The sequence below is a fragment of the Ciconia boyciana genome, chromosome 2, assembly GCF_034638445.1.
Source record: "Ciconia boyciana chromosome 2, ASM3463844v1, whole genome shotgun sequence".
Classification (NCBI taxonomy): domain Eukaryota; kingdom Metazoa; phylum Chordata; class Aves; order Ciconiiformes; family Ciconiidae; genus Ciconia; species Ciconia boyciana.
Window position 1 is genome coordinate 100,031,064 of NC_132935.1, and position 72,089 is coordinate 100,103,152.

General features: G+C 43.4%; 1 protein-coding gene across 1 annotated transcript; it reads right to left on the reverse strand.

The window, feature by feature from the left end:
* Positions 1-29,364: 29,364 nt before the first annotated feature.
* Positions 29,365-42,193, reverse strand: CD83 (CD83 molecule). The gene is made up of 5 exons (XM_072851600.1): positions 42,151-42,193; positions 41,892-42,022; positions 31,560-31,776; positions 31,343-31,446; positions 29,365-29,523 (listed from the first exon to the last, which is right to left on the reverse strand). Exons 1-5 carry the CDS (start codon positions 42,191-42,193, stop codon positions 29,365-29,367), a joined length of 654 nt encoding a protein of 217 aa, XP_072707701.1.
* Between the last annotated feature and the right edge of the window lie 29,896 nt (positions 42,194-72,089).

Below are 72,089 nucleotides of genomic sequence, written 5' to 3' on the forward strand. Positions count from 1 at the left end.
AAAGGATTTCCCAACAGGATATCTGCAGAGATTAGTGAGCTAGGCAAATGTGCTTTGAACAAATGCATCCTTTCATCAGGCAGTCATTTGGATAATTCCAGTATCAACATGCTCGCTGCTGGAATGGGTCAGCTGGTAATTGCATTAACCATTTTTCCGGTGGTCATATGGATCTATCCCTTCAGATCCTACAAGGTCAAAGTTTGGCCTGCGATCTGTTAGTGAAGAGGCACCTGCCCATCCTTGCCCGTACACGTGCAGTTTCAGCTAGCCCAGTGTTGCCCAAAGTAACGCTTCTTGCCTGGAAAGAGCTGCTGTATCAAAAACACCCAAAAAAAATGTGCTGCGAGACTTTGTCAGCACAGGTTGACAATACTTTGTTTTGAAAAATAATTGAAGAAAAATTGCCTTCAAGATATAAGAACATTTTATTTCAAAGTATTTTAGAATAAAGTACTCCTTGTATTCATTTTCTTGTCCTTTAGAAGGCATTTTTATTTTGTTTTTAAAGTTGAAAGTAAAATGAAACATACTTTTAGCAGAAGAAATTTGTAATTTGATTTGAACTTTTTTCCCCCGTAAATTTTTCTTAGGAGACATTTTGAATGGTTTTTCATTTTGATGGAGGACAGAAATTAATATTGAATAAGAAGAATTTCCATGGTTTGAAAAGTTCAGAAGTTCAGCTTTAAGATAGCAAGTCGTGCAACAGATATATTGGAACCCATGTTTTATTAGCAGATTAATGAAAAAATAGCAAAAGTTTTGGTAGTCTTGTTCCAACAACTAAATGGCTAATTCCTTTTCTTATCTGCTATATGCTCTAAAATTTCTGGTCTTAAATGCTGCAGTGAATAATCATGGAAAAACTAATCAGCTTGGCTTATTAAATGGCCAGTTCTCTCTTAATAAATGAAGTTTTCTCTTTTTAGGAAGGTCAGCTGCCTGGTCTATGAAAATGAGGCTCTATTTGAGATACCTGAAGTGGAGAACCATCATTCTTTCATTGATTTCTGAAAATGTGGGTCACCATACATAAGGTACCAAGCTTAAATCTTGTAATGACTTAAATGTTTTTTCTGTGCCTTGAGCTGTAGAAGTGCAAACAAAACCAAGGATTTAAGGGATAGCACATGGTTTTTCAACCTGCTGTTTGCTTTTTTTGTCATCTTTTTTGAGCCTTTTAAATTGTGAAGGGCTGAAAGACCATTTAATAAATGGATTTTGGAGTACACCAGGGCTTTCCTGCCTTATGAAACCAAATCTTACCAAGTCTTCAGCGTGAAGGGAACCAGGGCCATGGAGACAGCACAAAAGGAAGAAGGGCTTTGTGAGAAACAGAAAAGGAACAAGGAGGGTGACAGCGTTTGCAAAATTGGGAAGGTGGCCTAACATGCTTGTGGTTTTGGTTTTTTTGTGGGACATATTTTGTTGTTATTTGTAAAGCATAATATTTTACTGTCAAAGCAATGCTACCCTCCCAGCAACCCACTTCCCTTGTTTGCATCCTTTGGAGGTGACTAGCTGCTCATGTAAACTATTGAGTGGAGGACTGATGTTTGCTCCCAAGCAGAGACGAGAAGCCAAATCACTTTCTTGTGTTCATCATAACAACTCAAGAGCAGATGTCTCAGGCTGTAAAGCTCGAGTTGAGTTCTGCAGGCCCCAGGAACGGTGAGGTATGATACAGATCTGCGGTTTGGGCTTGGCCTGCTCCAAGGACACATGCCAGCTGTGTGCTCCACATCTGGATTCAAGTCCACATTCCCCAAAAAGCCCTGCTCAGAGCTCAGGGATGTTCCCAACCGCAGGCGTTGCTTGTGCCCATCTCAGCGTATCAGAAATGGCATGGGAGAGGGATGACAGCCTTCCACGCACGGTTTTGCCGTGGTGATAGCACGAACAGGTAGGACATCACCACCTCATCTTTCCCCACCAGATGACCTGCATAGGTCCACAATGTCTTGGCGTGTCCCACCACGATTTGCCCCAGTGTCACCGGGCTGGACTCTGCTGGGGGACCAGGACCTCGCGTCCCACGTGCCCAGCCACGGGCAACTGGCAAGAGGCAGCGGGCAAGGATGCTGGCAGGCATCCTGCTCACCACCATGAGCAGGCTGCTCCGGATGGCTCTGGCATGGAAACGTCTGCATGCAGGAGCCCTTCGGCAGCGAGGAAAGGAAAGCCAGAGCGCACTGCTGCTTTCTATCAGGGAGAGTTTAAAAACAACTTGCTGGCTGACAGAAGCAGCAGCTGCAAGGAAATTTCCTTTCCCTAACCCCCCCCCCTTCTTTTTTTTTTTATAATGACAGCAATGTTTTAATCAACTTGGGCTGAGCATGAAAGTCTGAGTGGGAGGAATAGCTGGGGAGGGGAGGAGGAGCAGAGGAATGGCTGGCTGCTGGCATATGTCTGAGCTGAGGGACACTCTCTGCCTAGGAGGACAGTTAACCTACACAAAATGTTCTGGCTTCTTGCCTGTATCAGCCACATCATGCTGCTCCAGCCTTTTGTGCCAGATCCCCGAAATGGTGACTGTCACTCTGACAGAGGGAGAGAGAAGGAGGAAAGAAAGAAAAGATGGGGAAAAAAAAACCAAACCACCAAACCCAACACCACAACCCAGTAATAAGCTTGCTGCCAAGCCCAGGTCGAGCAGCAGTATTTTTCAGGAATGAGTGCTGGTGGAAAGGTAGCGAGCCAGCTGTGTGCTTCTGCAGAATAAATCAAGGCCCGGCTGAAGGCCTCGGAGAGTAAAGTCAGCAGAGCTCCACAGAAATGGCTCTGAATGCATGGCATTTAATAGGGAACCTGAACTCATACAGGCTAGCCATAAGCAAACCGAGACTAGGGCTGGGATTTTTTTTTCCTGTTAAATCCAGGTGGAAGAAATGTATTGATTTCTAGAAAATAAAAATTCATAGTCATAAATGCTTTGATAACACCTTTGTTTATACTCATTGACTTTCTTATACAAGGGATATTATGATAGCCAGTTTACCAAAACACCCCCTGGTCTTGGGTCAAATCTCTTGGTCTCCTTAATCCAGGATTTTTGCCACCTCCTCCCTTACAAACTTCATCTTCTGGAGAAGGCTGTTAGCTCCCACAAAGAAGAAGTTCTGTCTCCAAAGTATTCTAGAAAACCAAGTGGTTGCTCTCCGCCCCCACACTTTGCGTGTGGGAGTTGACAGACCCGGGCCATTACCCAGCCTGCAAAAAATCTTTTATTATTAGCAACACAACTGCTGTTCCCAGGTTACACCACACAGCTCTCGTGGACTTCTCCAGCACCAGTGAATTAGCTGGGCATTGTCAGCACAGAGCAAAAATGTCCTCCTTTGGCCGCAAATATCTTCTCAGCTTCTGTGGCTTGAGTTTGGAGCTGGCGGCTCCCCCGGCAAAGGCAACTGAGGAAAGCACAGAGGAGGGACTGCCTGTGCCCCATGAATGCTGGGGTGGGAGCACAGCCCCCCACACAGCAGCTTCTCGAAGCACGGGGGGAGTTGCAGCTGATCCAACAGCGAGCGTTCAAAAGTGAAGAGTCTGCTGCAAAGCACATCTTAATAGCTAAAAGCTGTGTGCGACTTCACTTTGAGACCTGGCTGCTGATCTCGTAGCTTGCACTCAAATTGTGCTTTCAAGCTGTTCTCCGAAACCACTTATCTACTTCAAAAATATTTTTAATGGAACTTGAGATTCTCCAGTAGCTTGAGTTCTAAGGAAAACCACCAAATATAACAAGATTCAGGTCAGAACAACATATTGTTCCAGGGTACTTGAAGATGAGGGAAGATATCTAAGGTCATTTGAATGAAAGGACTCGAGTTGGGGAGGGTTGAGGATCATTTCATTTATTTTATTTAGACTTATCACAGAAAAAGAAAAGCATCTAGGGACCATTAATGTGATTTTTAAATCTGCAAAAAACACAGATCAAGAAATTTGTTGGAAGCAAATAGACTACCAGTTGGTTTACAGTACACATTAGGGGAGTACAGAACTAGAGCTGCTCTTATTGCAACTGCCACCCAAGGTATGGGTCTTGCCTTGAGCCAGCCTGTCACACCAGGACCGTGCCAGATGCCTTGCGAAAACCCTTTCGGTGCCTCCCTCTCCTATGCTGGCAGCCTCCAAAGGGCAGAGAAAGAAAGGGTGGACAGGGGGTTACAGCAAACACCTTCCAGCTGGTAGGAAGCTTTCATCTGCTCCAAATGGATGGTAGGGTTGCTTAAATAAGCTGTGTGTTTATCTAACATACCCTCAGAGAATTATAAAAGTGACACTGCTGTACCTCAGCAGAAAGGCAGCAGAAGTTGAAAAACAAAACAGAAAAGCCTGGTGGATGGATTTACAAAAGCTTCAGCCCCTTCTGCTTTCTTACTGTAGATCCACTGATATCTTGCTGGAGGTGAAACGCACGCGATAATCATTTGGCATGCAGATGTATCTGTGGTTGTTCAGGTGCCAGGTTAACACCTCGCGTTATATGGGACATAAAAGAAAAGTGGGGGAAAAAAGTCATTTCTGTGCTTTTTGCCACTTGTTTGGGGTTTAGGTGTAAAGAATCATGAAAGGGTTTGTTTTCAGGGCCCTATTTTCTTCCCACCTCTCTACTGTTAGCAATATTACCTGTGTGAATTTTGTTGTTCAGCTGTCTCTGGTGGAAAACTTCTTGCAGGCATCAACAGTAAAGGTCCTTCAGGTTTTACCTGGATGGTTTAGCTCTTGAACAAAGGCTCCATTCTCTCATATCCGTTAATAAAAAATACTTCAGAAAACCCTGGAGCTTTTAATAACTGTATAGATATTAGAATAGGTAGAAGATTTTAACAGAACGGGGGGGATGCTCCTCGATGCATCTTTCACTGTGAGAGTGCTATAGACAGATCACCCAGCAGTCCTCTCTGTCCACCTACACCGAAAAAGCCTTTGGCAATGGAGCAGACTGGGGTTCCTTGGGTCATAGTGCGGAGATGTGCTCAGCCAGTGGCCCCCCTATAGCCCACCTCTGTAACCAAAGGTAGAGGTGGAGAGGTCTGTAGAAAGGTGGTAGCAGTTGGGAATGGGATTCATTGCACCCACTGTGGTCCATCAAACTCAATCCATGAGTCAGGCATCAAGACCGAACCAGTGACCCAGCTCCAGCTGGTCAGTGGAGAGAAGCTGCTCATTCCAACATGGACACGTGTCCCTCTTGTGTTAAATACCCACCTTAGAGTGGCGTGGCTCACTCCCCACGGGTTGCCCTCACCCTGGATGTTGGCCAGCCTAACCAGCTGGTGCTGACTAGTTGCTTAATTTTAAGGTGGATAAAGTTTTAGACAATAGGATAAATCCCATCTCTGGTTTCTGAACAGCCAAAGCAACAATCAATTGTTAAATAATGAGGGTTTTGTCACACTGGCTTTCTAGCAAGTCCTGTGGTCAAAGAAGACTCCAGCAATTATCTTCCCTCAGTCTCCCTGACAAAAAACACAGTGTACCACATTATTTAAAGGTTAACGTGGACTTCCAGAAAGAGGTACCAATGCAAAATAAGCTTGTGTTAAATCTTGATAATTGTGTTCAGCAATGTGGGTTCCAAAGTCTAAGTTAAAGTTAGACATTGGAACAATCTGCATGTTGAACAGGATGCATTTAGGTGTAGCATAAGCGTGAGTATCCCGTAAGAGGTGGTACACCTCCTTCAGCTGATGAGGGATATAAGATCAGAATTGCCCTCAGAGGTATATGTAGCCATCCACAGAGCAGCTTTTAGACAGGCATCACTTGAGGACGTGTCTCACTGGGACACTAGATGTGTCTGAAGGAGGATACAGGGTCCTTGTAAAGCAGAGCAGAGCATAACACTGCCCTCATGCTGTGTGAGACGACATCTCTCATGCTCGCCTGGCATCCTCAGCATAATTCCTGGGAAACGCCGCTGTTACGCAGCTAGTAACATCAGTCTTATACAGAGATCCTTTCTGGAGTGGGGAGGAGGGAATGATGTACGTCCTTTTCAGCCTAAAAAGAGGAAAAATTATGAGCTCAGTTTTACCTGTGCGAATTATTTGAGAACCAGGTTACACAGGTAGCCTCACTGACATCAGGAGAGCAAGACTATCTTTTTCCTATAGCCCCAAAGAAGTAAAGGACCCTTGTTCAAGAAGGACCCCAGAGCATGAATGTGTGTCTGCTGAGCATGTGTGCTGGGGCTCAGGTTCACATCAAGTGGGGGTCTGAGGGTCGCTTTGGACTATGTTTAGAGGCTTTACTCTAGAGAAGGCAGGAGCTACTATTACGAAGCAGGGGTTTCATCTGATTGTTAAAGAAGTGTGTCAGCTATGATGTTTCATTTGTGACTTCATGGTCATCTTAAAAGCCCATTCCTTGCAGGTCATTACAAAATAAGCTGGAGTCTGAGTCCGCTTCTGAGCCTTAAACCCCACCAGTGACCAGATCAGTAACCTCCTCTCAGGTCTCACTGGCAGTTCCTCCCACCAGAGAGGAGGAATATTTTCAGCATCCCTGGTTCAGTCTTCAGCGAGAACAAACACAAAAAGCATCAACATCTTTGGCTCATCCCTTCCAGGTCCACACTGTGGATGCACCGGTAATATTCTTGAGAGGGTCCCGTATTTCCTTTGGACTCCTGATACACAGCAAGAGGCAGGAGAAATGTTTGAGAGGCAAATGCTGTCTGATGGGCCTGCCCCAAACTCACCAGTTACAAACCATTTGTATGGAAATGACACTACAATTACTACCCTAGAGCTGCATCCAACCTCGATTTCTGCCAGCAGAAGATATGGGCTACCAGATGGCAGAAATCCTACCCAAGCACCAAGCGGTTTAAACTGCTCTTTTTGCTAGGAATTTAAATGGTCCATATGCTGAAAGTATAATGCTTGGCTGCACCCTGGCTGCCTAGCAGAGGACTCTGCTGTCTGGGCTAAAGGGAACGAGCAATTAGCTCATAGCAGCTAGGAGCTTGTATCCTCCCTTACGTCCCAACGTCAGACTGTGCTACAGTCATATGCTTGTTAAAATGTCTGATCGCGCATCCAGAGGAGGATGGTGGTGCCTGCATTTACAGTCTGACTGTCAAATTGGGGGTGTTGTGACAGAGGCTTGAGAGAAAAGCAAAGACTGAGAGTGGTTTGGGTGTCTGGTCTCCCCCTTTTCTCAGCTATCTGCTTCTGGGATCAGCTGGTAAAACCCCGAGATAAGGGTTTCAAAGGGCATAGTTTGTCGTGGATTTCAGAAGAGCGCAAACGCTGCTCTCCAGGGCATTTGCAGCCTCCGATTTCCAGGGTCTGGTGAGACACCAGACCCTGGAAATCGAAGCTGCAAATCCCCCCCCGGAGAGCTGCTTTGCAGCAAGCTGCATGGTGCCTGGAGCAGAAGGTCATCAGCTCTGGTTACAGGTTGCTTGCCACAGGGCAGCTAGGACGGCCCTGCTCTTTCATCATTTGGGTGATTTCATTTGGTTGCTGGAAAGGGCTTGCTTCTCCCCTGAGCAGACCCCCTACTCCAGGCACCCTTCATAAGTCATCTTCCAAAATTCTGCTGTCAGCCTGGCTGGCTGAGGCTGTACCCGCTCCAGGGCAGTAGTGCCCTTTTTTTATGTGAAAAGGTGACTGAGCACAGTGCTTCAAATGAAGAAGTGCCCCGCCTTGTGCAGAAATGTTATCCCTTCTCCTGATTTATAGCCTCTTCTCTGATTCATCCAGTCTCCCCTTACCTTTTGTGTTGGAGTTGGACTCCGGCCGGATGACTTGGAGGGCTTCACTAAACTAACCCCTGGAGAAAATTCCTTTCCTGGTCAGCTCACTCTGAATTACTCCTCTGCTTAAAATGTACTCTTGCTGTCCTGGCTCCCTGCCTATAGGTTTATTATGTAACGTTTGTCTAATTTAAATTGCGTTTTCTATTTACTGGCCCAGTTGCCTGAAAGATCTGTTTCACCCTGAATCCAGTTATGTTGTTGCTCATTATTCACTTTTTCTCTCTCCAGTTCTGGCACTATCAACCAACGTTGGTATCTCGCACCTGACATCCTTATCTAAATCATTTACATACATTCAATGCATTTCAAAGACAGGGAAGTCAGATTTTTAGAAATCTTGCAAGGTCACTGCAAATAAGGCTAAGATGCCATTTGGTTTTTGTTTGTGTTTTTCATATCGAAAATTGTATTTTGATATTCATAAGGAGATTTTTATAAGCAAATGTAAGAGTGCCTTGAAACAGATATTTTAATCATGCATGTAATTTTTTATGATTGTGACTATTAGTATTTAGCGTGCTTGTTATCGTTGATGTTTTTTTGCCTAGAGGGTCTCCAGATGAACAAAGCGGTACATACTTTAGTAAATTATTCTCTCTGTATCTGTGAGTTACTGACCCTTTTAAAAACACTTTTTGCTAATATAGATATCTAATAATACAATGTCGTTTCTAATGGGAATAGACAACAGGCATTTCCCAGTGCAAATGACTCTTTCTAGCTGTTCCTCTCAGCCCTGTGTCGGACCTAGATAACTTCTAGGGGGCTCCAAGCCTGTAATAGGAACGCAGAGCTCCTTGGAGACAATGCTTTAAGTACTGCTGTTATGGTGAGCATTAAATCAAACTTCTAAAAGGTTTCAGGCTTGTGAAGACAAGTGCTCTATAATGAGCATTTTGGGCTAGGTCCTCCAAAAAAGCATCTGAATCCCAGACACTGCCTCCACAGCAGTGGGGCACTGGGGTGGCATCTCCTCATATTGTGGTGCAGGTGAAGGCAGCTCGAGCCCGAGCAGAGATCGGAGCCGCCTCATGCTGCGTAGACATCACCCCATGAAACCCTTGCCACCACCCCAGTGCAGGAGCGTGCTGGGCTATTTGGTGCCCCAGCAGGGGCACGTTGCCAGAGGAGAAAGCCTCTCTACCTGGGTGAGGAGGAACCAGCAGTCGTTTGCTGCCAGAAAGGCCCTTAGGTACTGGCAGGTGACCATAAATGAAAGTTGTCTATAGGCTGCTTTTAAGCTCTGCCTGAGCACCTGCCCTGTGTCCAGCTGGCTCTTCTGGAACTGGCTGGGTGCTCCTCAGCTGTGGCCCCCCCATGTTTCAGAGGTGGGGAGACATGGTTCACGGGTTCAGCCCAGACTCAGAAACTCTTCAATTCCCCCCACGGCAGTTCATAGGAATCATGAAACCTTGAACGGCAGGAGTCTCAACCCCTCCTATTATGTATGAACTTGTTTCCAGTGTTTCATTGGGCTCCAGGGCAAGTTTGTTCATTTCAGCAAAAATTATTTATCTTCCCAAATACAGCAAATTGTAGGCAATCCTTAACAGTAGACACGAATCTATTTTCACAGGTATCAGGTCTTACATCTCCACAAGCAGACTCCGTTTTCACAAAATAAGTAGATAAAAGGGTTGAGGTTTGGAAACCTCCAGAGAAAATAAGTATCACATGATGGGGAGAGATTAAAAACTTTCTCATGTATAGCATGCACTGAGCTGGTATCTCCATGGCTCATGTTACCATACATCTCCTCACACTAACCATGTCTCTCAAGTGAGGCAGTGCTGTCATTCTCACTGGATACATGGGGTTTGATGATGGACAGATGGGAAATCTGTAAGAAAGCTAGAAAATAATCTAGATTTCATGAGTTCTGGACTAGGAAAAGCAAGTTAGGTGGTTAAAAAGTGTTATGGTTTAGAGAGTAAGTCACCAGACTAGGAGACTGAAGTGTTTTATCAGGGATTTATTGCATTTACTCTTTCTCAGCTTACAGTGGTGAAATTAAAATGTCAACAATTGACAAAGAAATTAAACTGATCCAATAGCTATTAACATTTTATACTCCTCAGGTGGCACTAGTCATAAAATAACCCTTAAGTAATACATGTGCTAAATATCAACTGTAAGTTTCAGTATTTGTCATCAAATGTGCTTTAAGACTGAAGCTACCCATGCACAGAAAAATAAAAGGAGCAAGTAATGTTTGCAGACAGCAAGAAGACTAGAGATACCATGCTAAATACAAGAACAACCCTTCAGAAAACCACTCTGGTTATTAGTAAAAGAAAACTATTTGAAATAAAATAAGCATTAAAATGAGAAAGCTAGAAAAGATAAATTCTTGCATGCTAAATGTAAAACTAAATGAAGCAGGACAAAAAGATTTTCAGGAGATCTTTGCCAAGAACATAAAAGGTACCAGTGATGATAATGGCAGCAGAATCAGCAATAACAAAGGCAACCACCTTTGATACAGGAAAAGAGTCAATGAAACCAGTAGATGATCAAGAAGTAAAAGAAGTATTCAAGAGAGGCAAGGTCATTATGGAAAGAGTAAATAAGTGAATTATTGGTCTCATTATTCACTACCTGTGAGATGGGGTCTCACACCAGAACTGTATTTGATGCTGAGGAGCCTAAGGAGCTATCTAAAACAGAAGTGTCAATAGAAGGGATTGCTGGACAAATCACAAGAACAAGACAGAGGTCATTGAAGAGTTATAAGGGAATTCAGATATGAAATTATTCAACAACTAATTGTGGTATGTAACCTATCATTTTTTCCCCAGAATAATGTACAGTGGCAAACGTGTCACCAGTCTTTAGTAATGACCGTAGGCGTCACTGGGAACTACGGATCAGTGAATCTCCATTAAAGACAAGTCAAACTTGTACAAACAATCAAACAGAATTCTTACACACAAAAATACATACACGTTGCTGGGGAAGAACTGCACAGGTTTTGTAAAGTCTTACCTTTAAAACATATCAGAGAGACTTGCAGGAGCTAGGAACTACCTGAATAAATGTGATCCAGCTGCTAAGTAATGAACTTATGTTTCACAATACTTTTGACAAGATCTCTCACCACAGGTTTTAAAGAAAGGGTGGCTCTCGTGGAGTCCACAGGGACAAGGCAGGGAGGGAAGTTACCGGGCAGCAAAGTTCTTGCTCTTGCTCTTACTCTATGTATTTGTGTGTTTTCCAGAAAAGCTGGTGAATCATGAAGTCACAAATTCTGAAGAAAAGATAAAATTACTCATGATAACAAAATACGAGACAACTTCTGAGGGAGAATATCGAAGAAGTCTACAAATTTGAGAGTGATGTGGAGCAGGCAAATGGGGCATGATGATTCATTATTTCTGTCAGTACAAGACCCATGCAGTACCCAAAAAAAACTATGAAGCAGCAAGACTGAAATAAACAAAAGCATTTTTTTCCATAATGCATATAAACTCTTGAGCTGTGGGACTCTTTGCCACTGAACATTGCAGATGTCAACTAAAAACAGGTTCAAAAACAGATTAGGCAAGTCAGGACTATCAGTGACTAAGACATGGTGGCCTGAACTAATTTCAGGTCAGACTCAGTATGGCAGCTTGAATACTCTGTGGAAAAAAGTCTTTTTGTTGATGGTACGAAATGGTACTTCTTGCATTAAAGTATTCTTGCATTTAAGATGCATCCTTAGATGTTGAAGTGAGCTGTCGGAGCTTTGTTCTTGGCACAGTTGGTCAGAAAAATTGCAAAAGAACTATATTGCCATCAGAAATCAAAACACTTTGCGAAAGAGGATTGCTTTCAGCAGACTCCTGGAAGAAAATCAGTGGAAGAAGTACTGACAATGTAGTGTTGAAACATCCCATCCTATTTTTTATTTTGAAAACTTTCTGCCTTGATTTTTTTTTTGCTACAACATAATATTAACTTTAAAAAGTCAAAGTCAAAACAGAATGTTTCAGTTTCCATTACAACAAAACCTGTCAATCAACTTGAAATACGTTGAGTTTTTTTTAATTCCCCTTTGCTGAGAATTTCAGACTTTGGGGGCTTCATTGCAATTCAGAACAAAGTCAGCTTTTGAAACCTGAAAGACCTTTAAAAAACAGGACTCTTGCTCTTTAAAACTTGGGCAAAGTCACTCTACTTTCTTTCTCTTTCAGTTCGCTTATCTGAAAAGGGGTAATAATGTCGCAGATCCATCTTTGCAAAGCCCTTTCAGACTGAGCACCAAAGAATCACACATTTCTGTGCCTGATGCTAACATTGCGTGGTCTCAAGCACCATCCCAATCCCACTGCTTTCAACCGTGTCCCTCTTTCCCCTAGTCATTTGTTCACAAATTTCAAGGGTACAACATACGGCATATTTCTTCTATGGGAACTGCCTGTGATGTGTTTTGGGCCTTTCTTTTTCCCCTCTCCTTTTCTTTCTGTCCTTGTCTAATGTTTTTAGTTTGCCTTTTTATTTGTGCAAACTGGGAATTGTTCCCTTTTGGGATGGGGGGAGGAGTTACTGTCCTGGGGGCTATTGGATTTTCCCTTTTCCAAGATCTTTTTACAGTTAGTGGCTTATTGAGTGGAGCATGCAAACTCCTGACAGTCCAAGCAAAGCTGAATCAACTTTGGCAGGACAGTATGAGGAAGCTTACAGTGCTGCTGCTTGTGCTATAAATACAAAGCTAAAAGGAAGATCTCATTCCCTAAACTATGCACATTACATCCTCAAATCGGGGACTCAAGCATGCTTTTTGCTGTACGTTAGCCATCTGCACCAGAGGGAATGTCTTCCTCATTTTGTTCCCAGGATGGAGGCATCAGGATTGCTATGAGATAGCGTGAGGCAGGAAGAGTTTTCTGGGTCCTGGAATGCCAATAAGCACTTCAAACATCTTTCTTGGCTTCTGGAGTCCCTACATCCAGCACCCCGGAGCGTGATTTCTTTTTATAAAAAGAAAGCCTGTGCTATTTTTCATACCAATCACATGCTGTTCTAAATGGTTTAAAAGTTTCAAGGCCTCCAAATGCTGAAAAACAGCTGTATGCTGATGTGAGCAGCATGTGTAAGGATGATTTAAATCTAGTTTTTATCCTATTTAACTCCCAGTGGCTTTTATGTTTTCCATAAATGGCTGAGAAAAGTTCTTGGCTGGAAAGAGCCATAAAAACATGTAATAAATTCTTTGTAGTCTCAACATGAGCAATTCATCATATTTTTGTTTGTTTGTTTTCTGGAATTTTGTTTGGTTTCTGTGACTTTGACATGTCTTGGATCTCTGATGAGTCTCTTGTTCCTCACTACACGCTGGTCCACGCTGATAAACTGTCCTTTATGCTTTGGTTTCAAGGCAGTGACCCACATCCAGAACAGAGCATCCATTGCCTGGGATGGCCACAAGGACAAGGAGCACCTATGTCCTACTGAAATGTGAGTCTTCCTAAAAACGTCTCGTGCAGGATAATTATTCTCAGCAACCCAGAGGCCACAAGAGGCAGTAGGACTCCTTAGCAAGAGCTTAGCAGATTACAAGTAGAAGTTTTGGAGTTTGACTGTGCCCTGTTGCTGACTTGGGCAAGCGCTCTGTGGCAACCAACCCAGCCCAGCAGAACTGCTGACAGAGGATTCCAGGTCCTCCTGAACAGATTGTAGTGCGCATGTTCACACCGCATCTCCAGGGCCAGATTTAGTGATAATTTGACTCAAACTAATATCTACATAAGGGGATTTTGCAAATTTATAATTTCCAAAGGGCACATCTGCTAATATTCTATTATAATTTCTGAACTCCATTTCTTTCATTAAGGAGCTAATTTTGTTCCCAAGAGGATCATTAGCTTTTACCCATTTTGATTAATTTAATTCATATTACCAATAGCTACCTAAGGCTTTATGAACTGGATGGGAACTTTTAGCTTTTGCTTTAACGCAGTCTCTCACCATGAGAAATCTTGTCACCTCTAATTGCATTTAGAGGAATTTAAATTCACTTCCTTTGACATTTTTTTCCAGATCTATACTGAGTAAAGTGCACGTTACACTCTTCACAATGCTCTCATTCTGCCTTCATAAAAACATTAAGCATGGAGGGCTCTTTGTCCAGGATTATCCCAAAATCATTCTCAAGAGGCTTGATCCCAAGAGGTATGGGATTTCCTCAGCTCCCACTGAGCTACAGAGGAGCACTACAGATTTTCTTCTCCTCATATCTGTTGCAGCAGAGTTTAGCCTTGGGCTCTTGTCCATCACAAGTCTCCCTGGGGTTCTTTACAACTATCTTGAGATATTTGTGCACAGGAGAGGGGAAGTGGCCAAGGGAGTTACCTTCCACCCATCATGGACACAGGGATGAGGTAACAACAGCAAAGAAGGGACCAAGGGGTGCTTGGTGTATGGCTGTGGGACAACACCCACGCTTTTACAGAAGTAGGAGCAGATGCTGTTAGTGAATGGGCCAACCTGGGGTTCTTGGACATCTCTGGTGGCTGCCAGTGTCTCTGCAGCCCCTGTCAAGCAAAAGCCAGCATGCTTTCTCTTTCCCCACTGTCACGTTTAAACTCCAGGCACTGGCTATGACCATAAATATATCCGTTACCAGCAATTTCTTCTCAGATCCTGTTGGAGATTTGATAGCAAAGTGCAAGTGCACGTTCCTGCATTCCCCATTTCCTTCCATTTTTGCTTCAATGGTTTGGATTTGCAAAAGCTACAGGGTTGTTTAATTTTCTTTTCTATTGACTGTCAATGGGAATTCATCCTAGCTGGATGAAAAAAATCACCCTCCTTAGGCCTAAAATGCCACTCTGCATGTTCCTAATTGCCTTGTTATTTTTGGATGCTTAGCTTCAGCCGTGGGGATTGTAGTTGATCCTGCAATTCCCTGATATTATCATCAAAACTGGTGGGTCGTGATCACAGGTAAAACTACGTGGTCTAGGAAACAGGCTTTCAAAGCACTTTACAGTGGCAACTATAAACAGCAGAAACGTGGTAAATGTTTTGCATGGACAAAGTACAAGCAGAATCTGTATTCTCCAAATGGCACATCCTTGGAGACCACACAGTTGCTATTTAGAGACCTTGAACGGTCACCAAATCCAGCAGGAACTGTGGGCACTATAAATAGTACATGCTGGGACTGACATGGCAGAGCTAGAGCTGAGCAATAGTTCTGCAAAACCTCTGGGGTAAAGGCAGGGATGTAAAAAAACGGGTCTGGATGGAGAGTTTGGCCCATGCCTTTGAAGCTAAGGTAGTTATAACCACTATTATGTGAATTCCCTTACTGCATGCATATTTTGCAGTGCACAAGCAGGAGGCAGGCTGCAAAGCCTTACCTTGTTGCATGCTGATGGTGAGCTGGAGAGAACACTGAGCAACAGGGCAGAGAGGACCTCATTCTGAAGCAGCCGGCTGCCCTGTACATACAGTACAAAGGTGGTAAACTCCTTATCTCACCAGCCTATAAATCTTTGTTGACCATCTCTGTACATGTCTCCATAAGAACATTTGATCTAATAGCCTTTTTAAAAATTTCCCTTCATTTTCCAGTATAACCCCCCCCGTGAATCATTAATGTAACAAGATAAAGATCTCTGGCTAAGGAATTATTCTTATTATAAAGTTCCCAAGTTCTAGTAGCAAACCTCTCCAGGGTATATATTAAACCAAAAAGGTCCCACACAATCATTTAAATCTACAAAATTCAATTCATTTCTGACTCCCTCCAGGCACTTGTTTTATAGTGATCTAATAAAGGGGAGTTGTGGCTGTTAAATGATAAAGTCTCCAAAGGGGATGTGGGAACTCTGCGCACTAGTCCCCAACATTTGCTGCGAAGCTTTATTGCTCCATCTCGCCTGCATCCCTTTTGAAAAGAAAACCTTTCAAAGTCTTGCAAAATGAATAGATGATTCTGTTTTTAGAGAAAAGCAAAGTCCATAAAAGTTTCCTTACATAAATGTACCGCTCGAGGATATAGGTTACAAAAACATTCAGCACTTAATTGTTCCAGAAATTAGGTGTACACCTTCACCAAATCACTGAAACCAAAGATGGAGCAGATGCACTTCTTCTCTACTTCCTTGCTTGTGCAGGAATGTTCCCTGCGATGCTTTTCCTGCTACTTCCTCCAGTCTAGTTCTAAATTACCTGTGAAATTATCACTGGTGCAATTTTGCCGCGCGATAATGCACATAGATTCCCTGGCAGACAGTGTCTGATGGTTTTTTTTTCCACAGGCTTGAAAATAGAGAGGTAGGGATAATAAAATACTAGCTTTCCTGATTGCATCAAAAGCATAACTGCAGGTATATCGGTATCATCCACTAAACCGCACTCAAGAGACATCAGAAGCTTTTTTATGGTTGGAAAATGTATTTACATGAGGTGTTGTGTTAGGAAAACTAGTGGCTTACCTGACATTAAACACAACTTCCTACCTAACGCAGACACAGGGCTAGGTCAAGCTTGATACAGGTAGTTACAGTTCACCTGAGAAACCCCAGGGTTAATCATCATCAGCTAATACAGGTTTTGCAGTATCCATTTTTGTCCACGCTAAGAGAATATTTACGTTCATTTTTAACTGTGCGGGTAACTACTGTATTTTGCAACACGCTGTATTTTCCTTGTAAAGATGAAGCACAAAAGAGAAAATCAGAGCTTCCTTCCAAAATGCAAAAAATAACCTTTCTGAGGTGGATCCACAGAGACCAGCGGAGAGCTAGCTTTATTTCTAAGGAAGCCAATTCAGTTTGTCCTCCACCTTAACACATTAAATGTTTTTTTGGGGTTGCCACTGGGACTGAATGTTTTTTCGGCCAAAGGCAGGCTTTGTGAGAATGTTTAAAGAAATCAATATGTGAGGTTTGTCTAAGGTTACATGTTTGTTAATGTTTTATTGATTACGCTATTGGTTGTAAATTATGTAACTTAATAAAGCTGGGGACTCTTTCTAATAAAGACAAAGAGGTTATTCCATTAGCTGGCAACTTAAGGCAAAGAAACTTAATAATATAGCACATTATAAGACCACAGCCCAGAGACTGACAAATCCAATTCATTATGGCAGTGGCTGTGATGTTGCAGACACTGGGCTACATCCTCACGCAATGAGGGAGCGCAGGTCAAGTTTAAATGAGGGCGAAGTCTGCTTTCTGAAGCGGTGATGTGGCCATAAAAAGCAGATGAGAACAGTGAAGTGGCCCAAAGGGACACCCGGAGCCATTCTGGAGGCCGGGGCACCCCCTGGGCACCCCGCGCAGGGTTGAGATGGCACTTGTGCCATCGCAGCCTTCTGTCACGTGCTCGTGGTGTTTGCTGAGGCTTCTTTTCAGCGTTAGTTTTCCCCAAAACTGCTTCCCACATCTCCTTGGAGATGAACCTGGTTTATTTTATTTTATTTTAAAGAAAGCTCTTATCACCCAGAAAAAAAAAAATCCTGAAAATGCTTTTAAAAGTAAATGAAACGGTGAATTTCCAAGTGTCTGAAGATTGCCTCTCCACAATACAATTGCATTTCCATGGCTGTGGAGGACAGATACTGCAGCTCCCCTTGGCACATGTGGAATTAACAAGCGGTTGGTTGCAGAAGTGGATCTAATATTCGACTTGACCACAGTGCCAGGCACAGGAGTCTTTCAGAGAGCAGAAAAAAGCATTCCATGTCAGAGGATGAGGGAGCATCTCCTCCAGCTGCCTCAGCAACCTGCTGCTTTTTATTTCGCTGGGAGCAGAGGCTCCAAATCCTGTCTCCTGAGCGGTGCCCAGCCCTGGCCCCTCACCCATCCACACGCACCGCAGCCAGCACCCTCTCGGGTCCAGGCACAGTAGCCAAGCGCAGGTGTCGGCAAGGCCACCAGGACCACTCTTTGGGTGCTTGAAGCACCGTCAGTCCACGGGGGACATGGTGGGCACCGGGATTTCTCATCAACGAGAGCCAGGAGCTGGAGGAGCAGGTCTGCTGTGGGCAGAGGCTCCTCTCCAGACCCTGTTTTGGCTCCTGGACTGTCAGCACAGCCATTAACCGATAATGCGGAAACCGTCCATCAGGCGACACTGGTCCCCCGTCAGGAAGCACCAGCTGTTGTTGGGAGAAAACACCTGGAATAATCTGTCTCTTGGGTTGATGAATTCGGGCAGCTAAAATGAATGTACTCAGGATCACCTGGTACATTTTGCAAATGTGGGGTCTTCCAGCTCCTGCCATTAGGAACTTTTCAGTTTCTCATCTTCCTAATTAAACCCCTTATTCTCTTAAGAAATTCAGAGGTTGGGACCGGATTCTGCTCATGGTTACATCTGCCTGAAGTCAAGACAGTTAGTAGGTGCTACATGCACAGAGTGGCTCCAGCATTATGAATTTGAAGCTGTGAATTAATCCCGCAGGAACGCATATTTACACCATTGAGAATTTAGGGAGAATGGCATAACAAAACTGGCTGTGTTTACTTGGGCTTGTTTAGCGATGAATGGGTCCTGCCCTACCATATGCATTGGTACAAACCTACTAAGCTTGTAACCAGCATCCTAAACTGAAGCCCATTCCCGCAACTAACATCTTACCCTTTCACTAGAATTGCTGCCATCTCAATCCTGGAAGAGTAACAAAAACCTCACAGCCTGAGTATTAATTCAGAAAAAAACCTAAAGCTTAAAGGAAATGCCAAAATAAATTATGAAAAAATCCTCAGGGACAATAATCCACTTTTATATGGCTCCATAGTGAGGAGGAGTCGGTCCCAGCTGGTACAAGAGTGACCACGCAGCGTGTTTTGAAGGAGGCATGTCTCTCAGAGTGAGCTTGTGTGCCAGCGGTAGTAGATTTTATTTTAAAACCGAGCAGTCAGTGAAATGATGGACTGCCAGCGCTCTGCGGGGCACAAAATGAGCTCCCAAGCATACGACCCACATAGCAGCAAATTATTCTGACTTGACCGTTACCTACAGATAATGAAGCTAATGAGCTAACGAGGAGCTGCCAAGCCGGTGTTGGTCTCGAGTGGGAAGTGTTGGCCTGAACCTGTTCCCGTTGCAGCGAACGACGAGTTGCTCGGCTGTTAGCACGGGAGCGGCCTCAAAACCTTCATTTGTCTGGTTGGGAGTTAAATTTTGTGGGGGATACGAATAATGGTGGAAAGGAATGATTAAACACTTCCAAATTTAAGGTCATGTTTGCAAGCTGAATTACTGCTGTAAGGATGGGGAGTCTCTCAGGTAATGGTTGCTTCTGCCACATTGCCATTACCCTGAATTGCGCTGTCAGGGCTGCTGATTTAACCCTGACCCCGGCCCCCACCTCATTGTTCCTCGCTCTCTCTGGTTTCTGCCTCCAAGCAAGCTGGAGAGGAGAGGGGAAACCAGCAAAGCTGCTACATAGCTCATCCAGGTGAGCCGTACTCAGTCATTACATTTTTCCATCGTTCTTTTGTCTCGCAACGTCATGTTCGCATCTGATTATGATCTGACAGTGCAAATGCTTGGTATCATTTTAATATTTATTCCTGTGACTAACCCCTCTAAAATGAAAGAATTAGTGTTTGCATGATCAAAGCCACTGTAAACTCTGTGTTCTCTGAGGTGGCAAGCGTGTTTTATATTTGCTCCCTAAGCTGCTTTGAACACTGTGGCCACTGCAAAAATAATGCATAACAATGAGTTTTCAATAACAATACTTAAAAATTCTTCACTGATAAGAAGGCAAAATGTCTGATTCAATCATAATTTTGTTATGTGGTTTGTTTTTTTTTTCTTTACAAGATTGTTAAATAAGCATGAATGAGGTACAGAACCCTGAGTTTTATTGGAGGCATAAGCATCAGACTCATTCAGAAAATGCTCCCCATTATCGCATGTAATTGAAAAACAAAAGAAAATAGTCTCTTTGGGAGTTTAACATATATGATTTCTTTTAAAGAGCTAAAGCTGTGGGAGATAGGCACATTAATTCTGTGCATGCTCTTTTTAACTTGCATTATTTTTTAATCCTTTCAATAACTCAAGACCCAACGTTCCTAGTTAAATGCGCCTTTTTTTTTTTTAATTAATGCTTACAGTCCAATGTCAGGTCACTTTCTCTAAGCGTGACTTGGATACTTAACTTTATTGCTCATTGATTTATGTTATGGTGGGACCCAGCGTTATCAATCATTGTGCTAGATACTCTACAGACTTCTGACAAAGATGATGGCCCAATCTACATGATCAGAAACAACAGCTGGGCAAAAGCAGTAAACAGCAGCTCCCAGGGAGGGGGGGACGTGGGAGGGGAAGGCAAGGCCAAGAGGACAAGTTCAGGTGCTGTTGTGGAGTTTTGCAGAAACCACTACCCCATGTGCCCTGCGTAACTTCTCCTTGTCTGTTGCCCACGGCTTCTTAAAAATATAAATCACTATAAAGTGATAGAGAAGTAAAACTAACACTGGACAAGGTGGCGGAGGACAAAGCAGGCTCTTGATGGGAATGGTATTCTATTAAATGGTCTGCGGTAGGAAAACATTTGGAAATGACTCTCGAGGTTTCTCCTCCGCTTCAGTTCTTTTGTTCCTGGGAGAAGTTATCTCGCTGCCTGTCCTGATTTTTAGTGATTCAAAGGACAAATATGTGCTGAGGCAGCAACTGGGCACGGAGCGATGGCTGGGGCGTGCGGAGGCCCCAGTGCACGGGGTGCCGTACAAAGGTACTGAGAAGGTCTTGCCCCTGCTGGTGTCCGCAGGGGGTGCCAGGATGATACTCCTTTCACGCCTTGGGATAGAGTAGCTCTCGCCCCCTGCCACAATGAAGCCAGGGAAGCTTCTCCTTGCCACCCTCGCAGCATCTGGGAATGGCACAGAGTGGGAGAAGGTGGGAGGAGAGAAAAGATGTTATAGAAGATCATAGGTCAGGTTCTGGGAAACTCTTTAAACTTACCCCAATTTTGTCTACTTAGCATTTCATCAAAATGCAGCCATGTTTTAAACAAATCTCTGAAGCCTGTCTCTCCAGTGAAGCCCATTATGTTTTGTGCTGCACAACTTTGATCTCGCAGAACAGTCTCTTTATATTAAGTAATAAGGCATCATTTGGTTTGCATTTCATCCCTTCTTTATCACATTTACATTCAGGTAATTGCTTCCACATGCTCTTTAGTAAAAGAAAAATCCAACTGCAGTTCAGGCATGTTTACATTTATGGATGGATTGAGTATGTCAAGTGTCGACGCTTTATTTTATTTTTTTTTCTCCAAAGTGACCAATCCTCAAAGACTGCTTTGGAGGGGGGAGGTAGAAGGAGAGTCAGTAATTCATGTTTCAAAATTTTCCAAAATTGCTCCCAACTGAGATGTTTTTCAAAGCCCTAATTTACCATACACAAAGCTTTAACGCTTGCCATGCCATCATGTTTATGTCAAGGTAAGCCTCCCATGCATTCAGTCATGTGTCGCTATTTAATATGGCAAAAGCTTTAACTCTTTCTATGTTATGAGCTGCAAATAAGCTAAGCCTGTGAGTATTTCTTCAAAGTGGAACAAAGCTGCATTTTGCCTTTCCTAGGAACTTGTGGTGAGTAACTCCCCTTGTCTCCTGTGCTGCTAGCAGAAAGAGAAGTAGCTTGCGAACTACAGCATGAATCGTGGAGCCTGAGAGAATAGCAGTGTGAATACATTAATGCTAAAATACAGTGATTTTTATTTTAATATTTTTTCTTTTTTGCATGAAAGCTATTGTTGAGCAGGACTAGAAACAAAGTACGGGCTGTACTGGAAGATTTAGAACAGATCCGTGTTCTGCGTGCTATATAAAGATTAATTTTCATACACCGACAGTTGTTGTCAGCGGAGTTGACATTTTTTTTCCTTTTGCTAATGTTAATGGAAATGTACCAGCACAATTTACCAGAGACATTTACAGCTGTTAAGATTGAGTGAAATGGAAAGAAGCTGTGAGAAGACAAACCCAGGAGATTTGACACCTGCTTAGGTGACAGGAAGCATGAACTGAGGGGAGAATCTCTTATTCCAGGGTCATGGCAAACTTTGCCGAATTCTGTTGTTTAGGAACTGTAGTAAATGTTGTAGGAGTGTTGCTTGTCTTTTTTTACTGATGTTGGGGGGGAGGGTGGGGGAGTGGTTTTTTGTTTCTTCAAGGGAAGGAGCACTTGAACCAGTCCCTCTTTTCAGCAGAGTGTAGTGAGCCAGTCACAATTGCCTGGATCTTAATCCCTTTGACTGTGTTTGTACAGTAAGCAGGACAGAGGGCCTAGTAACTCCATGCTGATTTGCTTGTAGACACTGCTCTGTGCACTTAACAGAAGTGGTACTATAGTATGAAAATCTCTTGTTTCTGCTTGGGCACCAAGCGGCCTCCAAAAAGTCCCGCACAGGTCAGTTTATCCTGGGCACTTATCGTAACATAGGAGCACTTCATAGTCCTTAACATAAGCTTCCTACTACTATCCCTAGAAAGTAAGGCAGAGATAAGGAGTTCCCCAGTAACTCAGGTCCTGCGAAATGCAGGTCTAGAGGGGCTTAGCTGAAGGACGTATCCTCAGGACCAGCGTCTTGCAGCCCAGCAGAAAGGTCCTAGCACCTGATCTGGGATCGCAATTTTTAGCAAGTTAAGGGCACAGCTGCAAGCCCAAGGATGGGAGCTGTGTGAGACAGTACAGAGAAGGGGGAGCTGCCTGTCCCAGCCAGGAGAGCGGTTTGGCTCCAGCTCCACCAGCAGTGACCCTCCCGCTCAGCTGCCCCACCAGGCAGCAGTTCCGGAGCCCTGCTGTCTGCAAGGACAAAGGTTGCATAGAGCATCCCAGTGTGGGAAACGTATCTTTGCCTTGTAAACAGGAGGCTGGCTCACTCACCATGTCGTGCCACAAGTCTGGAAATTTTGATTTATTTATTCATTATCCACATGTAAAACCTAGTGTGGCCGAGTGCTGCACAGACCAGAAAATGATGAGACCATATGCTTGGCTGCATGAGCCGGTGTGTGCATGTGCAATCACTTGCCCATTGCTGTCATATAGTTCTGAGATCCAGGGATGGGATGCAGACAAAAATTGTCTTTATTAAATGTCACATATTATGAACACTTCCAAAATTCAAGTGCAGATGTGCTAGAGACTATGACTTTCTGCAAGGGCCACCAGAAGAAATATTTCATATTGAGAAAAGCCACAACACAGAGAAGAGTCTCTCATAGTGCTCCATGTATCCTTGTGCATTTGTCCTTGAGTGAAGAGGTAAAGTTAAAAAAATCAAGTTTGTTGTAAAAGATACTGCGTTTTTGACCTGCATTTTTACTAGCCTTTAACCAACGGACAAGGACTAGTTGTCCATTTTTGAGGCACACAATTGTCCATTGTTTGTTTTTCTTCTATCCCACAGCTACTTTTCATACTGTACTCTGCAAATTTTGTGTGAGATACCTTTGGTCATTACTGGCAGAGGGCAGATGTCTTGGAGTGGTCCATTCATACTGTGATGGACATCTTAAAGAGTAGTAGTAAATAATTGTTCTCTGACCATGAAGAGTGTAGATTCATAGGATAACTGAGGTGGGAAGGGACCTCCAGAGGTCTCTAGTCCAATGTCCTGCTCAAAGCATGGTGGGCTATGGGATCAGACCTGGTTGCTTAGGGCTTTATCCAGTTAGGTCTTGAAAACCTTCAAGGATGGAGACCACACAGCCTCTGTGAGCAACCTGTTCCACTGCTCGGCTGTCCTCATGGGGAAAACGATATTCCCTCCTGAACTACTCTGGTTTCAACTTATGCTCATTGCCTTTCGTCTTCCCACCATGCATCACTGTGAAGAGCCTGGCTCTGTCTTCTTGATGGCCTCCTCGTAGGTACTGGGGGGACTGCTTTTAGGTCTCCCAACCCCGTCTCTTCTCCATGCTGAACTAGCCCCAGTCCCTCAGCCTCTCCTCACAGGGCAAGCACTCCAGCCCTGACTGCTTTGGGGGCAGTTTTGGGGGCCCAGAACTGGACAAGGTATCTAGGTGTGGGCTAAGGAGTGCTGAGTAAGGGGATCTACTTGATCTGCTGGCTGTGTTCCTGTTCACATAGCCCCAGATGCCGCTGGCCTTCCAGACCTCTTGTGCTCAGTACGTACCTGCAAGGTCATTTCAGCAGTAATGAGCTCGGCACACTCTCCGTTTGGGGAGCTGACGCAGCCCCATCAGCTCGGCTGCCCACCTGAATGCCAGAAGCCCCATCGCAAGAGAGGTGTGCTAGCTGGTGCTAACAAAGGGAAGGGGTTAATTCCTCTTGGCTTGTACATAACCCTGCACTTCCAGCTCAGTAGATGGAAGGAATGTGATTAAATCAGTGTTGATACCAAGTCTGAGAACAGATGTGAGAGTGAATTGGCAGAGCTGGAATTCAGATGGGATGAAAATAGCAAAAGGGAGTGGGTGGAAACTGTCACACATTTGTGTTACAGGTGCTTGGTCTAGACCCCAGCACTTGCAGAGACTCCTGTATTTTTCTTCTTACCAATTCTTATTGAGCCAGTTTCTCTTGTCAGTGGGGCCTTTTTCCCTTGACGTTAATGTCCAGCAGTTCAAGCCTCCTCTCCCCTGAAGGACAACTTGGGTAAAAAGTTCCTTTCAGCTCCGAGTAGGCAATAAGGTGTAAATATTGCCAGTTTCCCTGCCCCTCACACAAGACAACACTTGAACTCATTCGCTCCCATTTATAGATAGGAAAACTGAGGCACACAGTGAAAATGTTTTTAAAAACAACCAAACAAAAAAACCCGAACCACTACAGGCTGTTCTTACTCCCTTCACAGAAGCAACTGAAAGACACTGCAGAGAGCAAAGCCCATGTTTGCACAGGGCTTGTGCAATTCATGTTTCCCTTAGGACCTGTCTCTTCTCTTAGTTGTTGCCCCTTGCCTTCAATCCGTCTGTGGGGTTGGGTTTGTTGTTTTGGATTGGTTTTTGAGGGGTTTTTTTGCACTGCCTGTGACGTCTGTCTTGTAACAGAGCAAACACTTAAAACCAGCCCAGGCTGCCTGTTTGCAGCCTAGCAGATGCACTTGTAACTCAGCCACAGGGACATAGCAAGCTTTTCCATCAAAGGGTCGGAAGACTTGTATGGTTTGGACGTAAAATGAAGCCTTCAAAGGACCCACCGCTCCTTGCAGCGACCCGTGTCGGTCTTGCCACCACCCATTCCCTCAGTGGATTTTTCAGGATTTACGTTACCGCTCCAGAGAGTTAATGGCACTCTTCTCGCAGCTTTATGCAGCGGTAATATCAGCTGTAGTCAGCGAAAAGCAGAGGAGTGCAAACACAGGCCTTGGCAGCGAAGTGAAGAGAGAACAGACCATCAACCGAAAAATTTGGTATTGCGTTTATTTGTAACTCTTTAATCTCCCCAGCAGTTTGTTCCACAAATGACTAAGAATTAGGGGTTTCGCTGATATTTACTTAAAAAGGAGGTACGGGGAAAGCGCTTCCAATTTACCTTTAACTATGTAGCTGTAACATAGTGTTACAGCATTGTTTCGCATACAGAGATGAGGAAAATCAATTGCAGGTCCCAAGGGGCAGACGTATTGGTTGAGAAGGTCACTAAATACTTGCAGTTGCTCAATGGACTTGGAACCAGATCTCCTCTGCTCTGCATGGCTGCTCGGCTCCACACTCAGAGGAGGAAGAAAGGGAACGCATGCACTGGGGAAATGCGCTTTTTGCTTTCCAAAACGCTCTCATCAAGGGCAGAAGAAAGAAGGGAGCAAGGCATTCAGCATGCCCAAAGAGCCATATTCTGTTTGTATCATTCACAGGCACATACCAGGGATTACTTTGGTCGATGTTGTTGAATGCGAGCATGCTTGTAGCTCCTGCTCAGAAGAAATAGGTTGAAAGCTGTTCGGCCTTTACAGGAAATATTACTGTTGCAATGCTGTCAAGGTCACTGTCAGCCTGGGTTATCTGCTGTGTAAGTGCTAGCCACACAAATCAGGCTTAGCTAAGGGCTATAATTCATACACTCAGCATTTTGTGGATTATGTCCTTTTAGCTTTCCCTCATTGCCATTTTAGATATTCATTTAGCTCCAGTGTATGACTGTTGCAATTTCTCTTTGGGGTAATTTCCCCATGTGGTGCAGTGTTTCTCTGTATAGTCCTTAATCACAGGTGTACAAACTCACTCTGTATGAGTAATTTTATGCATAATGCTTATTGTTATCTTTGAATGGAGATGGTTGACCTTTGGACAAAACAATAGAAAAATGCAGGCTACAGACGGAAAAAAAAATCAATGAAAAAGTTACAGAACCCACAAGAAATATTAACTAGGAAGCTCCTGTGGTTAAGGCACCCAGAGGAGAGTCAGGAAACCTCGGATCTCTTCCCTGTTCTGACCCAGATTTCTTCAGGAGCTTTCTCATTTCCAGGTGTCTTAGCTTTTATTTATAAAACAAAGATTATGGTATTTCCCACCTCATGGATTTATTGAGATTAACTGAATTCCTGATTCTAAAAAGTATTGTAAGAAAGTATTACAAAGAACGGTTCTAGCATACACATGCTTTTATACTATCTTACAAAACTAAAGGCATTGATAATAAGAAGAGTGGTGGAAAATAAAACAATTTTTTCTGTCCAACAAAACAATTAATCTATATAATCAGAACAGCCTCTTGATTGTGCAATCCTCAACACATTCCCTTTAATAATGAAGTGTTAAAGTCTAAAGAACGTGTGCGTGCGCTCATCCCCTGTATGCTGGGCCAGCTGAGGCAGTAATTTTGAAATATGAATAGGTCCGTATTGCAAGAAAATTACTCTCTCTTCTGAGATACTTTGTTGAAAAATGTGTGGCTTATTCTTTAAGACTTTTAGCCAACATGTGATTTTTTTTTTTCTTTTTTTTTCTTCCTTGTTAGTGCTGAAGTTGCTGTAATATATTAGCTTTTATCCTTCAGTTGTCTGGTTCTCATTCATAATATTTCTAGCTAATGTTAGTTTTTGCCTTACAATGCCACAACAGTTTCTTTACATCCTTTACACCCCAGATGTGCAGGCACCTTCATCACTTTAGGACGTCGTCTGTTTCTCTCCAGCTCTGTGATTCAGTCAAGCATCGTGGCATAAGACTTTCTCACTGCTTGCTCCTTCTAAACTCTTTAACGCATTTAAATGGGCTTGAACATGATCACTTCTACTGCATAGCTGGGCCTACAGCAAATCCCCAGAACCAACCAGCCTGAAACTTCTGAGCCTGCAATTTGACTCCCAGTGTTGTTACATCAGACCCAATCTTCTGTATTGCAGACAGTTGGGCTCAGGGAAAAAATAATGGGCATAGTTGTTCACACAAAGTCCCTTTTTTCATTCTGTCCTACCTGATCTGATCCTATTTATACATCTGAAGAAATAATTTTAAAAGTGTTTCAGCCTTTGCTGCTGATTATCAACCCCTTTCAACTGAATTTTCCCTTCCTTCCTTTTGTCTGCTCTCCTAAAAAAAATTTAATAAAAATTTAAAAATAAACAAAAAACTATGACTGACAGGTATTAAGACTTTCTGACCAAATGGAGAAACTCCATGTACCCTAGGTCAGTTATTATGCATGCACATTAAGTTTGTATTATTGCCACCTAAATGTACAGGTCATCCATGATGGTACGCCATGTTTAAAAGTGACCATGGGTAGACTGAAACACCCTTGTATTTTCCTTAATGACTTGCCTGTCAGTAGGGAACAGGTGGTTTAGAACGTACTTTGGACAGAAAGTGAAATTTTGAGGAAAATTTAAATTATCTGAGTTCCTTAGAAATGCATAAAATTATCCATTGCGTAATCAATTATACACACATACATGCCCTCTCCCGCAGAAGAGGCTGGATCAGGCATCTACAATATTTGATGTAATTATGTCGGTTGTAAAATAAAATGCAATTGATACGGAGTATTTCTGGGTTTATTTGCCATATGTGGCACACAAAAACAAATGGTAGGTTACCTCTGAATTTTTATTTCAAGTATGTTACACACATTTATATGTAAAAATTGATTATAAAAAAGCAAATGTGGCATTAATTTATCATGCTCTAAGTAAATCGCATATCCCTTGTAACATTCTTCTGGTCAGGAGACCCTTGGATTCCATCAATGGAGACATCCTCCCTACTCACAGAGGTACTACTGAATGATTCACAGTGCTTTCCTCCCATCAGCGATTCAAAATTAGTCAAAGAGCATCCTTGTCACAGCCTGGAATTCCAAACTGTATTAAAAATCCTAATGTTGCAGTTTAACTCTTGAAGGATTTTTTTTTTTTTTTTTAAGATTGTGCTCTTAAGTGCTTGCAAATTCTCATGTCTTGGCTCAAATTCTCATGTTGTGACATAAACACTCACAGTCACTCTAGACTCCTCTTGCTTCACCTTCTGCACCAGCAGCCCAATAAGGGAGGTTCCTTGATTTCAGACTCCAGAATGTCTCTTGCTTTCTTTCGTTCAAGAGGACAAGCCTTCTCTCCCTTATATTGTGTGCCTGAGTTCAACTTTTCTCATGTCCTTGTTTCACATATACTACACACTGTCAGCACCAAAAGCAGGTGCTCATATGCCCCATCTTCCATTCCTTTATCTCACGGCTGACAACACATCCCAAAGGTACGGACGGTTGATTCCTTCCAAGCCATGACTTTGGTCATCACTTGCGTAACTTGACTGACATGGGTGTCGCATACATTTGGCTTCACATTTCATAAACCACAAAATAAGTCATCTTTATATGTCCTTAATATCACAGGCCACTTCATTCTTACTTTTGTTGCTTTAAGGTTAACAGTCTCATTGAAACTTCCTATGGATTGACCTATAGATTCCTATGGAGATGCCTCTGAGAAATAACTGACGGACCCATTATGCAAATGCATCCCTACTTCTCTTACAGAGACAGAAAGTTCCTCTCAGTCCAGAAAGATTTCCAGAATATTTTCTCCCTTCTTACATTTCAGCCTGTCCGTCACTCTCAGATTTAAAAGCAAATGTTGATTTGATTCACCCAGGACAAGAGCATGAAGTTACCTCTTCAGCTTATTTGAACACCACATGACAAGTTACATCCTGTTGGCAGTAAAGGAACTCCATCCAGAATCAGGCTCAGAGCACGGAGCAGAGACAGCCCCGCACGCTTATCTTTCCCTACTGCAGCACCTGTTGTGTTTGCTTTCGAAAGATGAGAGCTATTAGTTCAGTGAAGAGCTTAATCCCCCGGCTTTGCACTGTCGTGGCCTCCCTATAACCTGGCCTTCATATCACAGGCGTGTTCTTGCTCAGAACAAGAGGGCTGCAGAGCAGAGTGAAGTAAAGTTGATGCCAGCTTCATAACAGCATCGTAACAGTGTTGTGTAGCTGTAATGGTACTTCTTAGCTGCCTAACTCCCAAAAGTCACTGTAGTGCATAACAGTGCATTTCGAAGGCTTGTCCAGCACAAGCAGGTCACTGACAGACCTATACTTCCAGGCTGTTCTGAAGACGCCATATATTAGCGTTTATTTCCTCTCTGTACCGCTCGGCCATCCAGCTCGTGTCGTGTTTACTGATGAGCCCACGGTGCCGTCAACATCAACTTAGGCAGAACTTGAATTAAGCTTATTTTTGCAAGTGCTGTCACTGTTTAAATCCTGGAAAGTTGTCATTTCATATACGTTGGTGAGGGTGAGCATGTGTTTCATATCTGATCTGTTTTTTTGATTATTGGGAGACATACTCTCTTTCCTTAGACATGTCTAAAAGAGAAAACAGAAAGGAAAGCTTAAAACTGAGAATTCCTATGAAAGGCAATTTTTTTTAGTTTGAAAGTTTTGCTTTTTCTCCTTGCTAACCATAGCTCATTACACCTTTTCCATTTGTTTGTTACCAGAAGCACCCAGTACAAAGAAAAGCTGCTGTTTCTTGCTCAATCAAGGAACTTCATAGGACAACAGCCTTAGTCACAAAAGGAAATTTATATTTAATTCAAGTTTTCATATGAATAGGCCTTGCATCAAGCTCTTGCAAGTGTGTTTCCACCTGCCTTCAATACAACCCAGTGCCTGAAATATTTTCATCAAGTCATCAAAGTAAAGCCCCAGTCCTGCCAACCAGTCTTAAACTTAATGTCACTCTTGAGTTTAGTGGAGATAAGGCACAATCTCCACTAAAAGAGAGGACAAGGCAACCTGTAAGAACTTAACAGGCATTTTAAATAATGAAGCTCACTTGTGAGATCAGGGCAATATTACATTTTGATGAAAGCTAGGTTGATACCTGAGACTGGACCTCACCCAAGAGTAAGATACACATAATTCCACCAGAGTGGTTATCTTCACTACACAGCTCTGCTTTTTTTTAACTGCACCACTAAAACTGGGACTTTTTTTTACATATGGGAAGGAGAGGTTTCTGTAGAGATCTGAAATTCTTTCAGGACACTGAGCAGAACAGGGGCATCTGTCTCTTCTGAGTGATACCCTTGCTTTCATACTTTCATCCTAACAAATTCCTACAAGATTTATCTTGTCAAACTTTAGTCTGAATGGCACAAATTACTGGCAGGATTGTCAATCTAAAAAAGAGACAGGCATAAATTTAATTGCTCCCTGAAGATACATGAAAAGCTACATTTAGCTGCAGCTAATTAGATATTCTCCAAGCAACAGTTATGATTCATCTGCTGAGGAGCAAAACAAGAAGGCAAATATTAAATAGGCAGCAAAAGTTAAATTTGACCTCCCAAAATGCTGGGGTTGGTTTTGTTTTGTTTTTAATTAGAAGTGCAGCCGGTGTTGCACTGTACCAAGACCTGAGGCTCCTGCTGCCTTTAAGGCAGGAGGCGCAGACCTCCTGGTTCTTCTGCATGAGGGGGTGACTTCACCACTACCGCAGACAAAACATAGTTTTGCTTCTGTGAACTGAGCTTCCCAAACACCTCCTCTCCCCACCTTTCCCAGAACTACCTGCCAGCATTAAGGGTATGGACAAAAACCTGAGGAGGTTCTTTACCAAGGATCTTAAAATGTCTGTTTACCAAGAAAGATGGATCTTCACAAAAATGCCCATCTGAAATGGGGTTGTCACCAATTTACAGGTATGGAAACTGAGGCAAAAAACGGGTGGACTTGAACTCGTCCATCATGCCACCACAGAAAGCAATGCCATAGGTGGGTAAGGGATGCCAGGGGCCTGTGCCTCCATCTCGGTGAAATACTATCCCAAGTACCAAACCAGAAGAGCTGTTGATGTGCCCTTAAACTGAAGAGTAGCTTGCACTCAGAGTAACTGGAAGCAGAAATGGGCAGCGGGGTGCAGAAAATAACTGTCTGGTTTGAGTTAGATCAGGGCGCAGTGAAATGTTTTATCTCTTTGGGACTCCATCCTGCGTTCCTCATGCACCTGAGTTTCCTGTGGCTTTGAAAATACTGTGCAAGTATTTAAAGGGATTGATCATGAATTAAGTATGAACACCAACCTCTGAGCGGCTGTGTTAAGGTAGTGCTAGCAGAGAAAATGAGTGGGGGGTTTTTCTTGGTTTTGGTTGGTTTGTTCATGAGAAAGGGAATTACTTACACAGGTAAAAAAGATGAGCAGCAAGTAAAAAATCCCAAGGCAAGTCAGCATGAAAAGCTCGGCTTTGTATTTTTTTAATTTTTCATCTTCTATTCCAGGGCAACCTAAAATGTAAAGCAAGGTGTTACATTGTTCTGGTGTTTGTAAAATATTTTTAAACTGTTACGTCCATGAAATGCCACACAGAGCATGTGACAGTCAAGAGTTTCTACTGTACCTGTTACTTTTAATGTGACTGTGCTGCTCAGATTGTGTTCTCCACTCTGTTCCCCCAAAGTGCACTTATATGTCCCGCTGTTTCGGCTGGTCGCATTTTTGATCCTCAGTGAAAAGAAGGTGTCATTGGAGAGCTCCAGGGACCCCCCAAGTTCTTCTGGATAATGAGATTCTACATCAAGGACTTCCCATGCTATTCCTTCGCCATTTCCAGCCATCTGGAAAACACAAATATATTTCTTGTCTTGGGCAACAGTGTCATCCTGAGTTTTAGGGGAAAGAGAGTTTTAAAGCCGTCTTATGGTTGAAAATGCAGAGGCTGAAGAGAGGCGGGGGGGCGACCTCAAAAGTTCTAATATGTTCATGCTCATAATCAAAAAGTATTTGCTTTTTTGCTTAAATAGGCACTATATTTGTAAAGAGATACTATAGAGCTATTCTGTAATAGCTTCTTAATCTGCCTCACCTGGGCACAATCCTGGTAGAGATGTAACACGATAAAAGGCAGCGGTAGAGTTGGCTCTCAAAGTGTCTACGCAGAGGCCCAAGAGAGTTCAGAGAGAGACAGTCCATGGGGATGGAGCTGAGGCAGCAAGAGGCAGCCCTACCCAGCAGCTTAGCAGTGGCTCCAGGGACCAGAGGTCCCCAGGAGAGCATGGCAGCAGGCAGGTAGGCTGCACCGCTGCCTGCGCTCCCCCTGCCAGCACGCTTTCTGCCATGCGGTGGTGGGAATTAAGCCTGCCTACCCGGCAAACACACCGCAGCACGCCGGCTCTGCCAGCACAGGCTGGCATCCTCCCAGCGACCCCGCAGCCCGGAGCTCCTTGTGGGAACGCAGCCCTGGAAACTGCACTTGCCTGTGCCAGTTTCTGTGCGGCTGACCCCTGAAACCACGGTGCCTCTCTGGAGGAATGGGGGTTTCCCCCTCTCCCGTCCCCTCCACGCTTTATTGGAACCAAAGAACAAAAAAATTGCTTCGACTCCTTCAGATTCGGTTGCGTGAAGGTCACAAGCAGGTTCTGGTGCACTTGGGGAGCATTTGTATGTTGAATTTCTTAATTGTAACCAGAAGAGCTACATTCCTTGGCATTGCTGAGCGGCTGCTGGAGGAATGAAGTGTATTCCCAGAACAGTTTGTACTGCGGGGCAATAGGATGCACTGAAAATGACAATTGGCTGGGAACCACAAAGAAGAGAGAAATCACTAACTTGATTTGAAAGATGGGAGAAGGGTTTGAATTAGCCCGTGTCCGTTCTTATTCATCGACATTGCTCCCTGGGATTCGAGGCAGCGTGCCCTCCATGAAGGTTTCCCGAGTAATGAATTCAGTCTTTCTGTGGACCAGCAGAGCCAGAGCCACCTCATTCAGTCCAAGGCTCAGCTTTTCAGCCAAACCTATAACTAATGTAAGCCAAGGCTTTATTATTATTATTATTATTTTAATAGACACATTTTTGGGTTGCATGTTGGTGCTTACTTTCTATCAGTATAGCTACTGCATCAGGGTATAACAGTTACATTAAGTTATTACAATTAACACAATTTTCTCATACTGAGGCTAGGAGTATCTGGTTTCCCTTTCATGTATTTGCATGAGGAAAGCGTACTCGGGAGTCTGGAGTGAAATATGGGCCTGATGCTCCATTATACTTTGTTACTTTTGCAGACCTAAAATGGTGTAAAACAAGCTGCAAGTTGGGGAACTTCTCAGGAACTGCAGAATCAGACTAAAGGACAAGATTTTCATAATTGTAAAGATCCTTTCTCAGAAAGGTTTGTGTTTTTTTAGTGCATCAACTGAAACACAGAGCAGTAATTCCCTGGGGCTTTCCACACTTTACCCAGAAAGAGGGAAGAAAGTACCTTCTTCCTCTTAATCCCCCAATAAATTTACCCCAGCTTCTCTTTCTTATTACGCTCAGCCCCAAGCAGCTATGAGACAAGCAGTATCTATGGTGGGTTTCAGGCTGTAGGGACTTCACTGTGCTACAGGGACTTAGGTATTTTTGGGCCCTGTACGTTGTCAAAGATGTGGCCAGAGGAATTCCAATACCCAAGCTGGGCTCAGCTCTGGTTACAAGTGGGTCAATAGCAGTTAAGTGGATAGGGTTGACCTCCCTCAGATCTAATTTTTGCCACTCTCCCTTCCCTTACCACCCCCTTCCTCAGTGAAATTTAAAACTGCCCACAGGGCAACAAAAAGAACCAGCCTGGCTGCCCTTCACATGGCCCTAAAATGCAGATAGGGGGTCTGAGATACACACAGAATACTAATTTTATTTTTTTCTTTTTTTTTAATTCACTGGTAGCATAAATAATTGCTGTCTTGGGTGGTAAATGGTGCTGTGATTCTTGTGGCTGAGACCTGGGAATCAGAAAACACTTTGATCTTTCTGTATGCAATTGTAATCACCACTGCTACTATAAGGGAGAAGTAAATTAAGTCCATGTATCCTATGCCTGACCATGCGCTTATTCCCAGTAAGATTTTCAGTAAATGATTTAACTTCTCTATTTTATGGGGACACTGAGGGATAGGATGGATGGTTGCCTCCAACGCTTTTCGAGGTGCTCAGTCGCTGTCACAAGCACAGTGACGGTGACCCTGGAGACAAGTCGGAACTTTGCCTTGCACAGACCTGTTCCGTGTAAGGCGAAGCACTGTCCGTGAAGCTGCACGGCCAGCCTTTCCCCAAAACAGAAGCCAAAGTTACTTCGTGGCCTAATCTGGCTCCCTCACTTGGGGAAAAACCAGTGGCGATCTGGATGTGGGTCGCGAACCTTTGCATTTGGAACGGAGGAGGAACGGTCCATATGTGTGGGTTTAATTGGGGGTTTGCATGCCTCTCTTTCTCCATTAAATCTCCCCTTTACTGGGCAGCAAAGGCAGGCAAGGCAGCCCGTGGCGGTGCTGGTGTGCCCGGCAGCCTCCCGACATTTTTTAGGCTACAGAGACATCTGGTGGCATTTTTCCAGCCTCTACACACAGCACATCCATCCCTCCATGAGACTCAGAGGTCACAGCAACCCTTTCTCTGATGCCCGAACCAAGCCTTTTTCCACTGCAATCTTGTCTCCTATTCTCTTACCAAAAAAAATCAACCATCAACCCCTCCCTTTTTAAATTCTCTAAGTAGCGAGGAAACATCTCAGCAAATTTGTAGAGTGTGTCCCCATATCCCAGCCGTGTAAAAGGAAGTCCGAGAGATGTTCAGTAAGGTCATCATTCTGCCTCTTGCTCTATTCAAGCTAACCTTTTTTCCCCCCAAACCTAATTAAAATTACGAAAATGCCACTTTGTTTGCCACCTCCTGTGAATTACTTGACAGACTCTCACTAGACAGATCATTTCGCAGCTCAAGCTCCTATGATAATCCAGCACTAATTCATGCCAAGTCTCCTCCAGGTGATACCACAGCCCAAGGTAAATGCTAGGGGTTTTACCTAATTAATTCCACACAAGCTTAGGAGGATTGAAACGAGCACTGTCGGTGGCAACAATCCACTTGTGTAGGGACCATCCTCTTCTTTAGGCAGTGACAAAATATTTTCTGCCTGCATTTCGTTTGTGTTTCATATCCCTTTCACCTCGCTGGCGAGCAAGCTGCAGCACGGCAGCTCCCCCTGCTCCCCACCTCCAAAGGGAGGAGAAAAGGGAGGTGGTCTTTTTCTGCTCCCATGTTTGCTGTTAATGGCTTTACCAAAATTCAAAAGGCAAATCATGACTCATGCAGGGACCGGTAGAAATGCTACTGAATCTATTTGCATAAAAAGGGCTCATTGCCATGCTGGCTGCTGGGGGTTACTGAAGCAAGAATTTTGCTGGGAAAACAGGGACCTGCAGGCTGGCAGCATCACTCTGCCTATCTGCATAAAACTACCCATTAAGAAAATTAAACAACAAAAGAAATGTGAGGTTATGTTTATTGTCACATATACATTGGCCAGTGGCAATGTCTGTGACAGGCTTTTTGAGAAATCAGCTGGGGGGCTAAGTCTGTTGTTTTCCATCACCTCCATAGCAATGAGAGGAAATGCTACCCCCAGGGGCTGATACTGTCCAACACCTTCATTAACGACCTGGACACTGGGACAGAGCATGTGCTCAGCAAGTTTGCAGATGATACAAAGCTGGGAGGAGTGACTGATATGTCGGAGGGTCGTGCTGCCATCCAGAGGGACCCCAACAGGCTGGGGACACGGGCTGACACAAACCTCATGAAGTTCAGCAAATGGAAATGCCAAGTCCTGCCCCTGGGGAGGAATAACCCCAGGCACCAGAACAGGCTGGGGCCAACCTGCTGGAAAGGCCCTGGTGTCCTGCTGGACACCAAGTTGACCATGAGCCAGTGATGAGCCCTTCTGGCAAAGGCCAACAGCCTCTGGGGCTGCACTAGGCAGAACATCTCCAGCAGGTTGAGGGAGTGATCCTTCTCTGCTCAGCACTGGTGAGACACACCTGGAGTTCTGGGTCCAGTGTTGGGCTCCCCAGTACGAGAGACATGGACATACCAGAGAGAGTCCAGCAAAGGGCTACAAAGATGATTAAAGGTTTGGACCATCTGACATATGAGGAGAGGCTGAGAGAGCTGGGACTGTTCAGTCTGGAGGAGACAAGGCTCAGGGACACCTTATCAATATGTACCTGACTGCCAGGGGAATAAAGCAGCTGAAGCCAGACTCTTCTCAGTGGCCTCCAGAGACAAGACAAGAGGCAATGGGCACAAACTGAAATTCAAGAAATTCCTTTTAAACATAAGAAAAAACGTTTTTACAGTGGGGGTGGTTGAACACTGGAATGGGCTGCCCAAAGAGGGTAGGGAGTCTCCATCCTTGGAGATACTCAAAACCCAACTGGACACAGCCCTGAGCGACCAGCTCTAGTTGCCTTATTTTAGTGAGTTTAATTGAAAGTTATTCTAGTTCCCAAAAGCTTGGAAACACTTGATCTAAAGAGGCTGCAATTTTCCCACATGTATTCTCTAGTCAATTGACTGATTCCTGTTAAGTTTCTCCTAGCCCGGAGCTTTTTGGTAAGAATAGCGGTGGTGATACAGTGGATATTAAAATGGGATAGGTTTGACTGAAAATACTGCTGAGCCGATACATTTCTGTTCTCTGACTGGATGAATTATGAGAAATAGGTAGAATAATTAGGCCTCCAAAATTTAAGTGCTCTTCAGCAAATATTTCTTTCTTGGGGAACTAAAAACAAGGTGGAAGAAGGAGGAGGAACACTTTTCTCTGTCCTAGCTGGCTGAGTTTTAGCTGCAGTTTTGAAAACTGCTACAGCATTACATGATAGTGCCACTAAACAAAGGCAATTCACGCATGCTGTAGTACTTACACCCAACTAATCAATTAAAACTGAATTTTATCATGTACATGTGAGAGCAAGCAGTTGTTAAGTTAACTCGTGTTCTCTGCTCTCATTAAATACCTTTTCTCATTGATCTTTTCCCAGACTAAGTTGGTACGTTGGCTCCCGGGTAAATCAAAGTGTCAATATAATCCACTTTTCCCATAAAACCAAATTTTTATTTCAAACAAAATGGTTCAGGTCCAAAACTGATGTCAGTTTAAAGTTGGAATGTATTAACATTAATTTATTTTCTTCTGAGGGTGGGATGACTGTAAAAACAGTTTTGTTTAAAATTATACCAGGAATAATGGCCAAGTTGAAATTTCTGACTGCTAAAGAGATCTAAAAACTATACACCGCCAGAAAGAATTTATTTTCCGAAGCAAAATACCTAGAATTCTGGCAATGCCAACATATAATGAATCACAACCGAGCTGAAACCACTTAATAGGTGTATTTTTCAGCACAAAAACACTTTCACATTTGATTAGTGCTGAGGGTGCATCCATATGGTTCCTACACAGTGTCATGCAGATACTAATGTTAAATTTGAAAAAAAACAGACATAAATTGTGGGCACCTGTGAGCAAACTCTGACTGTGCTTTAGAGGGGAAACAAAAAAGAAGGAAAGAAAACCCAAAACCCACCCCCAAAACAACACCAGAGGAACTGCATGTGACACATGAGCCAGCTGGAAAAGCCCTCTGACTCAGCCACACACCCTCTTTATTCGTGGGGGTTTTTTAGCTAAGGTCATCCAGCGCTAGCTCATGTCAGGCAAAAGAATTGTTTTGGTCACTAAATAATTTTCACTGCTCCCTTCCTGTCTATATCATCAATGTGTTGGAGCTGCCTGGAGCTGAATAGAAGTCTGAGGAGCATTTGACTGCATTTCTTCAGGTATGTTAGAAATTAGACTGAAGTAATTTAGCAGCTATTTACTTATGCTAATAGATAACAGCTATGCACATTTAGCAAATGTAACATCCTTTGAAGGAAGGTGCAATTAATATTAAATGACTATAAGGTTTATTCTTATGTTGTAATATGACTTCCCCCTCTAATTCTGCCACAATTTTATATTTTTCAGGGAAGTGTTATAAAGTTCTCTTCACTGAAGTACAGCCTTCTTTCCTCTTCCTCAAGATTTGTTTTAGATTAAGACTTTTCTGGCTATCACATGAGCAAAATAGCAAAATATCCACTGGGACTTCATTTGTGTGTGTTTAAACTTGGTTTTCAAACCGGATATAAAGTGATAATTACAAGTTTTTATGAAGTGGTTCTCATTTTCAATGTACTACACAAAGAGAAACTCTTCAAGTTTTCAATAGCCCTACGAGGCAGAAAGGTAAGTAAAGTTTAATTACCCAGATTCTTGTTTCGTAGGTGGGCCATAGAGATTGAAACCAGTATTTCCACACACAATTCCCAGTGCCTGGGTGCTTATGCAAAAATGACCTAGTTTTCAGTTCTCAGTTGGCAAACTTCCACACTGCTCATATATGGGTTTATGGCATGTAGGTTGCCCAGCACTCCTAAAATGGACCTTTAAAGGGTACCATCATTATGAAAACTTCTCGCTAATTTTCTCACGGTGACATAGTGAATGGGATGAGAGCTGCACCAGGCTGGAAGAGGACTTGGTGCTCTACCTTCTCCCCAGTGTGCTAGGCCTGCTTACTTCTAGTATTTCTAAGTAAAAATCATTTTGTCTGAGCTGACTGACTGTCGTCCTGATTCTGCACAGAACTACTTACACGTGTGACTTCATGCATTGAAATAACCTAATTAGCTCCAAGGATGCTGAGTGCACAACAGGTTAAACACACGCACACCTTTTTGCAGTACGAGACATTAGCAAAAGTGAAGGAACCATTGAACGCAATCCTTCCTTTTTACATCCAGTTGGATTTTGACACCAGACTATTAACTCCTTTAAACAATTATTTCTCCAGACAAAACTGAAAAAGCAAGTACTTTTAAATAGCATCCTTTTTGTTTTTTCTTAAGCAGGTCGTAGCAAACTATTTAAAAGTACCCCTTAACTGGTCAGAGCATGCAGCAGTGCCAGTAGGAAGGAGGGGGCTGCTCGCCGAGTGTTCACCCTGCACAAACAGCTGCACGTGCAGCACCGTAACGTTGTCGCCATCACTTTTTTAAAGCAGCAGAAGCAAAGGTTAATTGCTTGCATTTACTGCACAGTTCAAAGTGACCTCATACAAAAGATTTAGCCTAACAGCTGCTTGAACTTTACAGTCTGAAATTTCATAGGATTTGTTGGAATTACCTTTTAATTAGCCCTTGGGGGGTATACGTGGTGTTTATTGATTAATCCTTCAGTAGTTGTTTTTTAAAAAACAGATTAATTCTCTAGGTTGGGTAGCCCCGTCACGCTCTGCCATTCTCCTACCCTCCTTTTGCAGTGTTGGGTGGGGACTGCAGCACACAGCCGAGGAGAGGAGAGGAGAGGAGAGGAGAGGAGAGGAGAGGAGAGGAGAGGAGAGGAGAAAGCTATTTAGCTAGCCCCACAAGTAGAAGAAGTATTGCTTCTTCAGCACAAAACACTGAGCCGAAATTACTTTTTCCTGCTGAGAGTCAAGCTTTTTTAGCTTTGGTGCTGCACGTTTCCTAATATGGCTGCGACTGTGGCTTGGGCTAGCATCACTGAGAGTGGCGTTAACTGCCTGTCCCCACTTCCCACCTCTCTCCTGCGATGAGTAACCAGAAAACTGCAGCACCATGGTTGGTGCCATCAGCCCCTGAGGATGGTGGCAAGAGCCAAAGACAGCTAGATTTTGTTACTTCTTGTCATTTCGGCAGTGCCAGCAGAGAAAAAAAGCATGAAGTCCTGTCATGCTGGGCGCTGGAAAAACAGTCTTTTCCTGAGCGAAACAGATGAAGCAGGAAGAGCAAGGAGACCAGGGAGGGAGAGGACATTGGTGGGACAGGGCAGGGGAGGTGCAGTGGCAGTCTGGACTGTAACAGCCTGGTGGCTGCAAAGGGAAGCAGCACTAGTGAGGGCTGCTGAGGAAGGGGCACACAAAAAAGGCATCATCAAACATCACCCTCCCCTGCATGTGCAGTCGTTTTGTGCCCAGGTGGAACTGTGAAGAGCTACGGGACAACACAGAATTGGATCTACAGGGTTTCCTCACACTCTTTCATCAGGGCAATGGCTTTTGGCTCCTGTTTGCTGCCTGGCCCTCCCAGCTGCCACTGAACGCAGAAGGACATGCTTCTGGAGGATCCCCCCACTTCAGCCTGCTGAAACTTTTTTTGGTTTTGTTGACTTCCAACACTGGTTTGGGGGAGAATTTTCAGGGATCCAGTCAATGTCTCTGTTTATTCTTCCCCCACCCCTTACGACTTCTGCTCAACTCCTCCAGGTCCACCAGACTGCATGGTTTGCCTGCAATGAGCTCCCTGCCCTGCCTAGACTCTGTGGTAAACATGGGGCCTATAATGAGCATGTATCTCTATGGAAAATACATGTCTTTATCCAGCTTTTGAAGCAGAAAGCAAAAAGAGTAAGTTGACACCTATCCCAGCTCCCATAGTAATGTTCAATCAAATGCATTATTCTCTCCTCTCTTTCTCCCACCCACACTTAGTTCAGCATTTTGGAAAAAGAAAGAGACTATAGATGCTGCACTTGCTCTTGGGCTGTTAGCCAGATGTTCGAAACAGCTCTTTCAGAGTTAGGTACCTTTGAGTTGCAGTTGTCATCTAGTCACTAGGCAGATGCTCATTGTTGTACCAGCACTGAAACTCACATGCATTGCAAGTTTCAACCACAGAAGCCCTATCTAATAGCACTCTTTGTTGGTTTACTGTAAGGAATGATTTTAGAACTGTATCTGACCAAAATGCTGGGGAAGCCAAGGCTGTGGCTTATGTTCTGGCAGAGAGAAATTAACAGGCTTTGCCCACCAAAAACAGAGGTTTTTTCCCTTCCCTTCCACTGCTCTCCCATCACATGGGAAAGTAATTCAAGTCTGTAACTCACAAAATCTTTATTCGCAGATTGATTTTCCACTATTTAAACAAGCAACAGCGAGTTGACTTCACAGGCAACCAGAGGACCACCAGGACTGACCCATGGTAAGCAGCAGGAGTGCATGTCTGGGAGTGAGGAATGGGGGAGAACAAAATCTTCTCTTTTTTTCTGTTAATTTGGCTCACGCCATAAGCTGAAACTATACACTGAGATGCAAATACACGGTGCCATACAGCAAGTCAACAGCCACTTCTTCAGTCACTGTGCAACTCTGCCTCTCTTTCTATGAGAAATTTCATCTGGAAAGTGTTGAACAGGAGTTTCTGCTCATAGCTGATTGATCCTTGTAGCCCTCCTGCAAATAGGTGGTCAGCAGGGCTCTCCTGCTTTGGAGATGGGAATTCTGAACCAGGGCATCCAAGATTAGACTTTTACTTTGTGACTGCAAAGAGATGACTCAGAACTTCTAGCTTTCCATCAGCCTTCTGCATACCCTGCCCTTATGCCCACCTCAACTAGCCAAATCTTCTTTAGAGAATAGCAAGTACTTGTTTAGGTTTTTTATTTCAAAGAAAAAATCAGCTCCTGTTCGGGAGGACATTAACCAAGGCACATCACTGATGTTGCAAGGTTTAAATTTGAGGGTTAGCTCTGAAGAAAAATCCTGGAAAGACTCCTCTTTGGAGTGGTATATGTACTTGGGGCATCACCTGAATTCTGATCCCTGGAAGCCAGCAATGGTTAGAAAAGTAGGCCAAGAGCAATTCAGGGATCACGCTCAAATTGCCTGCAATGACATGGAAAATGCCTGTTCTCTGTGATCAGCTCAAATGCTTTCATTTCTGCCTTATCTCTGCTGCACTGAGGTGCGGATGTCTCTTCATAAAATAACCCATTTTGTACAAGCCAAGCCAGTATCAGGCAGGAAAGCAAAGCAGACTGCTCAAGTAACTTAGTCTTTTTTCTTACTTTATACCAAGATGCTGTCTGGTAGGTGATTGAGGAGTCCCGAAGAACTTTACAGGGCAGCAGCGCTTCTTCAGCACATCTCACAGCAACATCTGGGACTGCCACAGAAGCCCCACTGATCAAGCACCAAACTGCAAAGCACAGGTACACATCGCCTTTAAAAGAGATTGCCTAGGTAATCCTCCCTGTCTTCCCAAAACATATCCCCACAAAACAGATGTGAAAGACCTGAATGAAAAAGGCAAGGCTCCCCACTTACCGTTGCACAGGATGATGAGCAGAGCATAGACTACCGAAGACATGGCTTTTGCTGCTTCAAATCAGAGAGCGGCAACAGCGTGCCTCTTCACAGGGCAGACTGTGGGAGCAGAGTGAAACTGCTACTGCTTCTAGAGTGGTATTTCTGGAGGCAGACTGGGGAATCCCCCCCGACAGCTTATCTTGAAGTTCCCCATCACAGGGAAAATCCCTAGGTGTAGGAGCCAGTGCTCTTCCCATTAAATCTGTTAGGTCACTCCCTTTTCTGCAACTGCCTGCAGTGATAGCTCCTCACCTCCCTTTTTTTCTTCTTTTTTTTTTTCCCCTTCTGTGTTGATCTGAACAGAAATAAGGTTGATTGTGGGGCACTGTGGGTCAGCGTGAAGGCCATCAAAAAATCAGCACTGAAAGAATCTCTCTCTTGAGTGACAAAACACAGGGGAAAGGGTCTGTCAGCCTCCCAAAATCCCCTCTCAACCTTCTCTCTGCAGCTCTAACAGAACAGTGTCTGTGCAAAGGCTGGCCATATGAAGCGACATTTCTGATACCACATTTAAGCCCTCAGGTCATAACACCACAAGGACACTGTGTCTTGGGTCTAAGGGCTAAGCAGGAATTTACAGCATGGCTGAGCAATACAAACTATATTTCTGTAGTGTTACATGTGTAACTCCCCATGTAGGCACTCATGATGTAGAAGCAGCATCTCTTCTTAGTGTATTTTGTCATTTTCAAGACAAGTAGGGGCAGCTGAAGTGACATAATTCTACCAAATTATATGCTGGAAAATTTGCTCATAAAAAAAAAACAAGACAGCTCCCAGAAGAGGAATCATTTGGACATCCCCTCTAGATATCTGAAAAAGAAAAAAAAAGAAAAAAAAAGTCCTTTCCTTGTGATCTGTAAGAGCTGTTTCCCCCTGGAGAATTTTTGAGGAAGTCTGAGGTTGATCACAGAAGCATTTACAAATCATGAAACTCAGAAAGTTGCTGACATGTTATTTTTGGAAAACAGTTCTGGCTGCTGTCTTTAGGCTACTGAGATCATGATGGAGAGAAGCCATTTAGGAGGGGGTTTTTGAGTTTTGATGGGTGAAGAGTGTATGGACAGCCCCTTTTGAAAACCAGGCTCCTGGAAGCCACACCAGGCTGGGCACCCTAAAGCCAAATCACCTCTAGAAAGTTTTGTGAGGAGAAGTCAGTCTGACAAGTCCTCGGCATGCAAAAGTCCAACTCAGAGGGGTAAACGCCGTGGGTGGGCAACACTTTTGGAAGCTCCAATCTGTTCTGTGAGGGAAGTCAGGCACAATTTCACCAGGGGCCCCGCTGTTGAAATAGGCTACTTATTGTTAAAGCTTTTTCTTCTATCTTCATTGACCGACATAGTAAATAGAACAGGCTCTAAGCTTTATTTTTCTCTTAGTGTTTTCCGCTTTCAAGGACCTCAATCCATTACTTAGAAGATAGGTACAAGTAAAATGTAAATTCCAGTGGATCTCTCTAGAGGGAGAGAAAATCCTGAACTCTCACTTCTTTCTCCTGTGTGAAATAACAGAGTCCTTGAGAAGACAGAAGTGAGGAGGGGTTGCTGAAGGAAATCTTGGAGAGAAGAGGGCTCCAGTTAATATATTTCACATCTGTTCTTCACTAAAATGATGGCTCTCCTGCCCCCATGAGTCAGTCACACATCAAGCCCACCTCCAAGAAGGGCACTCAGCTTTCACCCAAGGGCCTCTTTCTGTGAGTCCTGCAGAGCTACATATTTACCATTCATAAACCAGTTAAGAGGCAAAAACCTTCTCTACCTCCCTTTTCATTATGGGGAAACCCTCAGTGAGCAAACCACAGTAAGCTCCTGCCCCTGCTGTGGGTCAGCCCACAGCAATCTTTCCCAAAATGGCCTGACCAGATGTAGTCTGGAGGGGCTGTGGCATGCCTAAGGCTGAGGTCACAAGTTTGCCCACAAAGAAGTGCACTGAAGGTAAGCATAAAGGATCAGGCTTCAGTTTGATCTGGGAAATGTACACGCCACACACACTTGCCAAGGTGATGTTAAACAACATTCTTCCTCGGTTAGTTAAAATACAGGAGTTAGGAGTCTTAAAAACACACGGTTGTTCCCTCTAGGACAGGCATAGCTTCAAGCAAAACAGCCCTTTTCCTCCAGAAGTATTGGCAAGCTCAGCTGCTGTTCCACAGCACAGTATGTGAAGCAAGAGAGCAAGATATGAAAAACAAAAACTGAAACTCCCTTTGCTGGGGGAGGAGAAATTTTGCTTCTAAACTTTCCCTGGTTGGGATTTTTTCTTTAGATAAACTTTGAACCAGGCTGTACTTTCTGTCCTAACTTTTAATACCCTTTATATGGTTTCAGAGAGCAAGCCTGTTATCTCCAGAGCCCTGGAAGCTGCTTCGAGTTTCACTCCGGTCCTGAGCAGTGGAAGCAATGGGACCTCAGTGGGACAGGTTCGGGTGTGGGAGTGAAAAGGCAGTGATGGCCTGTCAGCCTTCTCCGTGATAAATAGATACACAGGGCCCTCAGGAACCACAGGAGCTGCACAGTTATGTGAATAAGTGGAAGTTTATAGTTAAATGCATTGTTCTGTGGACCTAGTGAGACCTGCTTTCCTGCAGGTGTGTCCTATTGCCTCTTCCTCTCCTTCCCTTGCCCGTACCACTCACTACACCAACTGTAAGCCCTTGGTCTCACTGACCAAGAAGCACCATCTGCTCTGGTGAGTCCAGAGCTGCACGTCATGACCGACATTAGCAAGCAGTATGTAAAACGGCTGCATTCTGCCTACCTTTCCCTTAGCAAGGGCACTCGTTTGGATCTCTGTCTTTGACCCAGCTGCTGATTTTCATGAATTTCATAGCCACTTAATTCTCTTTGAGCCCCAATCCCTCTGTCAGTTTGATAGAAAGCAGGTTCAGAACATACTGGCTGATAGACAGCCAGATGGCATGATCACAGAAATTTCATTCTCTGTGGGAAATGAGGCTAGAAGCACAAGGATGTGGGATGGATTCATGGGATAAGGTTAAAAAGTCAAGATTGTATATTATTTTCAGTGTTGATAGAGCCTTGAGAATGCTGTTCATGGAATCGTACCCTTTTTCCTTGAACCAGGTAGGTACTGGCTCCCTCAGATACTCAGGTAGTGGATTTTTCTTATTTTTTATTCCAGTGTGTGGCTGCAAAAGATATGCAAGATTCCTTCTTATTTCATGTATTTGCCCCTGAGTGCCAGTGTTCATCAGGAAGCACAGAGTTTAAAAAAACCCAAAACCTTAGGTCTCTACAAGGAGTACAGTGCTCTCCACAATGAAGAATCAAAGGTTAAGACAAAGGTGTCAAAACGGCATTTAGCATTTCTGGCAAGGCACAGATTTTTCTGTATTGGGATATGATTATCAAATATCCATTGTTCCACTGCATTTAGGTTCCTGCTTTGAATAAGGTCCATCCATGTGCCTCATGTCTATCGGGAAGCCAGTGGCGAGGGGGGGTTGTTTATTTATTTTCATTATCATTAATCTCCTGCACAGCAATAAAAACTATCTGATTCAGTTCAACTGACAAAACCAGGGAGGCTTTTGTTTTATGTTTTAGTAGACAACTGTTTTTTAAATAATATACTGTGTGTAATGTGGCACTGTCAGATGAAGGAACAGTGACAGAAGAATCCACAGCCACAAATGCAGAGCAGTCATGTATTTTGAGGAGCCCAGCAAAGCTGCAGTCACAGTGTTTACTTTCCTGTCATGCTAGGATCTTGACACTCACCACACCAACAACTAAAAGCAACTGAGAGTTTCCAGATTGCAGCTAATGAGAGGTACGTAGATTACTCACAAACTGGAGTTAGGAAAGTTTAAGGACAAAGTTCTCTTCTCTGCCCCTTCATAGCAGATGTTGGGTCAGGGTCTGCCTTTGCTGTTTAAACAGTGGCAATCCAGAAATACTGAGAAACCAAAACAGTGGAACTGTGACCTGCTGGGCAGTGCGGAGCTTTGTGCTACAAACCGTCTCCCACTGCCAGCTCAATAAATAACACCCAATTAATTATACACAAATGGCCACTCCTCTGAAATGCCTGGACTTTGGAGTGAGCCATTTGAGATGTGCCAGCCCTGTTTGTCAAAGTAGTGATTAAGCATACCCACGTAGAAATTGAAATGTGACCCAAAATACAGACTCAAAATGAAGGTATCCAAAATCAGTAGCCTCTTTAGAAACTGTTGGCCTGGGAGTTTAGGAATTGCCTTTAAGCAGATGGGAGCAAGAACTTATCCCGTGTCTATACATGCAACTGTAAGAATTGGAATAAGGCTGTACTGAAGCTCCATCTCTAGTCCAGCATCTTGTCTCCAACAGCATGCAGTGAGCTATCGGGTAGCCAAGCAGGCCAAGGTCCTGCATTCAAACTGCAGCGTCCGCTGGAGGTGCACACTGAAATCTCATTTTTAACAGGTCCCTGGTTCCTCTTTTATCATCAGCATGCTAGATGGTGCTGGCATCGCCAGGACTAGGGACATCTTGGACCACATTTTGCAGATTTTGGTGGACTCTCCATTGCTTGCCCTCCACGTGGGGTCATCCATGCTGCCTTCTCCAGAAGATAAGGAGCATATTATTGCCTGCTGTCTCTACTGAATTCTGCAACAGTAGCCCCCACATAGTCCCAGCCTTGCAGAGCTCCTTCTTGGACCTTGCATCTCCTTACCACACCTGGCCAGGCACTGTTTTAGTAGAGTTCTAACGTTCAGCTGGTCTGCCTCCAAATCACTCTGTGCAAATACTCACTCCTCCTGGCGCTCCTCTCCCTTTTCTCTTGCCTGTACATCCTCCCTAGACACACATGTTATGGGACTTCTTACATTGGAAGAGAATGAAGGATCCCAGTAGGTCACCTTGTACTCCTAGCTCATCCCATGGCCCACCAGGAATATAAGTCAGGAAATCCTCCTGGGAGCAGCCTGTGCTAACAGCAGGTCTCACGGGGTGCCCTGACCGCTCTGTGCCATCTGGGGACCCGACCATGCACACAAACCGACTGCCAAGCTGCAGCCCCTCTCCTGGCGCCTCCAAGACCTCTTGTTGTGGGGTGGGTTTTTTTATACCTTCCCCATCTGAGGTCCCACTGAGTCATGGGACTTCCTGATCAACTTCCCCCACCATCCCCAGCAGCAGAAAGAGGAAGCCTGGTGACAAGGTCCTGGTGACTGCAGGGCCGATATCCAGTCCCTTTTTCTCCCAGGTCTCCCAGCACGGCACCAGTGGGCACTGTCCACTGGCTCCTCAGATGCCTTCAGGGTGGTGTGCCCTGCATCCCCCTCTGGTTCCCTATCTCTACATTCCTGACCCTTTGACCTTGATCTTCCTCTCTTCTCTCCTTTGTTGTCCCCTGTGATCATTTGGCTTTCCCCAGGTCTTTCGAAGAGCATAAGGTCAGTGCAGGCATATACTGACACTTCAACAGAATACTTGTCTAGCCTGAAAAGAGTTAAGGCAACTCGCCCCTACTATGTGTAATAACTTTGTGCCTTCACCAAATTGTCTTCTCACGATATGCCCTCTTTTCCAGTTCATTTATAAATAGGTTAAACAGCAGGAGCCCAGGAACAAAACCCCCTCAAACATCACTGGAGACCTCCCTCAAATGTGAATGCTGGCCATTTATCCTCCTTTTTTAACAGGTTATTCACATGAAGACTTTTTCTCTTGTCCCATGGTGCCTTAATTTCTTTCAGAGCTGTTACTGATGGACATTTATGTCTTTGGAAATTGTTACTGGGATCCTATACAGCTGACCTTGTTGTGGTTTTCATTTAACTTGCCAGAGTTTATGATCCTTTCTGTTTTCCATTCTTGGACACAACTTCTATTTTCTGAAGACAGTCTTCTGCTTCTAATAAATTCCTTTATCCTGCTGTTAGCCATGTCAGCTTTCCTTTTGGTCTTTCCAAAGTCTTTGTCCATACACAGAGGCTTAGTGCAAATGTACTCCTACATGTTATGTTTAAATAGTCACCATGCAAACATTTTAGCCTTCAGGCATCCATTTTAGTTTCTTTTTAACAAGGTTCCTTGTTCCTATGTAATTCTATTGTAGTTGGGGTTTTTTTGGCTTTTGTTCCCTAGGCAAGAATGTCGAGCAGGGGCATTTTGAACCAGGTTCTGTGTGTTGCTCAATATAAAAGTTTATTCTTCTTCTTTTGTAGGCTTTTTCATGCAGCAACACTTTTATTTTTCTGCAGCATCGATCCCTGATGTGACATTTGCCCAATATGCAGGTGGGAAATTGATATCTCCTGTTACTGTTGCATTTCTTGCCCTGTCAGCAACTCTGATCTCCCTCAGTATGTAATAGATACAGACATTTGATCTAACCCTGATATGGCATATTTCTGACGTAGGCCAGGAATGTCTGGCTATATAGGTTTTGAGCTGCTTGTAAACACAATTAGCTTGTTACTTTGATTTGCCACAAAGTCTTCTCTAATACATGTTACTACTTCTCTACTGCTGCTGCCTTCTCTGTCTTTTTTTATACTTTGTACCCTGACTCTAGAGCATCTCATCAATTGCCTTCTTCCCATCAAGTTTCTGATACACATAGTATGAGATCATCCCTGTTTAAAGTCAGGCACTTTTGTTTCCACATCGTGTTTGTTAGACTTCTAGCATTTATAAAGAAGCATCTTTTCTTTTTCTCTCTCGATACTATGGGATCCTTTTTGTTTGATTATACTTCATTCTTGCTTTTTAAGTTTCACCAAATTATTGTTATTCACTGGAGGATAAAATTTTCCTGACTTCCTGCTCTGAATATGTGCCACCCTGAATCATGTTTTAGCACTTGTCAGCTTCTCCCTTCCTTCAATTTAAAAAAAATCTCCTAACACCTTTTTAAGTGCAATCACTGCTTTCATTTTAGTTTACCTGAATCTGACTACATACGTTCTGAAAGTTTCCCATTTTCTAACAAGTTCAAATCCTTTGTCTTCAACCATTTCCTAGCCACTTGTTGAGAATCTGTCTCTGTTTCTCCCAGTTCAGCCCTGCTCATGGTATTGGAGGCATTCCAGCTGAAGCTACTATGGAGCTCCTGGCCTCCATCTTACCATCTGACTGCATGCATTTTGCCTCTAGAAACCCTTTTCTGCCTTCCCAAGGTCATTGCTCCATACTCTGTGCCCAAAGGCTCCCTCAAGCCTTCCCCAAGAGCCTGCCCAGATATTCCACACCATCCAGCAAGCAGATATTGTATCCAGAGTCTAATCACCACACAGTCCTTTCTGGTATCACAAAACCAAATGGATGTATGCCTGATAGAGCAACAATGTCCCTCTACCGCTGTATCTTCCTGAAAACTGGGATCTGAAGAGTAATCTCAGTGGAAAAGCGTATGTGGCCTCAAGGTGTGAGATCATTTCTCCCCCTCCCCCAAGTCCCCAAGACTTGCAGCCACAAAGCCTTCCCCCACCTCAGCAGCATGGGGACTATATAAGCCTGGAGGTAGGACTGCTCAGTGATGATCCTAAAGAGACTGTCAGTGCATCTGTCTGTTACCCTGAAATCTTTCATGGGTAACAGGTTTCATGGCCTCAAGGACTAGGATATTGGGCTAATTGCTCTGGATACGCATAGTTGTTACCAATTAACTGAGTAGATAATGATTTATAGTGCTCAGAGGAGCAAACTGAGGACTCCTTGCCCACTCACTACTTAAATAGCCAGCTGCTGCTTTAGTTTGCTTATGATAGGGAGGGGTCTGATGGGCTCTACCAGCAGCTCCAGGCACAGATCCCTGAAGGAGGAGCCATTCAGATACCTAAAACAAGGAGACAGGCAAACTCCCCCTCTGGCAGATCTCCTTTTACATCACCCAGCACTGCTCATTTGGACCTGCTGTGATGCCGCCGTGAGTCTTTGGTTTCTCTCTTACTCCTTGTCACTCACATCCAGAGAGGGGAAAGTGAGAACAAAAAGCACAGTATAAGGGATGCTGAAATAAATAGTCGTTGGCAACTATATACTGTTACACTGCTTTGCCCTCAGGTACGCTTTGGATCTTCCTTTTTTTAGATTGGAAGGACATTTTACAAACATTTCAGTTCAACTGCTCTGAGCAGAGGCATGCCACAGGAGTCAGAAATGGTGACTTAGAAACAAGAGACCTTATACTAAAAGACTGTTGGGGTTGAAATATGTTCAATCTTTCTTGTTACATTTCTTCTAGGTACTGACATTTGGTCCTTCATTCTCCTTTAGCTTTCAGAGCAAAGATCTACCACCTGAGAGCTCCACCCTTGTGGAAGAAAACAAGACCCAGGAAGCAACAGTGAAACGGAGAGCAGCAACACCCAACAAGAATTGTGAAGCACCAGGTGTGTAGTCACCACTGGAACAGCAGCTTCATGGGAGGTAGCCTAGGATGGAGCCCAGTCTGCCTGGAGACAAGGGACCAGGACAACTAGACAGGGGAGCACGCTCATCTGAGTTTCCATAAAGTCCCTGGGAACCACTTTCTTCAAAACAGTAGGATACCGGGCTCTCCCAGACCTCAGCTCCCACAGCCTCCCTCCTTCCTTCAGCCCAGGGCTCTGCACACAAGCTGTCGTCAGCAAAACCTTTAGTAACCATTCTGATGCACAGAAGAGATGGAAAGGGGAACCACTGTTTCTTAAGGGGGAGGCTGAGGAAACAGGTGACGTGTGGTGGGAGGATGAGCAGTGAGAAATGGAGAAATGAAAAATAGAAAGTTTTCGCTAGAGCTGTGACAAATATAGCTCTTCTAAGTGTAATGGAACTAGACGTCAGAGTGGGCAGAGACAACTTGGTGGCCTTTTAAAAGAGGAAGGAGTGACAAATAATGTGAAGATTCTAAACTGACCTATGTCCTGAGGGCCCTGACTCTCAAGCTCTGGGGGTTCACGCTGAGGTGATTTTAAGAAGCTACTGGTCCAAGCTGCCCACCCATTGCCACAGGTTATTGTCCCATCACTGACCTGTCAGAAATAGCGGTGTGCCCACACCATAGGCACCAGACTGATATATTGACATAAACTGAGGTGACTGTGGCCAATTCAGTTCACTAGGATGTGGACTGTGGTGGCCAAGGGATCTCCTTCTTGATCCCTATCAGGTTTACTTCAATAGGTGACCAGCTGAGGTCAGAAGCCTCCTGAGCCATCACAGCCTAACCTGACAAGCACCAAGAGTTGCCAAGAGAGCACCAGGAGAGCCTTTTAGCCAATTTGCTTGTCTTTAGACCTCCTTTTCTCTGCTTTTCACAAACTCCTTTGTTGCCCTAGCTTGCAGAAGGCATTGGAGAAGGTTTACAAAAGCCCTGTAAACTTGTTCTTTTGGCCTGTTGTCTTTCCTCTAGGCAGCTGAGTGCCAGACTGAGTAGCACAGGTGGGATGTAATCCCTTGACATGGTTCAGAGAAGAGCACTCACAGTTTTACAGCATGGCTGTCAGGGGAGAAATCCCAGGGTGGCAGGGCAGAGCCTGGCAGCCAGGGCCTGTCCCACTGCCGTGGCCAGGGTAGCCTGGGCAGAGGCAGCCCCAGCCCCAAGCATCCGGCACCTCCATGGGGATGGGGATGGGGATGGGCCCATGGCCAGGCAGGACAGGGCTGTGGGGAGCTGGAGACCAGCCCTGCTGCGGCATCACTGGGGCAGGGATTCACAGCCCTGGGGGTTTGAAATGGGGTCCTGGTCCCTGGGTAGGGTGTGGGGAGCCCCAGGGCAGCTGGGGCAGGGACCGGCAGGGCTGGTGGTGCCCTCAGGGCCCTGACAACATCATTGACCAAGACTGACACTTTTGATCATCTCTTCTCATATTAAGGAACTACAGAGAAAAACCTACTCCAGCAAATGAGTTGCAAAACTAAGCTTGATCTACTGTAATCAAAATTCATCATTATTACTTTGGTCATGTGCTCTGATAACCACAGTGCAAATTACCACTGCAGAACCAAAAAGATGCCAGCCTTACACTTGGTGCCAGCTTTGCACTGCTTATGGAGATTGGGTTTAGCTCTGACTACAGCGATCCCTGCATGTGCTAGGAGGAGCTGCTAGTAAATGGCAAGTAGTCCCATGAGAATCACGACTAATGGCTCCTGCTCAGTTAGATAATCAACCATTTAATAAAGGGTGAGCTTCTACCTCTCCCCTTCCATGGGGAGCATTAATGCATTATTTTTCCCCTCCTTAGCCACTTATTTCCACAAAACTGGTAGGAATTTAATATTTTTGAAACCACTCTTCCTCTATTAATCTTAGCTGAAATTGCCCAATGGATTCAAAAGTTATTAGGAATAGCTAGATGGTTGTACGGATGTTGACAGAGACAGACACAAAGCATTATTGTATTAAGAAAGCACTCAAGTTTATAGCAACATGGATTTTTAAATCACATTAACATCCAGCAGATAGCTACTAGTATGAGGATTATGTTTCATTTCCACACAAGTCTGCCTCACTAACAGCCTGAGAAGCTAAAGGATCTCAGAAAGAAGTAGCCATTGCTTAGACTTTGTGCCTTGATGGTCTTTTCTGGGAAGGAGTGATTGCATGGTCAGGACTTGGCAGGAGAGCTTGCATAAATACTCTTCAGAGACTAAGAGTTTTGCTTTGCACATCCGATTCCAGATCTTTCAAAGCTGCAGTTATCATCTTTCTCCTCTCCAACACTTTATAAATTAAACCCCCTCTCACTCTGTCCACTTCTCATGTTAGCCTTTCCATTCTTGTACCTTGAGACTTGAAGGAGAGGAGGTTGCTGCTCTTACTGATGCTGAGCTTCTCAATAGCTAAAAAGCCTTAATGCTTTATGTGAGTATTTGTTTCTCAGGGAAGTTCAAGCTTTAGATACAAACATTTGTGAGTAATTTCTCCTTAGGACTATTTAAAATATAATGAGATCTACATTTTATATTGATTTGAGCTTTGGTTTACTTGTTCATGTATTTTTGAAAAAGAACAGATGCTGCTTGAATGTTTCCAATGGGGCAGATTAACCACACTCTTAGAGAGCACACCTGAGCCAAAGGTCAATCTTTCTCAGCAAGCCAGCCAGTGACAAACTGCTCCATGGTTTCCCAATTCTCGTAATGAAGGCTTATAAAGTAGACTGTAAATAAATTATTTTTATTTATTTTTATTTAAACTTCTACAAACTACTGAAATACATGTTTTGAAAATTTTTGCTTTAGTGGCCTGCAGAGGATAGCGTCTGGTTTTCTACCTACAGTATTATTTAATTTGGAAAATTCCAAGTCTTCCAATAAATTGGTCTGGCAGCTTTCACTGCAGAATTACAAGTTGAGTGGTTTCCACTACCAGCCATGCCTACAGTTGTGCCCTTCTCAGAAGTATATTTCTCGCAAGACTTTAGCTTCTTTCCAATTAAAGTCTGAAATGGCTTTGTCATATCTGTGGGCCACTGTACTCTTATTGTAAAGCATCTCATTTAACTAATCTCACTGCCATTGGCTTTAAAATGATAGTGTTCATGCCCAGGACAAGCACTCTGTTTCTTCCATGGGAGACTTGGTTACCTCAGAGAGTTGTGCCAATTATGTCAGGGAAAAATCTTCTCTTCAAAACTCTCCATGCTGGCTGTAAGCAGAGTAGTAAAAACAGGTTGGTGAAATAAAAGCTGTGATCTGTCACCATGTATGGCTAGGAGGAATTACTGAAAAGCTCATTGTGTTCCCTCCTCATCCTCTGAATTGGTCTGGGTATTACAGCTTAGTCTATTTCAAAAGCAGAAGAGAAATCAATGTTGCATGAGTGTTCAAAATGTCAAAGCCACCCAAGCAAGCAGTGGATCTGTCGTTTGTTTGTGATGATCTCTACTTACAGATTATTCTGTAAACTATATCTTAAGCTAGAACTCTAGTTTGTTCATTTTCAGAAAGGGACTGGGCAGTTTTGGGGGGGATGAAGGGAGACAGTAATAATTTTTTTTCAGGAAGAGCTTTTTATTGCTATTCATGCAAAGACAGAGCGACTGTTAGCTGGTCAGTTTGAGTGATTTTCTTAAAGGAAGGTGGGGAATAACAAGTCACAGGAAGCCTCGCCATGTTTCCAGGAGAGAACAGAGCATTTGTCTCCCATCTATCTAAAGCGGCCAACCAAAATGGCAACTTCCCTCAGCAAAAAAGCAGAATTATATGAATTTAAAAATACCACTAACATTTCAGTACATAGCTACATATGCCATGGAGACTGAGACATTTCCTACTGACAGTGGAAGCAGAATGTTTATATTATAAATTATTCTTGATGGCTCTGAATGATAAATGTCAAAAACAAGTGATCCTAGAGGGAAATCTATTCTAGCAGAATTCTAAATCTGCTCTGAAAAGCATATTCAGCCTGAAGAAATTGATGGAACTGATATTTTTCAGAAGCCCTTGCTTTTCTCCTTTCATCTTCAGTTTCTAAATACAGATCTGTAATATTTTTCCCACACATTTGGAAGATCTGAATTTCTCCTGAGATGTCTTCCTAACTTTTTCAACCACCACTTCACCCTTGTTACTTATCTGTCCTGATATTTTACCTTTCTAAAGTTTTGAATCAAGGCATTATCTTTGTGAAATGTCTGGTCAAGCAGTTACAGATTACAAAAGCTCATGTTTGGGGCTCTTTATCTGGTAGAGATGGGAGGTGAGAGGGACCAGGCAGTCAGTGAAAAGGGCCTAAGTATCTCTAATCTCCTCTACTCTCCTTTATTCTCTGCCTTAGGAATGGCTGCACTTCAGAATGAGTTTTACAGAGAATTTTTTCTTTCTTTCTTTTCTGAAGATTTCACTAGTTGTAGTTGCTCTAGGATTCCCCAAGATCATATTTTAGTATACATAATGTCTAATTTTTTATTAAAAATTAATGCAAGAGAGAGCAGTGAGAACAATATTGGGATCTTAGTCTAAATTCTGTTCAGTTTCTGTTTTTCAGTTACCCTGGGTATAAAATATGAAAAAATACAGAAGTGGATAAACTGATTTTGTTTCAGAAGCAAGTGTTTTATTGTCCGGTGTAGAAGTGGATACTCCACCTACACAGAAGAAGAGCTGTAAATCTGGACTGGTTGTTGAATCTTCACTGGGATTTTATTTTCCACCAGTTTTCATTCCCACATTTCATTTCCTTCCTGGCCCCGTGTGCCATGTATCCAAATCTCTGCGTGACCAAAAGCAACAATATGTGAGCCGTGTGGTTTGAAGAAAGAAAAGGGGAGATGGGGCAGGGGCCCTAGATCCAGATTATTCACCAGCAAAGTGGCCCAGCAGCCACACACGTACCCTTGGCAGCACGCCGCACGCACTTGCCGCTCCTGAGTTAGCTGGTTTCGTTGAAAAGGCCAGAGCTGTGCTTCCACCATCAAAGGTCAAGATTGCTGATGGGTGAAAGTGGTCCCTCTGCAGACCCTAATGAAAGGAAGGCTACAGGCTGCCTTGCATTCTCCAGGAATTCACACAGAGGTAGTGAACTTGTTGGAAGTGCGCCTTTGTTTTTTTTGTAGTGGAAAAAGCGGTGCTAAGTGACAGGGTGGGAGATGTCTGGGTATGTTGGAGGATTCCTTTTTCTTTAAGTGGAGGGAAAAAAAAGACATGCAGAATTTCTGTTTTGATGAACTGACTCTAGGTGGCAACAACACGCTGTGTAGCCTTACCAGAAGCTAGTCAGGCAAAGACTATTTAATGCTGCTTACAGAAGCAAAAAAATGATAGCATTTTCAGTACTGCTTCTAGAAAATTTTCCAGCTGATTGCACCAGCTGCACATTGCTAGAAACATTTCCAGATTCTGTCAGTTTTCATTGTAATAGAGGACCTGGTTTTCAACACGTATTTTGAATAAGAGGCTGCATGTTTCATTTTGTAGGCATAATACTGCAGGTGTGCAGAGGAAAATTAGCAAACTATTATCTTTTGGTTATCCTGCTTGGATGGGCAATCTCAGGAAGCACGTGTATAATCCTGATTTGTAATGATGCCCGTAAAAGTGCACAGATGGGTATGTACAATTGCAGTTCTGTAGCATTCACCAGTGATGCTCTTGAAATGCCGCTTCATGACCTCGTCAAAAAAACCAGCCACACAGATACCTATGAAATGCTTGCCACATCTTCTGTGTAAAACACTGTATTATCTGCCAAGAGATTTGTAATGCCCTATTTCATTCCCTCTTCACTACGTATCCAGCTTCCTGGGCTTAGCAGTAGATAAGCAAATGCTTGCACAATATAAACAATTTTTACAAATATGATGAACTGCAGTGTTTTCACATTTTTCTCAAAAGTCGGTTTTACTGTTAACTCCACTGACCCTTGAAATGTTTTAATCTGTTATTGATGTGTTCACAGGCATAGGGAGAAAGCAGAGAAAAAAATACTAGTTTTGATTACCCATTGCAGCAAAGAACTGTCATTGTAACCATACTATATACTAATAATGACCACAGAAAATCTGTCAAGTGTGATGACATCATGTTTGTAGCAAGGCCAAAGTGTCTGATGGCATCTACAGGATATGATAAACTTCTTTATTACTCTGTCAAAGTGACAAAGCTGTGAAACCCTGTGATTAAATCAGCTGTTTTGTATAATTGACCCATTCACCTGCATGTTGTCAATTAATCTCCTCTGGGGTTATTTCCAGTATTTCAAACCTCTAAGCTTTCACAAAATCACAGAATCACAGAATCGTATAGGTTGGAAAAGACCTTTAAGATCATCGAGTCCAACCGTAAACCTAACACTACCAAGCCCAACACTATACCCTGTCCCTAAGCACCTCATCCAAACGTCTTTTAAATACTTCCACGGATGGCGACTCAAAGAGAAGAACTGCCTTTAAAATGTATCACCTGAAAGCAATTTCTTCCTTTCTTACCAAAGTGTGGAATTTCCCTTTAGATGATACTGAATCAGGTTTCCAGATTTGTAGTATTCTAAATCAATATCTTATAATCCTCTATAAACCTGGTAGATTTTTTAAATAAAAATATATAAATTAACCAGGATTTATTCCTACTAGGAATATATAAACCTATCTGGAATGAAAGTGCCCTAAAAAGGAAAAATAGAATTCACTAACCCTTTAAGGTACTTTGTGCCAACATACTTTGTGTAACGCTTATTTTTATTAGTTTTTCTTCCTTTCAATTAAGCAGTAGTTTTACTATACATTTTTCAAAAAGTTGGGACATGATGGCGAAACTAATGGAAACACAATTGGAAAAATTGGTTATACCTATGACATTGTCCAAATACATATCATAATATGTTGTTTTTCAAGTTTCCTTGTGTTAAAAAGGCATATCTGTGTAAAAACAATGCTGCTAATCATGGGGGGTGTTTTCAGTTGTATTCTGAGATACCCATACTTCATATCAAGGTCCTAGGACCCTTACTCAGAGGCATGTATACCACCCCAAGACCTGAGGTGTGAGAGTTGAGTACACCAGCGCTGAAGACTCATTTTGGACAGGCCCCGAGATCCTTCTTGACTTGTCTCCTGCACAGCTTGAGGAGACTCTTGATAAAGTATCATCATGTATAGCTATCATAACACGCATCCCATACTATCTGCAGTAACCCTCAAATGCAAACAGTGGCACTTTCATTACAACCACTGTGGTTATTTTCAGGAGTCATTCACCTTGTGGCATCTGAGGTAGACAAGGCTTCTCACATCTGTTTGTCTCCCCACAGTTGTCCCATGTGTCACCTCTGCTTTCAGATGCTAGTAGCCCTCATTTCCCTCATATGCCCTGCATGCTCATAATTTTCTTTCTGCTTCCCATAAAAGGTGTCCTATTCTCCCCATTCTCACACCAGAGTAGGCTCACCTCACACTCCTTAGAGGTGGCATTTTCATGCCACATTCCACATCTTTTCCCAAAAAGCTTAGCTTGCACTAATAGTCTCTGCACCATTTTTTCACCCACTTGGGCTTCTCCCATGGGGCTGCTACCTGGTTCTGTTCCCTTTCTCCCCTCTCCATACCAATGCTGCTGTTGATCCCTTCACACATTGCTTAAGCTGTGGTTTTCTTTTTCTCCTTCATGCCAGATCTGTGTTGTACTGTGGGACTCCATACTAGAAATCCACACCTCCTCCATGCCAGAAGCTTTGTGTGCCCCTTCTAATTTTTGTCCCTCCTGCTATTTCTTATTCCTTTCTCTTCTTCTCTTTCTCTTTCAAAGTGTCAACATTTTGAACACAACTGGGTTATAAGGCCAAAATAAAATTAGTAATTGTCGTGGTTTAACCCCAGCTGGCAACTAAGCACCACGCAGCCGCTCACTCACTCCCCCCACAGTGGGATGGGGAAGAGAATCGGAAAAGTGAGAAAACTCGTGGGTTGAGATGAAGACAGTTTCACAGGTAAAGCAAAAGCCACGCACGCAAGCAAAGCAAAGCAAGGAATTCATTCACTACTTCCCATGGGCAGGCAGGTGTTCAGCCATCTCCAGGAAAGCAGGGCTCCATCACGCGTAACGGTTACTTGGGAAGACAAATGCCATCACTCCAAACGTCTCCCCTTTCCTTCTTCTTCCCCAGCTTTATATGCTGAGCATGACATCATATGGTATGAAATAGCTCTTTGGCCAGTTTGGATCAACTGTCTTGGCTGTGCCCCCTCCCAACTTCCCGTGCGCCTGGCAGAGCATGGGAAGCTGAAAAGTCCTTGACTAGTGCAAACATTACTTAGCAACAACTAGAACATCCCTGTGTTATCAACACTGTTTTCAGCACAAATCCAAAACATAGCCCCATACTAGCTACTATAAAGAAAATTAACTCTATCCCAGCCAAAACCAGCACAGTAATGTACTGAGACTTACATGTTTTTCTGCCATCAACTAGCTCTTTGATCAACAGGAGTCTAGCAAATGCATTGCAAATGCTAGCTGTCCCTACTGCAAATGTGGGGAAATGCATTGCTTGCTGAGAGCCCAGTGGGTTTCCAGATACAGCTGGGTAGGACATACGCTAGCAGCTCACCAGGGTCTTATCCAGTATTGACGTGGGCAAAATCAATGTGACTACAGGCAGTGAGAATTAAAGTTGTAGGGACTGATAGTTGCTAAATTATGTGTTCTTTAAGTCTTCTGTATAAAACTCTGTGGGGGTCTGGATCACCATTCTTTACCCTTTGGGCATCCCTCCACCCTAGTTTTCATCCACGTCAATGCAGTTTTTCCCACTGACCATTGAAATGTTCCCTGAAACTTCTGAATCGGTCCAGTAATCAAAAGCTACCACATGACACCTAAGCTTAAAGTGCCATGAAGTTATAAAAAACAGCCTTATCTGTTCAACCAGCCATTGAAACATGAAAATCATAAGTGACATGTCAGATGCCAAGTTATGTTTTAAGATGGGGCATCATGTAATAAAAATAGTTTTCAGAACATTCTGTTATTTGGTTTGGTTTGGTATTTTTTCTCAAATAGGGTCAGACATTACTTTGTACAGATTAAAGATTCGTATTTTCTAGATGAAACTGTCTCACATTTGCAATGAAACAGTTTGTCACTGTTTGGTTGCAATACGAAATGTCATTCTCTACAGTACTACCAGCAGTTCCAGATAATCAACAAGGGAAACAATACAACATTCAAAACAAAAACAAATGTCCATGTGTCCCATAAATGTAGATTCCATATTTTTGACCCACCTAAAGAAAGTCACTCCATTCCCTGTTTACACTCAAGAGCTGTATCCATTTCAAAATAAGTTTCGTTCATCAAAATAGTTATCACATTTTCAGGAGCTCTACCTTCTAGAAGGTTTACCCAAATTTTATTTGGCAGAGCACCATCATCATGGAATAGAATAGCTGTCAGTGGCAATGGCACAAACTCTGGAAGGAGATACTTGGCTGTTTGCACGTGATTCTCTTTCAAACAGCTACTCTATATTTCCTTCCATATTACAAGTCTCCACTGTGATTTACAATTCTAAATACAACCCTAGTTATTACAGAAGAGTTGGAAAGTAAAGCTTCTCTATAGTCAGTCTATACTATACTCTCTCCACAAGCTGTAGAAGAGTGAAGACCTAAACCAACCTTAGTAGACTTTTATTGATTATACAAACAAAAACAGATTTTATGTTTTGTGCTTATCAGGTAAATCTGGAAATTATGAAAAGTGGAGTAAAGGAAGACTCCAAACTAAATGTAGACTGTACCAGTTGACTTCTTTCATTGATAAATAATATTTCAAAACTGTATTTTTTTTTTCCTAACCAAAGCCGACCTTTCTGAAACTCTTCCCTTGTCCTCAAATTCACTTCAAATCCCAGAGTTACTGCCTTTTCAAAAATTTTGTTCTGTGTTCACTTTTCACTTTGGTTCTCCAATTGACGTTTACCATAAGACAATTTAAGGATTTTTTTTCCACAAGGGAAGCAACATTTAACATAAGAGTTAAATTTATTGTATGCAAAACTGGTTTCAGGATAGTAATCATTAATTAATGATAAATCATTGATTCAGATATTGCAATTACTACTGGGGCTTACAGATCTTAGTGATGCAGGAACATTTATTCAACATTATTCTGCCTGCAGTGGCCTTCTTACGATATGCATCATTAACTCCTTAATGTGCAGTTAACCAAAGAACAAGAAAATAATAAATTCAAAGTAAAGAGGAAGTTGACAGGAAAAGCTATAGTGTCTTTCTTTGTCTTCTCAGGTTCCGTTTTTTAAACGTAAAAGCTGCAGTCTTTGGTTTTCTTGGTTTCATTTTTTCAAACCTTAAGAAGCAGCAAACTGATTAGACAGGCTGTAAGCATTAGAGCTTCTGATATTCTTTCACAATATAATTAACATTACCCTACCAACTCCTTTGTATCACACAGAGCATGTATTTCCTCTGGGAAATAGTATACCTCAAGAAAACTAAGATAGTAGCACATAATATGAGTTCTACCAATTTCATGCCACCGATAGACACAGAATTATATCCCAGGGAAAACTGAGTTCCCATTAGAATGGCATTCTCTTCCTTACTGTTGTTTGGAGCAGGGGTTGGAGGTGTAATGGTTCATGAACATTTTTATGCAAATTCATCCTGCCTTAAAAAAAAACCCAGAACAAAACTTTATATAGAGAGTGTTGGTGGCAAATGACTACTGAAATGCAATTGTTACACTTTTCTGCAGTTGCTTTAGTTGTGCCATCGTGTTTCGTGATGTGGATGGGAAATGCAAAGGAAACCAGCCACTGCTGGTACCAAAGGACTGCACAGACTCCAGCTGTGAGCCAGTAACTGTTTTTTTTTTTATGTGAGGCAAGAAAAGATGGGCACATTTTGAATCTGTTAAAGCGTAGTCCAGGTTGGTCAATCTGCTTGAACAATCTCAGGCTGGTTTAGCACAAATAGCATGGAAAAATGGTGATTCCTGTGAACTGAACAGACAGCTTCAGCCTGAGGACTTGTTTGGATGACGTAGCTTAGAAGAGGGTAAGACGGTAATAGGTGTAATAGTCTCTGCAGTACTGGCATCATAATTCACCATCAAATTTAAGCATGATTCAAGTTTATATATAAGTAATGGCTGTGTGAGGTATAAGTAGTTTTCAGTTGTCTGAACATCTTGGGATATGTGTGGTCTTGTCACATTATTATCTTTCCCAAGATGTATGAAGTCCCTACTTTTTTTGCCAGGCACATTTAGTATGTTGTACTGAATTCCCATTATATGAAAAATGTATATATATAATGGGATAATATAATTTATAATGGACAAAAGTAATAATAATTTAAAAAAAAAAAAAATCCTAATGTGTCCTTTAAGATTTTGGAGTTTTGTATGACTAATGACTGGAAGGCTTGAGGTGAAAATTTCAAAAGTGATTCATTGACTGGGGATCGTGACATATTAAAAGAATAGCAATAGCCTGTTTCCAAAATACCTAGCTTCTGTTGGTTTTCACCTAGTAAGTTTGCATGTATTTGAAGAAGCATTAACAGTCACATATTCAACCTACCCCTGAGCTGGGTTAAGTATGAAACACACAGAGGGTTACTAGGTTCAGTAGTCGAGAGGGTTTCAGATGGGAATCAGCTGGTGCTTGGCAGGACTACTTAGAGCATGGACCATAGAAATACAGGACTACGCCTGTCACATGGATGTGTCTTTAGATACCTGAGTGCCTAAAGGCCAGATTTGCAAATGAGTTTAAAAGAAGGGTTTGCAGTTTCCCAGCAATGTAGTCCTTAGTGATCTGCAGAGAGACACCCAGTGCTGTGCAATCGGAGAGGATGTTCGCTCAGGCACAGATGGGTGTCTGTGGTGGTGGGGTGTTAGTCCCTCCTGGATGAGAAAGTGAACCTGCATATCAGATGAGAACCAATATCATCTGTTGTCATGTCTTCCCCCCCTAATCACCAGCAGTAGACACTTCAGAAGAAGTTTCAAGAAATTCAATAATTTGCCCAAAGAGGAGTTTCTGTTAAGGTTCCTTTCCCTCTCGCTCGTTCTACCTCTATCTTAATGACAGACTTATGCATTGAAATATAAAGGTTTCAGTCCCTTTACACATGTTCTATACAATCTAATCCTTTCTTTAAACTTTATCTCATGTAACCGTGAGTGCTTTCACTCTAATAGCTAAAATTTCCTTTCATCACTTTCAAATTTGTATATTTTTAATTCCACTGGATGAACTCTTGTTCTTAAATTATGAAAAAAAGGTGACTAGAAATGCAGGATTTATCTTCTTTGTGCCATTCATTATTTTTTGTAAAGCTCTATCATGTCCTTTCTTCATGCCATCCCTAAACAGGCCTAATGTTTTCCATTTCTCCAGATACAAAATTTTCTCTCTCAGCCTCATTTCATCGCCTGTCTCCAGATTCTCTCTGTATCTGTGTCGTGGTTTAGCCCCAGCTGGCAACTAAGCACCACACAGCCGCTCTCTCACTCCCCCCCCAGTGGGATGGGGGAGAGAATCGGAAGAGCAAAAGTAAGAAAACTCGTGGGTTGAGACAAGAACAGTTTAATAATTGGAACAAAATAATAATAATAATAATAATAATAATAATAATGAATTATACTGAGAAGGAATACAATGAGAGAGAAAGAGGAACAAAACCCAAGGGAGGGAAACAAAAGGGAAAGGGAAAAAAAAAAAAAAAAATAAATAAAATTATACAACCGCTCACCACCCGCCGACCGACGCCCAGCCAGTCCCCGAGCGGCGATCGCCACCCCCCGGCCAACTCCCCCAGTTTATATACTGGGCATGACATCATATGGTATGGAATAGCCCTTTGGTCAGTTTGGATCAACTATCCTGGATGTGCCCCCTCCCATTTCTTGGGCGCCTGGCAGAGCATGAGAAGCTGGGGAAAAAAAACAAAAAAAAAGGTCCTTGACCAATGTAAATACCGCTTAGCGACAGCCAAAACATCAGCGTGTTATCAATATCATTCTCATACTAAAATCCAAAGCACTGCACTATACCAGCTACTAGGAAGAAAATTAACTCTATCCCAGCAGAAACCAGGACAATCTGCTATATCTATTTTCCAGTCAAGTTCCCAGAACTGAACAAAGTATTCAAATCTGTGGGAATTACAGTATTTCCAGTCTGATTTTTTCTTTCCCACTAGCATTTTGTTCAACACTGCTGTCCACTGAGCTTTCTACAGTAATGGAAGAAGCTTTTTTTCTAAGCAGTTGCACTCAGTTAAGATCCCAGTAGGCTGTGTGAATAACACAAAATATACCATCCAGAGTTATGCTTTCCTAGCATTAATCCTTTTGGCCACTGTGGTGTTTATTCAGCTGCTTAGGCTAGGCTTCTCTTCATTATCTCGGAGGCTCTTCTACAGTAAGAAAACAAAATAATGGTATGCGTTCTGTATGTTGCCACATCATTTACCCCTTTCCAGCTCAATAATATTTTAACGTGCCCTTTTAACTCATGTGTTTCCTTGAGATGCCATGTTGTCACAGGAGGCCTGTAAGTGTATACACTTGGGATATATCTACACTGCCCCGCATAGTGAGTACAAACACAGTCAAGCATGTCTATAATGGTACAGCACCACACTTCAACTCATATATTGCCTGTTCCTCAGCAGGCTATTTCACTGCCTTGTTTTGAGTAACTGTGGTACCTCGGCACGGCACTACATGGTGAAGGGCAGGCATGAGCCTGGACATGTTGAAAGTCAACCAGATAGTAGTAGTATTTGCTTTCTGACAGTTTTGAATGCTCAACAGTACTTTCTTTCCCATCATAAGTTTGGATAGGAGCCTTTATAAACCTCTGATAATTATTTTGTTAAATGATCAGCTGCAAGTCTGAATATATTTCTACATACTTGATTTTCCTTATGGCAGTATCTCCCCAATGTGCTAAAAAAAAGGCAAAGAAATAGAAAGGCTGGGAATCCCAGGCTGGCAATCTGGTACCCCAGATACCATGGATCTGGTAACTACAGTGCTCGCTCTCAAGCCCTCCTCCCCTCAACAACCTTTTCGCGACCCTCACCCCTAAAAACCACTTGCAGCCCCTGCCGCTGCTGTGGTGGCTCTACCCAGCCGGGGGTGGCTGTGAGAAGCAGCTGGCAGAGCTGGGGAGGGCCCGTCTCCATTTGGCACTGCGGTCCCTTTTGTACCGCTGTAGCTTTGTCTCTGCAGGACATCCAGAAATCTCAAGCGAAGGTTTAAAATACACATTTCTGCCCAAGGGAAAAAAAAAAAAGAAGAAAAAAAAAGGGATATGGCTGAGGAAACACAACTGAAAGCCCTGGGGAAAGCATATTTTCCTTTTACAAAGCCAGAACCTAGGAGTTCATCCCCTATTTTAGCATATTCATGTTTTATTGCTTCCTTCAATTATCATTTCAGCTCATTTTCCAGGTTCCGAAGTCTCTAATTTCCAAAAGGACTGCTAGCCTATAGATGCAGAAAAATGGTTTTGCACTGTCTCCTGACAGAATTATTATTACAATTATTACGTTATTTAAAATTTATACTACACATATCTAAAAGGCCGCAGTTAAATTAGGCCCCACTGTGTTCACCACTACCCAAATGTGTAACTAAGGGCATTCCAGGCCCTCAGGAAAAACATTTAATTCTAAGGTAAACTCCTCGGGGCAGAAATTGCCTACATTTTTGTTCTGTGGAAAAACAGTGCCTGGTGCTGGTGCAGCCTAGAGGCTGCACCACAATCCTAATAATAATAGTAGTAATGATAATTCACATTAGTATTAAATATTGTTTCTTTTGCCACAGCCTCTTGTTTTAATATGATGTGCTAAGAATGTGTTTCATTACTTCACTTGAAGCATTCTTTATTTAATGTTTCAGTGCTGTGCTAAGGATACTTTGCTCTGCTTACAGGGAACAAATAGTCCAATAGAGTAAGTGCTTGGTGGGATGAATGGAGTTTAGAGTGAGGACAAATGGCAAAAGAGAGGGGACACCATCAAAAGCTGTTCTCCTGCTCCGTGTGAATGTTAACACTTGTTCAATGTTCCACGATGAACTCCTTCAGTACACAGAGTTACTGGAAGAAATCCTCCACGCTGAGAAAGATGCACATGTCACGGTTGAGTCAGAAGCTGGCAATGGTCATATCAGCACACATTTTTTTAAATGGGTTTTTTTTTTGGCCACCCTCCCCCAGGGAAGTATACGTGTCCTAAAAAATGTTGCCAGAAGGCATGCCAGTTATAGATTTTAAAAGTATTGTCCTTAACCCAAACTGGGAGAAATAGGGACAAAACGTCAAAACACAAAGGCAGGATAGCTTAGCATTAGAATGTTACAAAATGCGATGCTGATTTAATACTGATTTGTTACTGCAATGCAAGAGTTTAATATCTTTTATGTTTCATTCCCTTCATTATAATTAGAGAAATACTATGACTGCAAACAGCCCGAGCATCAACTTGGCACGTTTGTTGTTAGTGCCCTACTTTGTAAATGCTATTACAAAAGTTAGGATCCAAACGACATTAAGCAGTTAAAATTAAATACATTTCAAGCATTTCAAGCAGAGTTTAAAAAAACCAAACCAGTAAAACACTTTACAAGCACTAGAACTGTGAACTGGCTAAGGCTCTGTCCTGAAGATACAGGTGATATTCATCTACAAAAATGGCTCATCTCTGTCAGTAAAATACCACCGTAACCTTGATAGGAAAAGTAATCTAGGAGGCACAGATATCTGCACAATACTAAGACACATCTGATTGTGCCTGCCTGCAAGTCTTTTAAGATATCACCCAATTGTCTCACTTGCACCTTCTGGAAATGCTATTCTTTACCTTCAGCCTAGAGAGGGAAACATGTTTAGAAGTCTGTGTGTAAAACTGCATTGAAGATTAAAAGCCCCAGGAACACACGAAATAATATCAGTACTCAGGTGCTTTGTATCGGTGAAGACCAGATAGTAAGTCTTTCCTATCATTTTTCTAGCCCTTCCTGCAGTTCCACCTGGGAGAAAGTGCTATGAAATTCTTTTGTAAGAAAAATGAATAGGCATCATAGCAACAGCATTGTGTTTCTTGCTGTCAAAACAATGACCATTTCTTTTAGCAACATTTGTGTCGCTAAACTCTCTTTTCTAAACACATCTTAAGCTAAAAAGCATCCTTACTCTTCTAAAAGGTTTTAGAATATGAATTGCTTTCCAGATTTCAGGTTTTTTAAAGAACTATATTTATTATGAATATTGTTACTCAATTTGATTAAAAGGATGAAAGCATTCTTTTATATATAGGGAAAATGAGCTAAATTTCTCTTATGCTATAAGATCCAGCATGTGGCAGACCTTTCACTTCTCTAATGTTACTCTTTCCACCTCAGAGCAAGCAAATTCGCTATAAGGTAAAACAAAAAAAATAATTCAGCTCTGCTATGCTCTGACTGGATTTATCTTTTTTTAACTCTAGAATTAGTATTTAGCATGCAAATTAGATAGATAAATACGTGGTGACCCCCTGTCTTTCATACCCAACCTTCTGTCTCCCTCATTGGTACCGTCATTGTCATTTGGCTGTGTTGGGGTCTGCCAGCAGTTCTGCTGTAAGCTGTGTTGTTTTGTGACGAGCTCCTGTGGGGGGTCTTTCTTGTCTTTGGCAAACTCTTTCTAAAGAGTATTTTCTGCAGTGTGGCAGCAGCTCTTGGCACAAATTCGTCAGCTCATGGTGACTTGCAGTGCTGATACTTAATAGTCATCCCCTGTAGCTTAGCAGTGGCAGTAGCTGGGATGGATAATGCAGCCTGAGTTGTGCCTTGCATGTTGGGTTTCTTCTGTTTGGCAAACTTGGAAGGCCAATTTAATCAATATAAACCAGGGAAAGAGAAAAGGAGAGATCTATCTTGCACTTTGAAGGATGTTTTATCAACTTTATTACTATTGAGAGAGAGAATAAGAATGTTTCAGGGAAAGAAATTAGAAGGCAATAGATTCAACAAACCAATACCACTGAGCCTTCAGTGGACTAGGAGGAAAGGAAGGAGGGACTGCCTCAGCTTTTGTCAGTCGTGCCAAGCAGGGAGAATGACGTGAAGATGGGCGTCCGTGACATGCCGTAGGCTGTTGCTGTAGGAAAACACGCCATCCCCCAGACTCAGGATAACGCAAGGGAGACCCTGAATCTCATAAGCGTCAGGACACAATGGTACCTCCCACCCACCTGGCCGCTTTACCCCGATCCATTCCTAGCCTTTCCTTCCTCTTCCTTCCCACCACCGACGTTTCCCTTCCTATTTGCTGCCTGCACAGCACCCAGGACAACGGGCCTTACTCCTGCTCGTCCCTTAGGGCCTGCTGCATCAAACAAAATGCACCGCAGCAAACAAAAACCCCACCATGCCCTTGGATCTCGCTTCAGCGACCACGAGCTGCTGTCCAGAGGGGTCCCAGCAGCAAGTTCCCACACGAAAGCAGTTCCTCACCACAGGATGTGGAGCTAAATCACTTTTACAAAATGGAACGTGGTTGCTAAAAAACTTTGGTCCTGGGTTTGTGGGGATTTTTGGGGCGATGCTCTGGGACCAAATGGGCTGCAAAGGCAGGGGGGCAGGAGCAGGAGTCCAGGTCAGCCCCCGCCATTTTGTGGTGTGGGCGCTCCCCGGGTCCCTGCTGCCCTGGGGTCCGCTCTCGGAGTGGGCGAGCTAAGGAGTGAGTGCGAGTGTATCCCTGTGTGTGTTTTGGGGGAAGTCTTCCTTAGGAGGTGGCGGCGATGAGGCTGGGGATCCTTTGAGCGGAGACGCCCCGTCCTGGCCCGGGAAAGCAGGTTGAAGTGAGGGCAGCGAGGCGCCTCCCCACCCCCCGGGCCGGCCTGGGCGGTGCCGCGGGCTGGCTGCAGGCGGAGGAGGAGGAAGAGGCGAGGATATTCCTGAATGAACGGCTCCCTCCTCACCCCACACCTCCGCCCGCCTCCCTCCCGCCACTCGCCGGTGTCGCTTTGAGGCGCAGCCAGTTTCTATAGCGACGGCGCTGGTCGGCGGCTCTTCCGAGTAGTAACAAAGCCGGCTGCCCGCTGCCGGGCCGGGGCTGAGGGGGGACGAGGCTCCCTCTGCCGAAGACACCCCGCCGCCTGCAGCGCTCCAGACAGGTACGGAGCGAGGGGCTCCCCGGCGGCCGCCGCCCGCCCCCGCCGCGGCCGGGTGATCGCCATGCGGCCGCGGCGCCCCCAGCCAGGCGGCGGGGCTCGGGGACCTGCCGCCGGGTGACGGCTGCGGGAGAGGCTCCCCCGCGGGCCAGGCAGCGGCGGGTGTCGCCTGAGGCGCGGCCCGGGGCGGCTGAGGGGCGGCGGGCGTCGCCTGAGGGGCGGCGGCGGACGGCTGAGGGGGAGAGGGGGACGCGCCCGTCCCTCCGTCCGCGTCCGTGGCAACTGATGGAAAGCGGGGAGGCGTGCCGCAGGTACGCCCGCGGCGGCGCCTTCCGACTTCACCTCGGCGGGGCCGGGGGCATCAGGGGCGGTTCAGCTCCCGGATAACCGCCGCTGGCCGGGGTGGGCCCGGCAGGTCAGCTCGGCTCACCCTCCTGGCGGCGGCGTTAGGCGGGGGAACGGTACGGGCGGGCTCCGCGCCCTGGGCTGCAACCGGTGGGCTTGGCTTTCCCGCTCCGCCGGGGACAGCGCTTCCCTTCGTCAGTTAAGATTACCCTTGATAATAATAATTTTATTATTGTTGTTGTTGTAGTTGTTATAAAAATATGCTTTGCCCCCCTGGAAATTTTGGGGTTACAAAGTTTAATTTGTTCAGCTTTATAAAGTAATGTTGAATAGGGTGATAGCTATTATAATGCGCCACTTGTTTGAAAAAGAAATTCTCAAGCATTGGTATTGAAGAGTAATCAAGAAATTACTGCTTGTTTTTAGGAGTAAGTGTACCAAACGGTTTTACGTAAAATGAGTCTGTAGCTTTCAGAGTCAGCCTAGCTCATTAGAAGACGGAGCTAAGGTAAGATGGTAGAGATTATAAAACATAACACGTTTGCTTATCTCGGGCAACCAAGGTTAGTCAAGAATTAGCCACCCTTAGCTCTTGAGATACTAATGTCAGAGGGTCGTTGGGAAGGTCATTAGCAGGACAGGTGCCTGAGAACTGTTTGTAGTGGCTGTATGAATAACTATGCATTTCAGCAGAAGTTTAAAATTCAGAGCAACTTCCCAGTGATAACAGAAGGGCTGACCTTGCATGATGAGGTCCTAAGGAGCAGCCATTATGGTTCGTTGCTGAGTGATTTAGGAAATAAACTAGTTGGTGGGCCAAGGCAAAATGGTACTGTGACATGTATGCAGCCAGCAGGATGGTCTAGATGGGAATCTTCTTGGATGTGAACAAGAAAAAAAAGGGAAATAGTAAGTGAGATGAGAAGAGTGTGGCTATCATAGTTATTGAGTGGGTGGACAAGAATGGAAATTTTAAGTAATATGTAATCTAAATATCAGATTATTTGAGATTTAAAACACTTTACGTAAGGTAATATCAGGGTATCAGAACCCAAAGACTAAGCATTGACTGGAAGAAGTTTGAGAGGTATATAAAAATAGTGACTGTTAACTGAAAAGTGGAGCTACCGATACCATTTAAATAAATGATGTGAAAATACTTTATAGGTTGGAAAGAGAAGATACAGCTCTCTTCAGCAGTCATGAATACAAGTAGCATATAAAATGGAGACAGGCTTCTCTTGCAAGAGATGTATAACTGAAATTAAGTTTTAAATGAGAGTTAATCAAGGTTAAACATTTCTCAATATAAAATTTATATGACAAATACCATAGCAGGTGGAATACCATAATACCAAATACCATAGATACAGTGGAATTCAGATCTAGTTTGTTAAAAACAAACAAAAAAGAAGTGGACTTTCTTACTTATGTTGATTGCAGTGTTTTGCCCAGTGTTTATAAGTGTTTGTCCTTTGCTTCTTTCAGAAGTGTCACAACAGTTGTTTTGTTGAAAAAGTTATAACCTTCTGAATGACCTCTGCTTTTCATGTAACTGAAAAGCAAACTCTTGAGTTTATTAAATGTGTAAAAATTGAGACCTCAGATTAGTTTAGCATGATGGAAAATAGCATTTCAAGACCATACTCTGGGCTATCTGAAATTGAATGCACCTAGCAGGAAATAAAAGGTCAGCTGTGTATAATAAAGACCTGGGGACTTCTATTCCCTTAGCTGCATGGCAGAGAATGAGAAACATCAGAACTCAATACGATCTTGCCCTAAAAGCTAAAGGGATAGACAAAATATTTATGCTTATGCTGCTATGTGACATTTCAGTCCTGAAATTGCTCTATGTGGAACAATTGCAAACTCCACTTGATGAAGTTTATCAGAGGAAAAAACAATGTAGTAGTTGAGGCAGTACCAGGAAAGAACAAGATAGTTTGCTATAGAGAATATGTCCCATAACATAGCCTGACATGTATAAGGGCTTCTAATGGTCTAAACAGTTCTAGCACTTAGATCAGTGTCTCTCAGACTGTCATTTCACACCTTTCTGATGCTCATCGGTCCAGACTAGGTTTATAGGAAGCCTGTCCTCAAATTGTCATGAAAGCATCCTCTAAAGCTGTGCACTCTGTAGACTGATACAAGGCCACTGCAGGAGTCTGCTCGCCAGTATTCCTCTTGCTTTAATCAGTCTGAGTTTAACATGTTTGTCTATATCTTAGGTTTGATGACTCTCTGTTAAAATGTTTTTCTGGAGATGTATGTGTGCTTGCTGTAGCCAGCAGCTGTTTCAAGTATACAGGGACACTTATCACCTGCTGTCTAGAGGTTGTGATTCAGTCCTTCCAGCAAGGTTGCTAAGGAGTATTAGGGATCCTTGGAGAGCAAACCCTGGGAAATTCTCCTGTGGCCTTTGCACGCGTTGTGTGCTGAAGTGCTTCCTATCCAGAATAAACTACTGTTCTGACAGTAATATAGTATGGGCAGATGTGTACCTTAGAGTAGTGTAACATGATAATTGTGACTTTCTAGTATAAAGAAAACATTTGCAAGTGTGAGAGTGCTGTAGTAAGCTGCAAAGAGCTCGAACATCCTGAAAACGTAGCTTAGGTTTCGAATTCATTTGCAAAGACATAAAGAAGTACAAGATGTGCAGCTTTTAACCTGCTACGGCTCTACAGTTTTTTAAACCCAATCCTCTGTGGTTTCATTCAGCTTGGTTTTCCTGCAGAGGTGATGCAGCACAGCAGTTTAGGCACAATAAATGCCATAATTAAGCATACCTTTCCTTTTCCCATTTTATCTTTTTCACTATAGACAGATGAATCCAAGTTTTCAGATCTGATGGTAGCTTACAGCTAAATTATTTTGAAATGAGGGGATGTTCATGTGAGGGCTTAACTTTGGTAAATTTCCAAATGGAGGGAAGTCTTTATTAAGTCTCCAGATGGAAGTC

What these genes read in the sequence shown, in the direction of transcription:
- CD83 (XM_072851600.1), bottom strand. Translation starts at nt 42,193, where the DNA reads ATGTCTTCGGTAGTCTATGCTCTGCTCATCATCCTGTGCAACG. An exon ending in AGTCACATTAAAAGTAACAG is followed by an intron (nt 31,447 to 31,559) that starts GTACAGTAGAAA and finishes TTTACATTTTAG; the next exon opens with GTTGCCCTGGAATAGAAGAT. An exon ending in TGCTCATCTTTTTTACCTGT is followed by an intron (nt 29,524 to 31,342) that starts GTAAGTAATTCC and finishes TTTCTCTTTTAG; the next exon opens with ACATGTCTAAGGAAAGAGAG.